At 44.0% G+C, this 60948-nt stretch overlaps 1 protein-coding gene and 2 pseudogenes across 1 annotated transcript; 2 read left to right on the top strand and 1 right to left on the bottom strand.

Annotated features, from left to right (window-relative positions):
* The first annotated feature begins 3879 nt into the window (after nt 1–3879).
* On the top strand, nt 3880–4652 carry LOC127756982 (uncharacterized; annotated as a pseudogene).
* A 17425-nt stretch (nt 4653–22077) lies between these two features.
* Nucleotides 22078–22842, bottom strand: LOC127756798 (uncharacterized). Its single transcript, XM_052282174.1, has one exon. It carries the CDS (start codon nt 22840–22842, stop codon nt 22078–22080), a length of 765 nt encoding a protein of 254 aa, XP_052138134.1.
* A 16908-nt stretch (nt 22843–39750) lies between these two features.
* On the top strand, nt 39751–41334 carry LOC127756444 (uncharacterized; annotated as a pseudogene).
* Nucleotides 41335–60948: the final 19614 nt, after the last annotated feature.

The following is a 60948-nucleotide window of genomic DNA, read 5'->3' as shown; positions in this document are numbered from 1 at the left end:
GAAAAACACTACTAGCATGCAGAATATTTCAGCAACAGCAAAAGTGAAATTAATGTAGCAAAGGTGCAAAATGCGTGAAAGTATTGCCCATTTCAGATACGTACATACGAATCAAATAATAAAATTTGCATATACTTCATTTATGCGCATACACCTGTGCTCTAAAATCACATTATCAGTACAGAAGCAGTGTCAACTTTAAAACATAGAAATTAGTATAATTTGAAATATAGTATTGCCTTAATTACATTAACGGAATGGCTATTTATCAGTCGAATGATTTTTGAGGCTAAAATCATGCAGATTACTGACCTTGGGATTTGCTTCGCGATTCGTGCTCCGGCGACCTTAGCTCTTCTCGTCCAGCACCGGCGACACCTTCTCCAACTCCGGCGACCCCGACGAAAGCAATGGAGTTAGGGTTTAGGGTCCCGGGTTGGGATGGGGGTGGGAGGGGGGTGGGGGGAGGGGGAAGAGTGGGGGATCGTCGGGCTTAGAGGGATGGCGGTGGGAGGCGGCGGCCCGGCGGTGGGAGGCGGCGGCCCGGCGGTGGGCGGTGGACAAGGGCGGGCGGCGAGGCGCCGACGGCGGCGCCGAAGCCGCGGGGATGGAGGAGGGCAGTGGGCCGGTGTCGGCGGCGGGGGCAAACGGCGGATCCGGCGGTTCGTGGTTAGGAGGCGGCGGGTAATGGTGGCGGATCCGGCGGCGGGGAGCTGCCGGAGACGGGGAAGACAGCGGGGCGGGGGAACTCGCGCCGTCCGTTGGGAAGGGAGGAAGAGGGGGTAGGGGAGGAGGCCGGCCGAGGTCAGAGGGGGGCTCGCCGGCGCCGTTGACCCCTTCCGGCCAGCCGGCGAGTCCGGGCGGCGGCACGGCGGGCGGCGGCGCGTGGGGCGGCGGCGGAGGCAGCGCACGCGCAAGAGAAGGCGGCGGCGGCCTGGAATGACGAGGGGGAGGGAGAGGGGTTAGGGTTAGATATGCCAGCACGAATCTTAAAGCGATCTAATGGTCTAGAATTCGCATGATTTGTGAGGTGTTTTTCTGTCAAATGCCATGTAGACAGCCCCTTAAATTAATATCATATCAATGGTGGCAGCTCTTTGTGTAAATCAGAGCCAATATGTTCCATATATCTATCAACACAGCTGAATCATTTCCACTCATTAAACCCTGCAACTTTTAACTTGCTGTTCAGCATCTCATATGCATGTTGTAACGACAATATTGTTACATATAGTACTAACTAAAATGAAGTCCCTAAGGAAATTAATTTTGTATGTCTTCTATGTTTTCTTTGGATAACGATGTGCATAGATATAATTCTGGTGAGAACTTTGTTATCCAAATTTAATATCGATCAATTAACTGGTATCTCGATCTTCCCTCTAACTAACCATGCGCGCATATGATTGTTGACAGGGAAAAGGGTGTGTATCTTGCTAGCTATATATCTAGCTATCAGCAGATGTTCAAGAAATTTTGCATTCCATGACAGTAATAATGCAAAACAACGATGATTTTGCTCACTGCTCACACCGCTGCCATTAATTTGTTTGGGAAGAGACTAATGCCATGAATAATTCTTGATGAAAATTCAGAAAATCTGGTCCTTATTACTTGGTAATGTTTGAAGCTGTAATCATAAAGGTACTGAGTGTATGTTCTATTTTCTAGAAACAGCTATTCCATATCTTATTAAGATGTACCATGAAAAATGATATCTACCCTCACTACCCTGGATGAACATTAATTTATTCAGTACTAACATGTGTCCATCAAGTTAAATAAGATCTAGCGCAAGTCGATCAATCGTCTTGCGAAATGATGGAAGTCGTCATGGACTCACATGTACTACATTTGTTGCTAGTTGTCCGAATGTTTGTTGGGCGATCTGTATGCCCCATGTTGCGCTGACAAAATGTATGCCATCAACTGAAAAAACACATTTGCTTTCTATACTAAAAGCAAGATCTTGTGCATTTTACCTTAAAAAATAATAATATAAGCGATATATTTTGGGTTCATGAGATAGTACTTTAGTCTTTGTACCTACCAACTTTTATGTTACTTTATTCTCCACCTACCCACTTTTGTAATTGTCTATTCCCTAACCTACTACCTTTTGAACTTCTTTATTCCCTAACATATTCAATTTGTATCATCACATATCGTTTTGCTATTTTTTTTTTGAAAAGGGTATAACCCCATATGGTATGGGACGGAGGGAGTAATGTTTTTATGACAAAACAAACGGTGCGGGAGAAATCAATTTATTCAAACATCAGATGGCAACAGATAAATCGAACGATTAGCTTATGAAATTATGTATGGGATTTGGATTTGTAAGGCAGTTTAACTACCCGGAGCTTGTTATTTATTTCTAGTTATTTTAATCATATTAATCGTTACATTAATCAAAATTGGACTAAAATTATATCACGAGGATCCCCAGTACTTTTTATGGGTTCGCCTAGTGAGCTGTATATGTCGTCTTAGGTATACAAATTATGATTAGTTGCGGCCCCTACCTTCAATTACCTGATAGAAATTAAATTTTAAAAAGAGGTCAAACACTACTGCCTCCAGAATTCAGCAACAGAAAAATACTACGCCTGAATGTAGCCCCATATATATTAACCTGACTGTTCGTAATCAATTTATCCTGGAATACACACCAGAGGACCCGGATCGAAGTCTGAAGTTATGGATCGATTGCGATATGTTATTTGATCTTGTATGCGTATTATACCTCGCCTCATTCTACAGAAAGGTGAAGTATATCATACATTCGAAAAGATGAAAGACTAATTAATAAAGCACATAGAAAACCTTGTTAATTATTATTCCGTAATTCTTAACCCGCCCAAAAATTAAACCGAGAGAAATTTAGAACTTAAGTGTAGTACATGATTATTTCCTGCAAGTGCGAGAGAAAGTAAAACCACAAGTTGGAACAGACAGACACCCAGAAATTAAATTGCTCATGATCACAGATCGATCGAGCTCGGCTAGCTCAGAGCTCGCCGGCCGGCGCGCCGGAGATCGACATGCGTACTCATCCCCGTCCCATTCCACCGTTTCCGGCTAGCCCCGCCGCCACCCTCTGGCCACCGCCACCGCGACGACATGTGATGGTAGTAACGCTCGAGAATTGGAGGAAGAGATCGATGGAGAATTGGAGACTGATAGAAAGATCGAAGAACTGAAGAAGAGAGGAGGGGTCCGCGACCTCCGTAGTATAGCACGAATCTCAGCGCAAGATCGTAGGGCTGAGGACCTATGATGATGAAAAGTGAAAACCGACAAAACGTGAAAAAATCCCGCCCGCGCCGCGCCGCGCTAGAGCTGGCTTCGATCATCCCTGACACACATCCCTCGCTTTCCGTGTCCTCCCCGCTTTAAATTCCCTCCTTCCCCACACGGCCACACCACTCCATTCCCCATTCCGTCCAAACCCTAGCCGCCCATCTCTCCCCCACCGCCGCCGCCGCCGACGCTGCTCCCTTCCGGCCGCCGGCGACGACCTAGGTACGTCTCGTCGTCGTCCCTCAATCTCGGACAGCTTCGATTTTGCTTTGGAGAGATACGGGAAGTGAATCAGTGATCGATTCACTTCATCCGATCTTGCTGATTTATTTTTTTTTCCTTCAAGCTGCTAGGTTGTTTCGAACTCTCTCGATCGATCTCTCCCCCCACCTCGCCGCCGGCGACGACCTAGGTACGTTGTCCGTTCATCTCGGTCAGCTTCGATTTTGCTTTGGAGAGATACAGGGAAGTGGGGATCGATTATCACTCCATCCGATCTTGCTGATTTTTTGCTTCAAGCTCTAGGTTGTACGTTGTCTCGAACTCTCGATCTTGCGATCTCCGACGATACGATCCATGGCGGCGCCAGCTTCACCCGTGATTCGCCTCGACGCGGCGGCGGTCGACCCGGCGACGGTGGCTTACCTGCGGGATCTCGTGGAGCGGCTCGAGGGGAAGTGCTACCACCAAGCCAGCGACGTTCAGATCGCCGCCGACGCCAACGCCGACGACGCCGATCTGTTCCGCCTCCGCCCGGAGCCGTCGCTGCTCGCCGGCGTCCCCGAGGCGGTCGTGTCGGCGATCAACACCCTGGAGGAGCTCCTCCGCAAGGGGAGCCCGTCGCTGGCGGCGTACGGGCGGCACGCGACACGGGTGAGGCGCCTCGAGCTGCAGGAGGCCGCCGACGCCGCCATGGACGAGCTGATGTCGGTGAACGACGTCATCACCGACCTCCACATCGCCTTCCGGGCCAAGAGGGCGCAGCTGGCCGCCGCGCAGCAGGCCAAGGGGCAGATCGCCGCCCAGATCTTCGCCGTGGTGGGCGCCCCGGCGACGACCCGGGACAGCCTCGCCCGCGGCGCCGCCGCGCTGGCGTCGCTGCTCCCGCGGCTCGGCGCCGCGCACGAGAGGGAGGCCGAGCTGGAGATGGCGCTGGGCAGGATGGCGCCGTCCTTCGCCCCCCTCAACTGGAACCTCGAGGTGGCCACGCAACGCTTCGAGGCCGCGGACGCCGCGGTCCACGCCGTCCCTCACGTCGCCGGCAGCTGGCGCGACGACGTGCAGGTCGTCCGCGACGGGGCGACCGCTTCGAGGAGAGCGCGAGCGTGCTCCGCGAGTACATGGCGTAGCGCATCTCCGGATTCGGATAAATAGTATCATAAGAATGTTTCGATTTAATTACTTCGCTTGTTGTAACTTTAATTTGCAGTTGTCTTAGACTTTTGAAATTTATGAGCTGATATATGTCAATGAAAATGGAATAATAAATATCCTTCCTTGAAGTGTTTGTTCAAGAGTGATGTATAGTCCTTTTATTTTTTCCACTAGTTAGAAATGTGCAATATTCCCTCCGGGTTGATAACACCTGTCCTTTTGAACATGGTTATTGTTAAACTTTGAAAATTTTCACTATAAATAATATCTAAAATATTTGTTTTAGAAATATGGAGACCATATGTATAGATTAGTCATAAAAAATATTTTATTAAAATCGTGTATTAATTTATACTTATATAAAATTTCAGCAGCATTCCTGCCTTCAAATTTTGCTGTTCCCTTTCAATATTGATGGCACATCAACATACAGTAACCTTTGAATGATTTCAGTACGAACTTTATATATATCTATGAAGAAGCTATAATTTCTATGGGATTTAAGTTAATATTAATTGCTTCTGTATGGATAATGTGATTTTAGAGCAGGTATGCACATATCAGTCTTTGCAAATTGATTTTTGCATACGGGCCTCTTAAGGGGCCATATGCTTATTTTTGCTTGCGAAAATCGATTTTTGCATGCGGGCCTCTTAAGGATCATCTTCCCTCTCCACCACTTCAAAATTTTGCATTGCCAATTTTATCTTCTCCTCCTACGCCCGCGATGGACGGATGGTGGTTGGTCAAGCGACTGTGGGAGTGATGACGGCGGCAGGGAGGCGCGGCGGCAGCGGTGGGGAGGGTCGGCGATTCCAGATCGGCCGCCCTCGACCTTGGGCAGCCGCGGTGGGGCAAGTGATGGTGGGCAGAATGGCTGCAGTGACGGCCGTCCCCCATCCAGATCTGGCGGCGGCGGCTCGGATCCGACGGCGGTGGCCGTCCCTCGCTCGGATCCGCGCGGATCCGTCGGCGGAGGCGGGAGGTGGCGACGGCTGGCGGGCGGGTGCGTCGGTGGGTGGTAGCTGTGGACAGCAGCGAGTGACGACGACGATAAGAGGTGACGGTGGCGGGCGGTGGTGGGTGCTAGCGGCCGGCGGGTAGATCCGCCACCCCCACCCTCGGAAGTGACGGCGGCGAGAGTGCGCAGCCGACACGTCGTGGGACGGCTAGGTTTTTTTTTTGTTGGATTTTTATTTTTTCGCCAAAAAATAATTTCGCATGCGGTTACGCTAGCCACATGGGCAAATAGCGATTTTCGCAGACCTTTTTCCGCATGCAGGTCGAGCAACCACATGCAAAAATCAATTTGGACCATTTAGAAAAAATCTTCTTGGTAGCAGTGGTGGCACTCCCCTGCCCTGTACTCTCTCTCTCCAAGGAATGGATAAGGAGATGCGGGAGTTAGTGAGTCAATAAATATGGTCTATGCGCGTTCTGCACTGTTATTACTTGCTACTCCTACCTGCTACCGCTTCTGTACTGTTCTATTTTTTTCTCTATTTTTTTTTCATGTTAGAGATTGCTTATAATTAAGGTCTGTTCTATGTTTTCCTCCACTGTGTGTATCCCATTGTGTTAGATTAGCATATGTGTGTCACTGATATCGGCATTACTGTCCAATTTGTCAATTCAACGCTCAGAAAAAACTCGCTGTTGGACAAGACGAGATCTATGGCCTATTATGGTAGTAAAAGAAATGAGATCATTAGATTATCACATGAAGCTTCCCAAGGCTTGGATGTACTGTTGGCATCTTTTCCGTCCAATACGAGACTTACCTAAAGATTTGCGATGTTAACCTAAAAAGTATATTTCCCATTTTTTTAAGAGAAAGTGTGTACCCATTTTTTTTAGGGAAAGTGTTTTTCTCATTCGTCCCCATCACTTTCTCCGCAAAATCAAATAGAGGCCCTTCAAAGGATGATATAATCAGTTTTGAATTTGAAACTAATTCGTTCTCTTCTTTGTAGACTAGCAATGCTTATTTTTGAAGAGACGATTATTATTATTCATCCATGGATTTTGGTCCACACATTTATCAAACTCAAGATTAATCTATAGCGGCAACAAATCGACAAACGAGTACCGATACAATTCAATCTAGATCCAGCCTAGCTACGCCATGCATGTACTCGCGGAGCACACTCACACTCTCTTCGAAACACATTGCCCCGTCATAGACAACCGGAAAGTCATCCATCCAGTTACCAGGCATGTCCGGGATGGCCTCGAGCGCCTTGTCCGCGGCGTCCACTTGGGCCTTGGCGATCTCGTGGTGCCAGAACATCACGAGGAAGGACGGCATCATCCTCGCCATCGCCATCTCCACCTCCGCGCCTCCCTCTCCTGCTCCTGTCCTTGCAACATGGAGATGCAACAAAACTGCATTCCATACAAACGCCATTGCATGCGGCCATAGCAAAACGGAGGGAATCAGCTTAGCAGAATAGAACGAGACAAAATTAAAAGAATTCGAGCAGTACAAAAATTTAGCTTGCTTTGCTCACGCTTTAATTTGCTTCTTCTTTCCAATTAATTTGCCGACGACGACGAGGAGATGGCTGGGAGTTGTTCCGTCGGCCCCACGCGCACAACGGCTGGATCTGCGCCGCCCCGGCCGACGACGACGGTGAGGAGGAGGTGACCAAGAGTGGCACTGCCGGCCCCGCGCGCACGCGCGCTGGCCGGATCCACGCCGCCCCTGCTGGCTCCGCGCGCACGCCCGCCGGCCGGCCGGATTCTAGGGTTTCGTTTTATTGATTTTTTTCAGAATTTTTTTTTCCGTGCAAGCGACATAACCCCACTGCACGCGAAAATACGATTATCCCATACGGTCCACCTAACCTGACTGCACAGGAAGATTTATTGTTCCGTGCGGTTGGGCCACCCGCAAGCGAAAATATTTATTTTCGCAGACACACTTGGTTGCAGACGGACAAGACCTCGGCACGGAAAAAGACTTTTTGACCGCACAGAAAAATCCTTTTCATAACAGTGGTTGCTACCGAATGCTCAAAGAAAAGTGCACTACTTTAGGTTTTTGTGAACGGTTCAAAGCATTTTTGCATGCGGTTGAGCGGGCCGCATGGAAAAAAGGTCTGCGAAAAGAACGGGTGAAAGAACAACAAACGATAGTGATGGTGATTATGATTTGCCCTGCAGTAAAAGAACACCGGCAACATGGAGATGTAACACTGCATTCCATACATACGCCATTGCCTGCAGCCATAGAAAACGGAAGGAATTAGCTTAGCAGAATAGAACGAGACAAAAAAGAATTGGAACAGTACAAAAGTATAGCTTTGCTCACGCTTTAATTTGCTTCTTCTTTCCATTTCCACACAAAACCCCACTCCCTCTCGATCCCCTTCCCCATTCCTTTACCCTCAAACCCTAGCCACCCGATCTCCCCTCCTGACCGCCACCTAGTGTTGAAGCTGGAGGACATGACGTTCGAGGAGGCGTGCTCCGACCAAACCGACAAGTACAACGACGGCGACCTCTTCCACCACCGCCAGCTTCCCTCCACCGTCTCGCAAATACACTTTTTAGGTTAACATCGCAAATATTTAGGTTAGTCTCGTATTGGACAGAAAAGATGCCGACAGTACGTCCAAGCTTTGGGAAGCTTCATGCGACAATCCAATGATCTCATTTCTGGTACTACCATAGTAGGCCATAGATCTCGTCTTCTCCAACATCTAGTTTTTTTTTTAGTGTTAGAATTTGCAAATTGGACAATAATTTGTTTGAATATGATTTGGTTCTTGCGTAGTTGATATCTAATAAAAACCAAATTATATATGTTTTTATGGATTACCATATTGAATTTTGATTCCGTCAATATTGCACCATGGAGGTTTTGCTTATTAGTAATTTGGCTTATATCAATGGTGAGTGTGTTAATTTTTTCTAATATTACCTAGAGTTGTTTTTTTTGCAACATTGGTCCTGTTAGAATAGTCTATATCTACGCTTGTGCTGAAATACTTATGTTTGTATTAGATAAAATCCTAACATGTGAAACATATGATTTTGATGATTCATTACTAGTTGTTCAACAAGTGGATACTAGTTTTGGATGTTTTGATAATAATTTCAAATATCCACTTGAGAAATCATGGTGACCAATAATTTTGATACAACAAACATCTGGTTATCACGATAAGAGAGACAAATTTTGTACTACAAAGCGGGTGTTTGGTTAGAATTTATGTGAGACAACTCTAGACCAGGTTGTTCTAACCACTACTGCATAGCCGCTCTGACTGAGCACAAGACTGGTCTAACCTCAGCTCTATTATAGTGCCACCCCCCCCCCCCCGGGGGGGTGCATGGGCTCAAAAGTAACTAAGCAGCAAAATTGATCGTTCAAAACTAGGTTGTTGTGTCATGAATTCAAGATTACCAATGGGAGGATTCCATTAGTTGAACATTTTAATGATCTAAGCAAGATGGTTGATTGACGAAGGTTTGATGGTGAGTCCGGCGGTAAACATTTAAATACACTCGTCTCTCTTAGACCTAGCGATGCTGGACATCGATCGGGTAGGAGAATGGCCAGGAGAGCCACGTGGTTCACCGGCAAGCAGATCGGGGTGGTGTGATCTGGAAGCGAGTAGATTGATCCAATACGCTTTGCAACGAGATGGATCGAAGGTGGCTCCTGCTGGTGAGCTTTGATGCCGATCATGAGGTAGTGTCCTCCAGTTTGTCGTAGATTTGCCTCTCCCCACACTAGCTGCCACCTCATCCCTCTCAGGCTTCCGCTTCTCCCCCTCACTTGCCATCACCTTTCCCCGTCAGCATCCTGTCCTCCACACATGCGATCACCGGTCTAGCCGCGAGCTCTCTAGATTTGGCTAGATGTAGGGCGCGGTGGCGGCAATGGACATGGAGCTTGGTGATGGCGACCTCGTCGTCCATGGCAATTCTCCAGGTTGTGCTCATCTGCCTTCCTCTCCCTTCCTCTTTCTCTCTATCTCCTTCTCTCTCTCTCTCTCTCTCCTGCTTATCCCATGTGTTCTAACAAGGCCTCACATTCACTAGTACAATAGCTATTTTTACGTGTGGTTGAATTGGTTTTTGCGTGAGGTTGTTTTGCCCGTCTGGAACGAAGGGTCTGCGAAAATCACAATTTTGTTTACGTGTGACGCACCCGCACGTGAAAATCGATTTTCACGTACAGGCGCTTAAGTCGCCCGCGCTGGAAAATAAAAAATCGAAACAAAAAAAAAGAGAAAATCAAAAACAAAACCCTAACCCTAATCCAGCTGCCGCCGCCACCGAGGCCTGCCGCCGTCACTCCCGCGGTCGCCTGCGACGAATCCAGACGCTAGGAGACCGCTGCCGCCACCGCCGTCGTCGTCGCCCGCTCCCGACGCTGGATCCGCCGCCAGCTCCCATCGCTGACGCCGGATCCACTGCCCCCATGCCTCCCCACCGCCGCCGACGCCACCCTCTCCTCCGGGCGTCGTCCCCATGGTCGCCGACCGAAGATGCCCCTCCCCTCCGCCGGATCTTCAATGGGAGGGAGGGGAGGGCCGCGCGCCGCCGCTGTCGCTGCCGCCTGGGAGAGGAAGGACTGTAGAGAGAGAGGAGAGGAAGGATAAGAGGCCCGGTGGGCAGCGGCGGCGGCGAGCCGGCCGCCTCCCGCCCGCGCGCTACGCGCTGAGAGTGGAGGGGAGGAGAGGAGAGTTGAGGAAAGGCAGAGAGAGATGAGAGGAGTGATGAAGTGAATAATAAAAGGAAAAAAGGTAGAGAGAGTAGGTGGAATTTTGAAGTGTGTGGGAGGGAATGCATTTTTGCGTGCGGTTCAGTTAAGACGTCCGCTTGCGAAAATAGTCTCATTTTTGCGTGTGGTTCACTTAATACGTCCGTCTGCAAAAATTGATTTTTCCATGCGGTCCTCTTAAATGGACCGCACGGGAAAATGAACCGATTTTCCGATGCAGATCGAGTTACCACCCGCACGCAATCTAGCCTGCGAAAATAGTCTCATTTTTACGCGCGGTTCACTTAATACGTCCGTCTGCGAAAATAGATTTTTCCGTACGGTCCTTTTAAATGGACCGCACGGAAAAATGAGCCGATTTTCCCATGCGGATCGAGTTACTGCCCGCATGCAAACTAAAAGGGTCGCTGTACAGCAAAATAATTTCTGTAGTAGTGGTTCCTCGTAGGGGGACAAGGTACTTCATGGAGAACGACATTTGTGGACATGAAGGAGATCTACATGGATTGTTGAGGCCAAATGCTATATAAATGCACTGCGAATGGCCTTAGCAAGGAGCACAAAATTAAACATGAATGAAGGCACATGACCTACCAAAGTGGCGCTTGCCAAATCTGATTGCTTATCGGTAGTTGATGGAAGAAATTAATGGGCTGATTAAATACGACTCTCAGAAATGTTACATTAACCTAGCTAAATCACACAGTCAAATAATGGATCGAATTCAATCGTGTGCTCTAGCTATCTGGGATAAGTTGACTGACTGTTCTTTATTCTTTATTCACAAGAATGCAATTAATTATACTAGGATCTGTGATGTTCTTAGTCTTTACCTTCGCTTGGTTGTTATATATGGACCTTTCACACTTGCTAAATTGCTATGACTTTATACAAATTAAGAAAATCTTCCGAAAGATAAAAATAAAATCAGAGAGGACCGGAATAAAATCATGCACTGGGTCGACTAGAAGACCCTGAATCATTTTAAATTCTTGCATACCAATAAAAATCATATCATATCACATACGATTATGTTGGGATATCGAAGGCTCTCAAAGCGAAGTGATGATGATCAGACATGGCAACAACGAAAACGCCACAGGCAGCGGAGCTTATACCACCTAATGCAAAACGGTAACAGTCGCCGCCGCTGCCCACCGCCCGCCTGCATGCCGCAACCGACTGCCGCCAGCGAAAAGGTGGTCGGCTAACCGCCACTAAAAGTGCATTATTTTCACCGGCCTTTTGTTGCCAACGAAAACCTATGTTGGCCGCCAGCGAAAACCTTTTTTCTAGTAGTGATAAAATTGATTTATTAATTCTTGCTCGAACTACATCATCACAAAGCAAATGACACTACTAGAAAAATCCTTTTTCTAGGCTGCCAAAGATCATTTTTCCAGGCGGGGGAAAGATTTGCCTGTACGCATAAAGGCCTGCACAAGCGGCCTAGTCACTTGCCTGCGAAAGTGATCTCGGCGAACAAAAAAAAATTGCCACCACCCCCACCCATGCCCCTACCCACCTTCGGCCTGTTCTAGGGTTAGGGTTTTGGGAGGGAGAGGGCGAGGAAGGAGAGGCGAGGGGAACCGCCGCCGCTACCACCGCCACAGCCCTCTCCCTCCCTCCCTCTGGCAAATTTGGGAGGGAGGGAGGGAGGGGAACCTCAGCCGTCGCAGCCGCCACCGCCCTTCCCCCCTCCCCCCTTCGGCCAGATCCTGGAGGGAGGGGAGGGGAGCCGCGACAGGGGTGGATCCCCCGCGCGTCGCCATCGCCGGATCTGTCGACCCCGTGCATCACTCTCACCGGATCCCCCCAGACCTCGTCATCTCCGATACTCTGACCCCGTGCCTCACCGTCGCCAGATCCCGCCGCCCTCAGCGCCAAACTGTTCCCATGGTCACGGAACGCCGCCACCTCCCTTCCCTACCACGACCGTTGTACGCCTCCGACCCTGTGGACGAACGCGTCCGTGCTACGTGCCACGAGGGTGAGAAGGACGGTGAGCGCCACGAGGCCCTACCGCCGCTGCATGGGGTCATGGGGAAGGCTTAACCCCGGCCGACGGCGGTCTTGTCTCGGGGAGGAGAGCTGATTCCTGAGGGAGAGGAGAGGAGACTTAGAAAAATATCTGATCTCTCCCGAGTCTATTTATATGCCACAGCCAATTTCCGTAGGCAAACCGCTTAAGAGGTCCACCTGCAAAAATACCTTTATTTTTGCAGGCGGACCGCTTAAGTGATCCGCCTGCGAAAATAGATTTTTCCAGGCGGACAACGATCTCACCCCATGGTTGTTATTTTCTCAGGCGGCCATTTGGCTCCGAGAGGCCTACCCACCTGAAAAAAAAATGCCATCGTCCGAAAAAATGGTTTTCCTAGTAGTGTGAATAAAAATTTTTAACATAAAGAATGTATAACAACAAGCACATATATATACGAATATTGACCGAACAATTAATTTGGACTGTAAGTAGGATCTGAAACAATTTTGTTGTGGCTGAGCTGTGTCACAAAATCAGCTTTTCCGTGAATTGGACACATATAGTTTGAAATAGTGTGTTCCTGACGTGGTATAAAATTAATTTCTTCTACGTGTTTTAATTAAGTGATGTCATTGCAGATATATTGGCTCTATCGAAGACCATACTGAAAAGTCTGAAGTCAAATTTGGTCAGATCTCCCTGGACTCTCTGAAAAGAAGTTTATGTAAATTCTAGCCTTTTATACTATATTGCTTCTTTATGATGACCTGATCTAAGGAATGCAAATCCTACCGACTGAAATGAATCGATTCCAATGGGAGAGAATGGTAAAACAATTTTTCTAGCAGAAATCCAGAAACTGAGCCTACATATATTTGTGCCGCATGTGTGTTTGTTAAACTTATGACAATATGTTCTTGGCAGCGTGTACTTTGTACATTTTCGATTTTCAATGTGTTAATCTATTGGCTCAACTACAATGATTTTCTAATTCCATCATCATTACGTATTCGGCTTTCAGCATGTTACTTTATATTACACATATCACATCCACGAAGTGCACGTGTCTAGTATAGTTAAATCTCAAAGTGAATGGGTGCATCCATCGATCAAGATCAAGTTGATGGGAGGATGAACACTTGCATTCGTGTTACCATGCTGGCAGTGGCAGGCACATGAATATGGACCAAAATTATCAATGGAGACCGCAAGTTCATGTGTTCTTTGGTAGGGATGATGCATCTGCAATGCACGTGTTTAAATTGTTTACATCAACTAACTTACGAATGAAAGGAAAACATACATAATGATTCTTCTCAGTAAAGTGGATCGAATTCATTCCAGCATCAATCTGGCATGGATTTGTGAGGGTTGCTAATAGCAAAATCCTTACTTAATTTGGTGGTGCCGAAAGGCAATTGTTTTCATATGTTAGTACCTTTACTTTTCTTCTTATGAACTTTTACTTGCTCCGATTTTACACAAAAGAAAATCTTATGTCTGGAATATAAAAGAAAACCAGGGAAGAAACCTTTGCACTGGGTCGACTAGACGACCCTAATCATTTTAAATTCTTGCATATATACCAATAAAAATCATATCACATACGATCGATTATTGTGTTGGGATATTGAGGGCACAAAGCAAAGTGGTGATGAACTGATGATCAGACTTGTCAACCAAATTGAAACACGGCCGGCCGGCAGCGAGCTTACCACCTAATGCAAAACGGGAACGATCGCTGCCGGCCGGCCATCGCCGCCGGCGGCTGAGAACAACGGCAACACTGCATACATACGCCATTGCCTGCAGCCATGGAAAACGAAAGGAATTAGCTTAGCAGAAATGCAGAACAGAACGAGACAAAAAAAAAAAGAATTAGCTTGCTTTGCTCACGCTTTAATTTACTTCTTCTTTCCAATTTCCACACAAAACCCCCTCTCGATCCCCTTCCCCATTCCCCCCCAAACCCTAGCCACCCAATCGATCCCCTCCCGACCGCCGCCGCCGCCACCGTCTGCATCACCGCCGGCCGCTTCCCGACCTCGTCGCCGGCTGCGCTCAAGGTAGGTACGTACCTCTACTTCCAAAGCTTATAGACAAGCTTCACATACGATAAATCGTCCACGGTGATTTCATTTCTTGTGCTGTGGTGTGGATCTCGTACGTCTTCTCCAGGATCGATGGGGAGGGATTCGACGACGGCGGCATCGGCGGCTGCGGGGGTCGAGCCGGCGGCGCTGGCGTACATCCGGCACCTGGTGGAGGAGCTGGAGGACACGGCGTTCGAGGACGCGTGCTCCGACCAGGCCGACGAGTTCAACGACGGCGACCTGTTCGACCGCCGCCCGGAGCCCTCCGAGGTTCCCGCCGCCGTCGCGCGCGCGCTCGACGGCGTCGAGGACCTCCTCTGGAAGGGGAGCCCCACGCTGGCCTCCTACGCGCGCCAGGACGCCCGCAACCGCCGCCTCGAGCAGGAGAACGTGGTCGCCGCCACCGCGGCCGCCGTCGCGGACACCGGCGCGGCCGTCGACGCCCGCCGCGCCGCCATCGCCGCCAGGCTCCCCCGCCTCCGCGCCCTCCGCGCCGCCGTGCTGCCTGGCCACCGCGCCCGCCTCGCCGCCCTGAACCTGAAGACGGCGGGAAGGAATAATCCGGAGGTGATCACCGCCGCCGTGGTGTCGGAGCTGGAGCGGCTGAACCGGGCGCAGTAGGAGGAGGCCGCGGTGGCGGCGGCCGTGGACGGGCTGCGCGCGTCGCTGGCCAGGCTGCTCGAGCGGCTGCTGTTCGCCATGGAGGAGGCCGAGGAGGAGGAGGCGAAGCTGGAGGCCATGGGTCCCGAGCTGCCCGTCCTCGCGGAGGACGTCGGCGTGCTGTTCCGAGCGCAGAAGCGATTCCTCGACTGCCGTCGCGTGCTCCGGCAATTCGTAGCTTCAACTCGCTAGTTTAATTAGTGCCGATGATGATGGTGATGATGATAATTATGCGCTGCTGTGATTGATACAAAAACATTTTGTATAGCCGCGTTACGCGGCTATACTTATGTGCTAAATAAATTAGGAATAACATGGTGCATAGACAAATGTGGGACATTTCGTGGTTTCTAATATGAAACATTTTTTTTCCTTCCAACCGATATCCGTGCATTTTCTTTTTGATTGTTTTATAAGTGTCTTACAAGCGTTTTTTCTATATGAAATTACACATGTTTTTTCAAGTGTTTTATTTAGGAATTATAAAGGTATATATCCTGTTTGCTGTTTGCAATGTCCGAGCACAATAGCATGTTCTTGAAATTGAAATCTGTGATGCACTCCATGTGATGGCATATAAAAAGGTTTTTCGACTCGATTTGACAGGGTAGGTGTGCCTATGATTCTCACCAAGGAATTTATTTTCCATGATTGTTTTCATGTAGTACAAGTTAAAATGGCTATCATGGCCGAACACATTTGATGCTAAACCTTTATTTGCGATAATTATATGTAGTTAAGCCTATATACTGAGCAATATCAATTTGATCAGAGGAATATTTATTCAACGTATTGGTAATGCTAATCAGTATGCTGCGCGCTATACTACTTAGACCCTGTTTTGATAAAAATCAACTCCTCAATCCCACTCTAGGAGAGCATGGAGTGGAATTTTAGAGCGACCCTAACCCTGTTTCACTTAGGCTGCCCCGGCATGTAAAATGAAGCAGCGTTTAGCGCGTGATTAATTAAGTTTTAGCTATATATTTTTTTAAAAAATGGATTAATATGATTTTTTAAACAACTTTTTTGCAAAAAAAAATACACCGTTTAGCAGTTTGAAAAGCGTACGTACAGAAAACGAGAAGGGGAGTTGCGAACGGCTGGGAACGAACGTAGCCTTAGTCCACTCCACTTTCTTTTCAGATGGAGCTAAAAATGTTTGGTTGGACTCTATCTCCAAGCTGCCAAACAGCTGGAACCCCTTAAAAAAAGTCTTAATGAGTACTGCTCCTCCCCTTTATTCGTTTTTTGGTATTTGCTCTATGCCCTTGTTTTCTCGTTTTCCGTATCCCTCTTTCCCTACAACCCAATTGCCCTCGTTCGCACAATCCCACTCTTAGTACAGTAAACCCTAGTAAAATATTTTCTGCAAATTATACTGGCTGTGCATACACACAGAGTAAAAGGTTTACTACCTGGTACATCTCATATGGGACATTCACCTCCCACATCAATCTCCTCAATCTCACTATAGAAGTCCCCAGGAGTAGAGCATGGAGTGGAATTTTAGAGCGACCCTAACCCCGTTTCACTTAGTCCACTGCACTTTCTTTTCAGATGGAGCTAAACTATTTGTTTGGACTACAGCTCCAGTCTGCCGAACAGCTATCTAGAGGCCCTAGCTAACAAACAAGTCTTTTAATGAGTACTGCACCTCCCCTTTGTTCGTTTTCTGGTTTTTGCTCTCTCCCCTTGTTTTTCTTGTTTTCCGTTTCCCTCTTCCCCCACTACCCAGTTGTCCACGTTCCCACAAACCCACTCTCAGCACACTAGTAAAATACTCCCTCCGTCCCACAATATAAGGGATTTTCAGTTTTTGCTTGCAACGTTTGACCACTCGTCTTATTCAAAATTTTTTTGCAAATATAGAAAACGAAAAGTTGTGCTTAAAGTACTGTAAATAATAAAGTAAGTCACAAATAAAATAATTAATAATTTCAAAATTTTTTGAATAAGACGAGTGGTTAAATATTGCAAGCAAAAACTCAAAATCCCTTATATTATGGGACGGAGGAAGTATTTACTACTCCTTCTATTGCATAATATAAGTCATAACCACTTTTCTTAGATGTTCCATAATATAAGGCATGCATGGAAGCATGCAATTAACTATGATATCTTCTCCATTAAATTATTATTATTTTTAAATCATCCACTCTCATGTTATCTAATCCTATTGGATGCATGCATTATATTTATTATGATGATCTGAACTACAAGATGATAATAATTATTTCTTGGTCTTTGGGTTAAGAGTGGTTGTGCCTTATATTTTGGAATGGAATATTTAGGCTCGGAATAGAGGGAGTACAAGTTATATATTGGCTGCATACACACAGTAAAAGATTTACTACCTGTTACATATCCCATATGGGAAATTCACCTCCCCACATCAATCGGTTAATTTTTTTTTTTACAAATAACTCATCTATCTAGTTAGTGATTTTCTACGAACAAGTCTATTTATATTAAGTAGTTTTCCATTTTTTTCAGAAAAAAATAGTTTACTCCCTGACATAGAAGAGTGCATGAATATTTCCTCCGTCTCATAATATAAGATATTTTGTTCTTTAGTTTTTCCTTAAAAATATAAGGGATTTTGGAACCCGAGATAATCGTTTATGTTCTACTTACCAACCTTTATATTATTTTATTCCTCCTTATCCCCCCACCTATTATCTTTTAATGCTACTTTATTTCCTTGCCTATCAGTCTTTGTACAATCATATGCACTTTTGCTACTTAGTTTTTTTTAAGAAAAAGTAGGTATAATCCCTTCTACCATGGGACAAAGGAAGTAAAAAAATTACGCATAGGATGAAAGGAATAAAAGAAATCTACACATGTATATACATAAACATTTATTCATTCATCGAACAAATAAAATGGTCGAGGGCACGCTCTTAGCCTTGATCAGACGGTACATCCTCGGGCACATGCGGCAACGCCTTTGAACCCTTCTAACATGGATTCTTGGGGCCTTCATGGCGTAGAGAGATTCGAGTGATTATATTGTTTTAGTTTATGATTTTTAATTAATAGGCAGTTAACACCAAATTAATTAGTTCGACGTTTATTACCCTCCTAATATAATTAATTGTACAGTGGATCCCTGTTGTTACAAGAATCGAGAATTTTCTTGGTGGCCAAAAACTGCCAAGGATAGAATAAAAACTACCAAGGTTTTATATCTTGTCGGCCAACCATCAAGAAATAACCATCAAGTCTAGAGGGGAAGAGAAATTCAAATTTCATGCTGGCTAACCGTCAATAAAAAGTTTATTGGCGGTCAGATCGACCGATCGACAAGAAAATTCCGTTCATTTCTAACTTTCCTTGGAGGTTTTGCTTACAACAGCCAACAAAAATAGAGTTTTCCTTGTCGATTAGGGCAACCCACAAGAAAAGCTTCATATACCTTGGCGGTCGTACATAACCCTCTAAAAAAAATGTGTATACTTGGCGGTTAGTTTTGACCGCCAAGAAAATGTGTAAACTTGACAAAATCCCGTATTCTTGTAGTAATTAGAAACAGATAGAGATTAGGACATTGCCATGGCTAACACAGTCACAGAGAGAAACAATTTTGCGTAGGCACGTTCATGCTTGGCAGGTGTTTGGTTGCAAGCCACAGTTTACCACGTCTAAGGTTATGCAAATTTAATAAACTTGGCAGGTGTTTGGTTGTAGCCACAGTGTGGCAAGATTCTCTTCAAACAAATTGGGTCCCACATGCTAATGACTAAAAAAGTGTGGCAAGATTTCCTTAGGCTTAGTATAGTAAGTTGTAGTGGCTAAGAATTTGATCATCTTCCCTTTGGCAAAGTGTAGCAATTTTTGTTGGCAAGTGATGACAAAGTGTGGCTAAGAACCAAACAGCAGATAAGAATGCAAATGACGGCTGCTAAGTGGCTCATAAGAATCATTTCAATTTATTTGGACGGCTGCCCTAAGTGGTCACCCATAATAACAAGACATGTGTAGATGGTTTCCTTATGCCACCACGTAGAAAAAATATATATATTTACGCGGACAGTGGTATGACGATGGCCACCCATGTAGACAACATTTTTTATGTGGTGCACTCTTAAATGCTCACGGCAGTATTGTCATTTCGTCTTCCTTTAGCAATTACTTCAAGTCTTCAATGACATCCACTACCATCGATTTTTGCGAGGAATATAGTCACTTCCTCCTCAAAAGACAAACTATTGGATGCCGATCACGTCCTCAACCCCCCACGCCCCATCTATTTTTTTGATAAAAAATATTTGTGAAAATCGTTTTTTGAAGGTGGCTGTCTTAGGAGGCTCACCTCTGAAAATTTATTTTCGCAGGCAGTCGGCTAGCTACCCTCCTATGAAAATACTATATTTTTAAAGAGCCGCAGGTAACATGGTTGGACACATGCTAAAATCTATTTATTGCCTGCATGTGATTGGCTTTTTCATAGTAGGGTGTGAAATTAAGAGGAAGGACCCGCCGCCCACGGGAGGGGAGGGCGCGGCGGCCGCCGCTGCTGCCGCCTCCGCGGGAACCCGCCGCCTCCCCTCCCACCGGATCTGGCGGAGGGGAGGGCACGGCCACCGCCGGCGCCGTGGGAGCTCGTTGCCTCCCCACTGGCCGCCGCCGCCACGGGAACTCGCTACCTCCCCACTGGCTCTGGTGTCGCCGGATCTGGAGGAGGGAGCCCACCACCTCCCCTCCTGTCGGTGCCACCGCCACCGCTGCCACCTCCGCCAAGCACCCACCGACCGCGCGAGCCCGTCGCCACCCACAAGTGGTCGCTGCCTCCGCCAGGCAGCCGCCGGCCGTGGGAGCCCGCCGCCTCCAGATCGAATGAGAGAGAGAGGGGAGGGAGACGCGAGTGAGAGAGAGAGAGAGGGGAGGGGGAGAGACAGATCGAGAAAGAGGGGAGGGAGTGAGAGAATGGGAGGGAGAGAGAGGGATGCGAAAGTAGATAAGGACGGTGGGCTCGGTTAGTCGGCTCGGCTCGGTTTTTTTCAAAGGTGCTAGTTTTTTAATAGAACCGGCACCTATATTTATATTATAGGTGTCGGTTCTAAACAAAAAACCGACACCTATAGTATAGGTGGTTGTTTTTTGATAGAACCGACACATATAATATAATTATAGGTGTCGGTTCTAAACAAAAAACCGACACATATAGTATAAGTGTCGGTTTTTTAATAGAACTGACACCTATAGTGTTTAAAGGTGTCGGTTCTACTTTTTTTTCATCGTGTGGAGGTGGGAAAAGGGTCGACATAGGTGTCGGTTTTAAATGAAACGACACCTATAAGGCCGGTCCTTATGAGGGTTTTTGTAGTAGTGATGAGAAATTTTAGTACTGATGTGAAGTTACATTTACCAAAGTGGGCTATAGTACTACAAGACCATTACTCCATAATATAATCTGCGTTTCAATTATAGCTTTAGTATGATTTAATAATGCGGAAATTAAAAATGACTAAGTACCGAGTTATAGTTAGCATTAACTTAATTATAAATTACATAGTTTATGTGATTCATTATTCTAAAATTCGTAATTAGTTTTGAGTTTTACTTTCTCTTTTCATATTATAAATCATTTTGGATTTTGAATAGATATTTATGCATTAATATAACTGCTCATATATGTATCTAAATTGATATGGATGTTATTGAACGTAGAATAGAGGTGGAGAGGGCCAAAACATATTGTAATGTGGAAGGAAGTTAGTACGCATATTGGACTCTCGATAATATATCTATTTTGTTCAGTTTCTTCAAATGTTTTTTCGAAATTAAGTACAATAATTTGGAGGTCCAATTTTAGCTTTTTCGCGAGTAGGTAAAAACTCTTTTAATCTACACCACTATAATTATGAAAGTAGCCAATATATTCAATATATGATTATTTTTTTTAATATCGATAGTATTAATAAATAGCCCGTTCTCGATACCTCGTAATTATAATTAAGATGCCTCGCAGCCCGCAGCAATTATCTTCTTTTGCAAATGATATTGTAACACAGTTTCCCGTTAGGTGTCCATGTATCTACTAGTAGGTATTAATTAATCATTATTTCATCCACACATGATTATAGTCTCATCTCATAGCTGGGGAAGTGATTTTTAGTCCCGGTTGGGAACCCTTAGTAGTCCTGGTTGTGTAACCGGGACTATCAATTTTGGACTAAAGATGCGTACCAACTCAAAAAAATGTGTAGGATATGGGATTCGAACTAAAAAAAAATGTACTGGATCTCTTACCTTGGCCCTCACGCGTATTACCATCCCAGCTACTACACACATCTAACATGGAATAGAGATGCTTTTTTTTAAGCTAACCGTGGAGGCATCTTTAGTCCGGTTGATAACACCAACCGGAACTAAAGATATCTCTAGTATGGGTTAGTGCTATCCATCGGGACTAAAGATAGTTGGGCCTGACACGACATGACAACTATTAAATTGTGGCTAAAAATGATATTCAGTCCCGGGACCAAAGATCATAAACTGCCGTTGGGTGTTTGACCCGGGGCTAAAAGATATTCTTTAGTCCTGATTCCTGTTCGAATCGGGACAAATGTGATTTTTACCATTCGAGCAAAAATCAGTTCTCCAGTAGTGTTTGCTAATTAAGTAAATGTTGTATAAAAGGTTGCTAATATTATATCTCTCACCATCCGAACTTGTAAAATTAAATCATTTCAAAATCAGTTTAAACGTACAACTTATGATAATCTAATCAGTTTTGATCTTGCAGTTGAAACTTCGTTCTCTTCTTTGTATACTAGAAATGGCTTATTTTTTAAGAGACAACTATTATTATTCATCCACGAATTTTGTTCCACACATTTATCAAACTCAAGATAAATCAATAGCAGCAACAAATCGACAAACGAGTACTGAAACAATTGAATCTAGATCCAGCCTGGCTATGCCATGTACTCGCGAAGCACGCTCACATTCTCTTCGAAACGCATTGCCCCGTCGCAGACGACCTGAAAGTCATCCATCCAGTTGCTGGGCATTTCCGGGATGGCATCGAGCACCGCGTCCGCGGCGTCCACTCGGGCCTTGGCGATCTCGAGGTGCCAAAACATCACGAGGAAAGACGGCATCATCCTCGCCATCGCCATCTCCACCTCCGCCTCCCTCTCCTGCGCCTGTCTTAGCCTTGGGAGCAGTGCCGCCAGCTCGGCGGCGGCCCAGGCGCGGCTCTCCTCGTTGATCACCGCCGGCGAGCGAACGGCGGCGGTGATCTCATTGAAGATCTGGCACTTGGTGCTCTGCGCCGCCACCAGCTGGACCCTCCTGGCTTCCAGGGCGTCCTGGAGGTCGTTGATGAGGTTGTTGACGGCGACCACGTCGGCCATGGCGGCGCCGACGGCCTCCTCCTGCCGCGCGCGCCTCAGGAAGGTCGCGTGGCGCTCGTACGCCGCCAGCGCCGGGCTCCCCTTGCGGAGGAGCTCCTCCAGCGCGTTGACGGCGGAGGCGACGCTGTCGGGGACGCCGGCGAGCAGGGACGTCTCCGGGCGGAGGCGGAACATGCCGGCGTCGGCGGCGGCGATCTGGCTGTCGCAGGCGAGCTGGAAAGTCTTCCCGTTGAGAGCTCCGACGAGGTCGCGGAGGTACGCAACCGTCGCCGGGTCGACCGCCGCCGCGTCCAGGCGAACCACGACCAGCACGGGCGCCGCCATCGAGATCAATACAACCTTGCTAGAAAAAAAATCAGCAAGATGAGTTCATCGAATGGAATGCTGTGATCAGATCACTTCCCGTACGTCTAAGCACAAATCAAAGGTGATCGATCGAGATGAACTTACCGGCGGGTCGGAGTAGGAGCAGCGGCTGACGGCGGCGGCGGCGGCGGCGAGATGGGTGGCTAGGGATTCGGGGAATGGGGATCAATGGAGCTCAGGGGCATTTAATTTAAAGCCGACACGGAAAGCGAGGGGGGATGTCAGAGTGTCAGTGGTGAGGCCAGCTAGTGCTAGGTTAGCGCGCGGCCGTACGATCCCGCGTTGAGATTCGTGCTACGCGTCGTCTTCAAGTTCAACCTCGATCACATCGCTCCATCCGCGTTGAGATTTCTCGACCGTTGCTGCACCAGCTAGGCTGGCAAACGTCAGTTTCTGGACCGTTGCCTCCTCCATCTGCGGCCATGTCGTAGCCGCGGCCGGCGGCGGCGCCGGTGCCGGCAGCCGCCTGAGTGATCTCGCCGGCCGGACGGTGGAATGCGACGACGGTGATCTGAGGTGACGCTGATGCATGCAATTGCAAGTCCGGTGATCTATCTGTGATTCGTTAATGGTGCCTCTATGTGTGTTTCTACTTCATCTCAGTTAACCATGGAATTAGGGAGCCAAAGGAAACATATTGTATCGGTTTAATTTTGTGGCCGGTTAATTTAAAATTAGAGAACAACCGCAAGGTTTTAGGCACCAGAGATTTGGATGATTGGAATGACCTACAGGATAAACTGGGGGAAATCACTCTGACAGAGGAGAAAGACACTATGATTTGGAAGTCTTGTACAGAGAAATTTTGTTTGGGGGAGTGAGAGACACAAATTTACAGAATCTTTGTAAGGCCTACGTTCCTTTGTAAGGGTAGAATTCAGGTTGCGGCCCGACTTAAGAAAATGAACTGGAAGGAGGAACCTTATTGTAAGCTCTGCAGGATTGAGGAAAGTGTGAATCACCTAATTTTCAGATGTGCTCCTGCTTGGTTTCTTTGGTGTTGCCTTAGAGTGGTATTTGGCTGGAATGAGATCCCTTCATCTGGGGCTGACCTTATCAACCTATTACAAGGCCCGAAGAGGGATATTCTTTTCTATTGCTGTGTTGCAGCTTCTTGGGTCATCTGGCTACAAGAAACGATTTTCTGTTTAATGGGAAGCTGATGAAGAATATTTTGCACTTACCTCACAAAATGATTTCTTTTTATGATGCAGTGGAAAAGCTTAACAAGAAGGAAGGTAGCTAGGGAGTTGGAGACTTTGCGGGCATCACCGCTTGCCAATATCCAAAGAGCTGGAGGGCCAAGGGGATGCGTCAAGCGACACAGGGGGAGGATCTCCTGATCTGATCTCTCCTTTTTCCTGGCTCTTTTGAATTTTCGACTAATATCTGGCGTGTTTTGGCTATGCCAGCAGCGGAGGCGGCTGCCTCTTCGTACTGTCATGATTCCGTTGGGTGTCTCCAATGTGTTAGCTGAACCGGCTGCGCCGTTTCGACATTTTGCATAAATTGATTTCTGCTGCCTTTAGTCATACAGAATACATGTGCGAAATTATTCTCACATGATGATGTCCTTCATTTTGTAGGGAAATTAGCTTGCTTTAAATCTGATTTAACTTTCAGGCAACTGGTGTATCTATCAGATCATAGTAATGGATTAATGCCTGTTTGGTCCAGGGCAGATATCTGTAATTTTTAACATGATATCCTAATAATAATAAGATATGATATAGTAGCTAGCTTCAGTTTCTAGAAAATATATAATCATATCTATTCAGTACCTTTTTGACCTTCCTGCTTTTGAATCTTTCCAATTCCTTATTATTCTCTACTATACAATTCATCCTGAAACAATATTTGCTCAAATAAGATTTCCTTCGTGCTTTGCTGAATTTGCATCCATGATTTTTTGAGCGCGTTGGAATAGATCTGCAGATAACTGACAACTTAATGGCAGCACTCATCACAACGCATACTATCTTTCATTTGCATCCTGTCATGCTAGAAAAAAAAAATTCTTGAACAGTACATCTGCTGATAGGAGACATTTTTTTTTCTATCAAACATATGCAGGCATGGCTAGTTACAGGTGAGATATCACTTCATAAATACTAATCTCGGACAATAAAGTTTAATTCACCAGATTTATATTTATGCATATAGAACAAAGTTTATTTCCTTAATTAAGAACTTCTTTTCATGATCCATATACTGATCATCAGTACTATATATGTATCTACTACGTTGTCCTTATTATAACATACAATGATATGCTGAATTACATGGTAGATATCTAGCCTTTATTTGCAGGCGCAACCGCACAATGAGACGAGTTGTGTACTGGTATCAATTTAGGTGATGCACTTAATTCCTAGTTATATATAAAAATATGCTAGGTGTTAACAAGAACCTCTCGCAATTTATGTGTTGATGCAGCTAACTAATGCATATACTTGCCCTGTTTGATTGTGTATCTGCTCCATATGTATGATGTATTATTTTTCTGTTCAGAAACTATATTTATTTTACCTTTCAGAAAATTTATAACAAAAGTATCATATGATATGAAGAAACAAGGACCATGGTTCAGATGTGACTTTTCTTTGGCTGCACCAAGAAATTTCAGCAACATTCATGCCTTCAAATTTTGTTGCTCCCGGCCCTTTCAATATAGATGGCACATCAACATACAGTAACCTTTGAATGAATTCAGTACGAACTTTATATATATGTATGAAGTAGCTATAATTTCTATGGGTTTTAAGTTAATATTAATTGCTTCCGTATGGATAATGTGATTTTAGAGCAAGTGTGCACATATCAGTCTTTAGAAATTGATTACCGTAGTAAACAATCTTTTCCCCTACATTTCTGAACATGGGGGCCTCTTAAGGATCCTCTTCCCTCTCCAAAACTTCAAAATTTTGCACTGGCAATTTTATCTTCTCGTGTTACTCCTTTCTGTCTCCACCACTTCTCCTCTTCCCTCTCCACCATTTATCAGTCCTCTCTCTCCCACCTCCTCTCCCCTCCTCTCTCTCGGCAACCGGTGGCGAGCTCGGCGCCCGTGACGGGCGGATGGTAGTTGGGCGGGCGGCGGCTGGAGCGGTGACGGCAGCAGGGAGGCGCGGCGGTAGCGGTGGGGAGGGTCGGCGGCGGCGGGCTCAGCACCCGCGACGGCTGGTGGCGGCGGCTACTGACGACGGGCGGCGGTGGTTGGGCGGGCGCCAGCAGGAGCGGTGACGGTGGCGCCGGCGGGGAGCGTTGGTAGTAGTAGATCCGCCGTCCTCGACCTTGGGCAGCAGCGGTGGAGCAAGTGACTGCGGGCGGCGGCTAAGGAGAGAGGAGCATGACGGCGGGGCAGAAGGGGTGCAGCGACGGCCATCCCCCGCCCGGATCCGGCGGTGGTGGCTGTCCCTCGCCCGGATCCGCGTGGATCCATTGGCGAGGTGGGAGGTGGTACTGGCAGGCAGCAGTGGGCAACGACGATGACTGGAGGTAATGGTGGCGAGCGGCGGCGGTGGGTGCGAGCGGTCGGCGGACAGATCCGCCACCCCTACCCTCGGGAGCGACGGCGGCGAGAGCGTGCATCCGCAGTGTGGTGGGACGGCTAGGGTTTTTTGTTGGATTTTTTTTTGGCCAAAAAATATTTTCGTATGCGGTTGGCTTAGAGGACCATATGCGAAAATCACCTTTTTGTATGCTGTTACGCTAGCCGCATGGGAAATAGCAATTTTCGCAGACCTTTTCTCGCATGTGGGTCGGGCAACCGCATGTGAAAATCGATTTGGACCGTTCGGAAAAATCTTCTTTGTAGCAGTGGTGGCACTCCCCTCCCATGCAATCTCTCTCTCTCTCTCTCTTCAAGGATTGGATAAGGACATGCCATGCAATAGATAAAGAAGATGCGGGAGTTAGTGAGTCCATAAATATGGTCTATGTATCGTGCATGCTGCACTGCTATTGCTTGCTACCCCTACTTGCTACCGCTTCTATACTGTTCTATTTTTTTCTCTAGTTATTTTTTCCTGTTAGAGACTGCTTATACTGTTCTATGTTTTTCTCATTGGAGAATGCTTCTGTAATGTTTTTTTCCATTAGAGAATATTGGATTTGAATCGTCCATTGTGTTGATTAACTTATGCGTGTCACTGATATCGGCATTGTCTTCAACTACCTCTTAATCGTCAAGCCGAGGGTTTATATATCAGTTTGCCTATTGCTATTCCTATTCCTATTAATTGTGGTTCAAAATAAAATTTTGAATGTTGAACAAAGTTTGATGAAATTTAAATAAAATTTCTAAATTAAAATAATATTCTAAAACTAAAGAGGGGCAAAACAGTTCCCTATTGAAAAGCTTCGGAATTACCCAAAATTTCAGAAATTCCATCCCGGAATTTTGAACCACCGTTCTTAGCCCTTCGCATGGTGGGCTTTGTCTAGTACAAGAGACTCCCAGCAAACTCTTTTATTATGGTTCAACACATACATCATATTATGAGAGAGAAAATTCAGAACATCAATGGTTTAGATCTCGTTGGCTCGTGGAAATCAACTCATCCATAAACTAAAGGAATATGCTTTTCTTAGAGTAAACAATAATCATTTTCATAACATTAGTTCTTCCCGTTGTAACGCACGGACACCTTTTTTAAGTACATATATATATAAACATTTCTTCTTAACGAAATCAAATTCACCATGACATATCAAAAGCATATCCTTTAAAAAAATTATAACAAATATATTGTCTCTTCTGATTTTGCGGATAAAAAATACACATATTTTTTCATCACTATAGGGACAATATGTAATCACCATCACCAATTCACTGTCATCGCTGCTTTCATTTCTCATGCATCGTACTGAGCTACGAATTCTCGCAGCACGCGAACACTCCTGTTGAATCGATCGGCGGCGCGGAAGACGATGACGTCGTCTTCCCGGTGATCGCCGGACGGCACCGGGATGGCGTCGAGCCTCGCCTTCTCCTCCACCAGCCTCTCCCTGGCGGCGGCGAGCTGCTCGACCAAGCCGTCGAAGCCGTCCACGTCCGCCGCCAGCGCGGCCGCCTCCGACTCCGCCGCGTCGAGCCGCTCCAGCAGCGACATCACGGCGGCGGTGGCCTCCTGCTCCTCTGCTCCGTCCGCCGCCGTCATCAGGGCGGCGAGGCCGTCGCGGTACTCCGCCGCGGCGGCGCGGACGGCCTTGAGGCGGAGCTTCTTGGCGTCGACGGTGCCGCGGTCGCCGGCGACCTGCGCCTCCATGGAAGCGACGGCGTCCTCGACGGCGCCGACCGTCTCCTCCTGCAGGGTTCGGTTGTAGAGGATGTCGAGGCGCTCGTCGGCGGCGAGCGTGGGGCTCCCCTTGCGGAGGATCTCCTCGATGGCGTCGAGCGCGCCGCCGACGTCGTCCGGGACGGCGGTGGTCCCCGGGCGGTGGCGGAAGATGTCGGCGTCGCTCCCCATGTAGTTCTGGTCATAGCAGGCCTCGTCGAAGCTCGTGGTCCTGAACACCTCGACGAGGTGGTGGATGTACGCCATCGTCGCCGGGTGGATGTCTTCCCTCGCCGCCGCCGCCATCGCCGGAGAAGCAGTCGAGATGTAGCAAGCTGAGAAAGACACACAGTACAGTTCAATCAAACGGAAGGAAAGCTAGCCATGATCGGATGCATGTGTATATGAGGCTTAGCAGATGGTCAGCACGTACCTGGCTTGCCGCCGGCGACGGAGCCGGCCGGTGGTGACGACGAGAAGCGGCGGCCGGCGACGATTTTGGGGGTGTGTGGCGGCGGCTGCTAGGGTTTGGTTTGGGGGGAGGGGATCGAAATGGGGAATTTTGGTAGGGTTGAGGGAGGGAGGGAGGGAGGATTAATTTGAAGCAGATGATTTGAGCAAAATTGGTAAGAAACGTACGCCTGCTGGGTGTGTACAGTGTACTTATCCATCTCCATCTGCGCCTCATGCTGTCGACATGTGGGCCCACGTCGCTTGGGAGCCCACACGTCTGTGCCTGAACGCAGCACTAGCCAACCGTTGGAATTTTCTGTTTCTATTTAAAAAAAAAAAACTCAATCCTCCGGTTTGAACCTGAACACAATATTCTGGGTTTGAAACAATTGTGTCCGGTTCAAATCCAGGATTGGTTTTTTAAGATGGATGGACTACTTTTTTTTAAATAATAAATAACACACCATTCAAAATAATTTTAACTTACCTTCATAAGTTTATATGGTTTGCAAATCTCATCTAGCTACTTGCTTCCAAATTAACTTTTTGATGTGTTTGTCTACTTGCTATAGAGTTTGCAAATCTCATCGAGCTCTACAACTTTAAATAGAGTTTGGCACCCAGATTTAGGAACTCTTCCCCATACACGTAAAATGGAGCGACTCATTAGTTCATGGTTAATTAAGTATTAGTTATTTTTTCAAAAATAGATTAATATGAATGCTTAAAACAACTTTCCTATAGAATATTTTTGCAAAAAACACAATGTTCAACAATATGAAAAGCGTGTGCGGAAAACGATAGAGATGAATTGGGAAATATGGCTGCCGAACACAGCCTTAGTGTAGGGCATATCTCCATCCATGGTCGTTTGAAAAATTCAAAAAATATTTTGGAAATAGATCACATGAATTATAACACATATTCGGGATGTAAACAATTTCAAATGAAAATATTGTTAATTCGATAGTTGTAATCTCATGGAACCCTTTGATTTTGATACAGGGTGTGTCTCCATCCGAGATTATTTGAAAAATACTTCCTCCGTTTCAGGTTATAAGACTTTCTATCATTATCTACATTCATATGAAAGTTAATGAATCTAGACAAATATGTATGTATAGATTCATTAATTTCCACATGAATGTGGGCAAAACTAGAAAGTCTTATAATATAAAACGGAGGTAGTAGATCTCACCACTTACAATGTATGTCCGAGCATGTAAACTATTTCAAATTCAAATGTTGTCAAATTTAAAGTTATAGATCTCATCGATATCTACAATTTCATATAGGGTACGACTCTATCCAAGTATTTTAAAATTTTCAAAAAATTGAACTTTCCCTCATCCATGATAGGTTTTAACTACCACCCTTCACAGGTAGCGTTATCCTTAAAGGGTGGTAGTTACGACCCGTCACGATGAGTGCTCTCATCATTGACGGGTCATCTTATTACACCCATCACGGATGACATGTTATATGTGATGGCGCATGGTTGTGACACGTTATAGGTCATCTATGACGTGTTATAAATACGACCCGACAAATATGACCTCATATCAGGGACGGGTCATCCCCGATAGTCATATCTTAGACGGTGTACTTTTCGATCTGTTAGAGATGAGTGATCCTAAACGAGTCGCATTAACCCGACAAAGATGGTTCATCACTAACGCCCTGATCTGAACTAGTGACTTCAATTAACCTTGCTTTTGTATAGACTGTATTAGTGCTTTCAGAGTAGAGATGTGTATGAATAAAACTTACTCTCTCCGTCCCGTAATATAAGAGATTTTGGTGGGATGCGACACATCCTAGTACTACGAATTAATCTGGACAGGGGTCCCACATTCTAGTACTACGAATTAATCTGGACCCCTTTCCAAATTCATAATACTAGCTAGGATGTATCACATCCCACTAAAATTCCTTATATTATGGGACGGAGGTAGTAGTATGCAATTTCTTTGGATTACTGCAAGTACATATCTAAATTCAAACATGAGTCCTGTCATTCTAGATTTTGCTGTCAGTGCTAGAAGGTCACAGTGAAAAATTGGCAACAACATCATCAGAAACAGATTGACTGATTCAACTTCAAGCCAGCCATAAAAGCGTAAACGTACGGAATGAAAAATGTTTACTAAATGTCCACGATGTATGGATTTTTTACCGACATCGAATTTTATCGACGTACGTTGGCTTTTTATTTTTTTCAAGTGGACAAAAAAAAAATTACCCTCTTACAGCCGTTTATGAAAATAGCTTAATTAAGAACCTCTAGATTTAACCCCACCTGTGAAAGTCAATTTTTCTAAGTGTGCCCCTTAAGAGGTCCGGTATTTTCGCACGCGTAACCTTATATGATCCGTCTGCAAAAATCTCAGCCTAAAAAAAATATCTAAGTCACATCCTTATCCTCTCCACCACTCATTTCCCTCCCCCTCCTCTGTCATTCTCATCATGCATCGGCTGAGGAGAGGATCGGCGTCGAATGGCTCCGAGGAGGTCCGCCGCCGGCTGCGACGACGATGACTGCCGCAACGACGACGGCGCCGACACCTGGGTCCACCCGCCTGTTGCGACGACAACAACGACGCCGCCTGGATCCGCCGCCTGCTCACCCCGAGGGGCGCAGATCCACTGCTGGCTAACCTCGAGCATGCGGATACGCCGCCGGGCGGCCTCGAGTCATCCTCGGGACACCTCATGCATGAGTCTTTCTTTTCTATTTTTTCCTTTCAAAATTTTTGGTACGCTACATGACGGCTAAGGGCTAGGAACCTATTCTTTCAACACTATGAGATGTGAATACTGGTTGCCTTTCTGGGAAAGTTACCTTTCCCAATAATCCAACCGGGGGTTAGGGATAGTATACAACTCTATAATGCAAAAGTTATCACACATAGATACGCTTTGCTTTCAAACTTTCAATCTATATCATATTACTCCTGAGTGTTCGCTCGGGGGTTTTCTATCTAACAGTTTGTTGTGTGTTGTTGATTTCAGGATAATCATATAACAGAGCAAAGAATAGAGTTCGGGGGCTACTATCAGTATCCTAGATATGTGATACCAATACTTGTGCACCAAGCTCATGGGGCACACCATGTACAAGTCCTATACGAAATCGAGCCTGAAGTATATGTACCTGAGTAGATAATGAAAGTATTTCCGAATAAGGAAAGATGAACAAGGTCCTATTTCCACCAAATCTGGACTACTTGGATCGAATCCATATTTACCTCCCTAAAAATACAAGACACCCCAGAAGGAGAGGGGACAAGCCAAGGTACAACATATGACACGCGAAGAATCCAAAGGCAAGCCCAGATGAGGCCAATATGATCTAATGAATACCACAAAAGCCAACAACAGTTTGGATCTTATTGCCTCCTCCAAACTCGCTGAGTTCCTACTCAAGGAAGCCGACAACTTTTAGCCATCGACTATCTGCTCGTGCTTTATGCCGCTAAGAGTCAAGATTATGTTCTCCTCCACTTGCACTCGTGAAATATTGATATATAATGGCATCACTGGCTACGGCAAATAGAAGTAGTGCTATTACTCATTAGGCCCAAACCTGTATAAGAAAACCCTGTCTCCTATCTCTCTACCATGATCTTGTGTATACCCTAGTATCAACGTCTCCCATACATTACAAGTGCCGTACGTGGGTACAGTCCATCGATAGTAATGGCCTAAGATCACCCAAAATACTCTATTTACGTTAATTTTACACTGCTATAATAATAGCTTGCACCATGCTGTTAGGGATATGGATTTATGTGATGAACATTTACGAATTCTTGTCATTCAAATCCCGGGCGTCACAATTTGTTAGTGGTAGGAGGTATGTTCCCCTTGTTTGATACAATAGGAGATCAGACTAACTGGCCCTTTTTGGGCATGTTCCGGCTAGTTGGATACTCCCTCCGTCCCAAATTATAGGACGCCCCTTTTTTTAGAAAAATCAAACTCGGTATTGTTTGACTAATAATAGTAACCATATCTATGTTAAGTATAATGCATGTTATATCCCCTTTTTTGACAAATTGGTCCTTCTCAAAAACTTATTTTGAAACTAGTCCTTACAAAAAAAACTTCAACCAAAAATAGCCGTCGACTCAGCGCCAACGTCATTGGCACTAAGCTCTAATCCGAGGTGGCATGGATTTGCTGAGTCATCATAGCTCAGTGCCAAGTTATTTGGCGCTGAAGTCCTGACGATTTAAATTAATGTGGAGACAATCATTTCCCATGAACCACCAATAGCATAATGGTAGCAAGCTTTAACTGTAGCCCCATGGACCAGGGGTCAAATCCCATCTCTCCCTAATTTTTCTCCTTTTCAGTTTTCCCTTTCTCTTTTCTCTCTCTTTATTTATATTTTTTTCTTTCGGTTCTCTCGTTTTCTTTATTTTGTCTTACTCTCCTAATATTATATAGATTTTAATAGATAGTAATCTAAATATTATATAATTTAAGTTTTCAAATCTGTGATGTAAATTGAAAATAAAAATAAATTTACATGTAGAACATTTTAATTTGAAAAGAATTCTAGGAGGAAGAGAAATGGGAGAAAAGTAGGGATAGCAGGACTCGAACCTAGTACCCTAGGGCTCACAGTTGAAGAATTCAACACCAAGCTATCACAGTTTTGTTGCCACATAATGCTTGCGCATCTATTTAATCTCATTGGGACCTTGGCGCTGAGCTATGATGACTCAGTAAATTCATGCCACCTCAGATTAGAGCTCAGCGCCAAGGTCCATGGCGCTAAGTCCACGGCCTATTTTTGTTGAAGTTTTTTTGTAGGGACTAGTTTTAAAATAAGTTTTTGAAAAGGACCAATTTGTCAAAAAAAAACGGTGTTGTATCACTAGATTCATATTTTGAAGTAATTTTATATGATGCTAATTTCATATACATTGAAAACATAACATGGAATAAATTAGTGGTCAAAGTATGTTATTGAAGACCGTGTGTAAGAAATATAGGCCTTGTAATTTGGAATGGAGGGAGTACCATCTTAATTAATTTGGTAACCATATGTTTTTAGAAAAAAAAACTCCTTTAGAAATTTGGCATAATTAAGTTTTCCAATATAGAAATTAAGGTACGTTATATTAGCTATGATACACTATTTATCTATTTTTATTTATCCAATGGTTTGAATATACTCCATACGATCCGTTCTACTGAATAAGGCGCGCACACATTTTATTATTCAACAATTTAAATATTTGACAAATAGTTATTTGGGGTAATTGCATTAGTGCCCCCACTTTCGAAGCCAATTACTGTTTTACCCCTACTTTTTAGGGTTTGCATTTTTACCCCCACGTTTTGAATCTGAAGCAGCTGTGTACCCCCACTTCTAACAGCCGGTTTTAACGGTGTTAGTTGTAGAGAAAAGGACATTTATACCCTCGGCTGTAATTGCAATTTTGCCCCCATTTTTTTCAGTTTTGTCTGATTTTTCCCCTACTTTGTGACTTTAGGTGTAAATAATTGAAACGTGAGAATCTGTTGTGATGTTTTTTTGTATTTTTAACCAAAAAAAACAAAAAAATAGACAATTACAAAATTTGACCGAAATTTAAATAAAATTTTGACAGCATTTCGACATAATTTTCACACAACTAGCACAAGTCACATATAAAGCAAGCATTACGAAGTGTCCCATAGAAATAAGCCACGATACATATAAGTCATCGACCACAAACATTACCGAGTGTCCACAAATATAATTGCACACATCACATGTCCACAACATCTAGGACACATTACCACATTACAGGCCATATCATATTACAAGTCCATATATGCACAAAAGTGCAGAACATATAGATGTCCAAAAGCATGCAAACCATGAAGGTAGCCTCTTCCTCCCCTTACCCTTCCTCTTGCATTTGCACTTGGTTGTTAAGAAAGAAATTAGCAATAACGAAATAAGCAAAATTTGAAGATAAATAGAAGGAAATTGCAATGCATGACTCACTTTGATGTGGCTGCAGCACTTGGGTCGTTGGTACAAAATCATGCAAGCCATGAAGCTATCCTGCCTCCTCTTCCTCCTCTTCCTCCCCTTCTCCTCCCCCTTGCACTTGCACTTGCACTTGCACTTGCACTTGCACTCGCACTTCCACTCGCACTCGCACTTGCACTTGCACTTCATAGTTACAGAAAGAAATCAGCAATAACGAAGATAAATAGAAGGAAATAACAATGCATGACTTACTTGGAAGTGGCTGCTGCACTTGGGTTGTTGTTCCCATCTCCTGTCCCAATTTCTAAAGATGAGTGCATCCTCTTCTGACTTGCTGTGGGACCTCCTTGGCAAGTCTTGGCCGTGTGGCCTAGCTCATTGCATTCAGTGCATTTCTTTCTCTTACTAGTTCCAGCCTCATCACTTGCCTTCATCCTAGCCACTCGTGGCTTCCCATGTTTCCTTCTCAAACTAGGCTTCTTTATTTTGTAGCCTAGATCAACATGTGTCCATCTATCCTTCGATGTCATTGGATTAAAAGTCCCTGCATATGCTTTCTTGAACTTCTCAACGGAGAAGCAATCATCCACAAAAGCATCCATATGGACATCCGTACTAAGCTTTGCAATGAATGCTAAAGCATGACTGCAAAGCATTCCAGTCACTTGCCAAACCCTACAAGAACATGTATGTTGCTCCAAATGTACGGCATGTCTAATGGTGCCCACAGTTACTTCAGCTGTCCCAGCTCCACATATCAATACCTCATAGTCCTTGATATTCATGCTTTTAGCATTCAAAGACTTTGTAATAGCTGGAATGATTCTTCCCTTCATGTTATCAGCAATCTTGCATCTTGCAACAAACTTGGTTATGATCATCTGTCTTATTGCATCATGCATGTCCACAATCCGTCGATCCTTGGTTTTTGAGACCCAACTATTGAAGCATTCAGAAAGATTATTATTGATGTAATCTACCTTGTACTCTTCAGAAAACTTGCTTCTACTCCAAATGTATGGATGATTGTCATCCAACCAAGAAAGTGCTTCAGGACACTTCTCCTCTATCTTGCCCACGTGGTATGTGAACTTCTCATTTGTGAAGCTTTTGGCAGCTGCCCACATATTTTGGGCAAATAGAGGGCCATGGAATTTCTTCTTCATGTTCTTCCACAAAGTGCCTCATACATTCTCTATGTTCCACTCTTGGATAAACATCATCTACAACACTTTCTATTCCTTTGCCTACATCTGTACTAATGACCAAACCTACAATATGAGTATAGTTCTTGGTTAGTCAAATTTGAATTGAAATGATGGAGGATGCAAGAAACAACTTTAAGAATAGACGAACCTTTTGGAGTACCTATTGCTTTCTTCACATTCTGAACAAACCAAGTCCAACTTTCCTTAGATTCTGTCTCAATCACCCCATATGCCACTGGAAAGAGCCTGTTATGACCATCAATTGCAACAGCCGAAGCCAACTGGCCTCTGGACCTTCCATTCAAGTGAGTGGAGTCCATAGCTATGTAAGGCCTACATCCTTCCAAAAACCCATCGATGCAGGGTTTAAGAGCAACAAAGAACCTCCTGAAGCAGACATCACCATTGCACTCTTCAGTGTCCAGCTCAACTACACTGCCTGGCACTAATCTCAATAGCTCTTCACGATAGGTAGGCAGCAGATCGTAGCTGTCATCCCACTTTCCATTTATAATGTCAAGTGCTCTCTCTACCTCTGAAGACCTTGAAATATGGGATATCAATCTGATGCTTCCTATTCAACTCCTCCTGCAGATCCTTTGCTCCCCTTAAGGGGTTATCCCGCAACAAGTCCACCACTCGATCAGCTACCCACTTAGTGGTGACCATTGTTTCACCACACTTATTGAAAGATCCACAAGTGTGCTTTGGTCCACTTGTCTTAACCTACAAGCAAAGAATAAATAGCTCATGTTTCAGCTTGAACAAAAATTCCAAACAGAATAACCATTCATAAATACGCATATAAAAGTACCTTGCATCCAATGTACTTAGGGCTTGTAGATGCAAAAAAAAAAAACCACTTGCAACCCTCTTCTGCACTTTTGCAAATGGCTCTAAACCTTTTATTGTCTTTCTTGACGGTTTCAAAAGCATAATCATTTAAGATAGCATGATGGGTAACTGCTAACTTGCATTGATCCACATCTGGGAACACTACACCAACATCAATACAAGGATCCTGAACATCATATGCAAAGATAAGTACATCATCATCATCATCCTCATCAACAATTTGATCAGGATCAAACTCGGGGTCAGAACAATCAGAGTCGGAAGATTCGGCCAAATCAGAATCATAGCTGCTATCACTATGTGCCACAAGTGATTCATTGTCAGAGTATATGCCCTCATCATCAATGCCTACTGCATCCTCATCATTTGAACCCTTTTTTTTGGAATTCTTGGCTCTCTTTTTTTTGGTTCCCTCATTAGTGGCTCCCTCATTTGTGGCTCTCTTTTTTTTGGCTCCCTCATTTGAGGCTCCCTCATTAGTGGCTCCCTCATTTGTGGCAAACTCACTAATGCATGATCTAGACCTTACTGAAGGATGAAACCTACGCTTTGTGGGTGAAAATTTCAATGGACCATTGAAATCATTGATTTTGGCATCAATGCACACAACCCCCTTACCTAGATTGAGCTGAAACCACTCCCGCAAATGTTCATCGTATTTTATCTCAACAAAACCATCATCCAAAGAACGCCACAAACTCACATATTGTTTAGATCCCCACATGTAGTGTTCAGCAATGAAATTAACAACTTGCAGCAGATCATACTTATGCAAGTCAATATTTTGGGTTGGCAAGGTTTTACCCTGGAGGTATTTCTTTGGACCTCCATCCGGCAAACTGAAAAAAGACTCAACTCTAACAACTAATTGCAAATCGCTGTGAGTAGGCCTACAAATCACAACAAAAGTTGCACATTCAGGTAAATCGTCCTATTTTGCAAAGTTATATAGAGAGACGAAAAAGCAACCGTACTGAATGCAGCCCCAATAATTAAAATACATACTAGCTGGTAGTTCAAGTATATCTAAGTATCTAACCCTGCTTATGCCATGTTCCTTTCAATTCATATTATGTGAGAGCATCCTGGTTCAGCTAGCTCTAAGTTTTCATGTCAATTTTCTTAGGGGCAAATGCCAAGAATCAAATTACCTGTTGAACTCTTCCATCAAAATTAGCTTCATTGATATGATTTCCTCCATTGCCAACAACTTCCCCTTTTCTGCCTTGTCTTCCCTCAAGCCGGATAGAGCGTCGCTGTGAGAGGTCGCCTCCACGTGAAAGAGGCCGCCGGCTATGGACCTCCTGCGAGCGGACGCCGGCGCACGCCCTCGGCCACGGCCTCGCGCACCCACGGCCGCCACCTCCTCGCGCGCCCGTGGCCGCCGCCTCCTCCCGTGCGCCCACGGCCGCCGCCACCGCCTCGTGCTGTCGCGCACCGCTGGCCCGCGGCTGCCGCCTCTCGTGCGCGCCTCGGCTGCCGCCGCCGCGCCGCGCGCGCTCCCCTCGCCGCCGCCTCCACGCTGATGAGGACACAACTAGCTCGGATATAACCATGACTACCTTATGTATTAATCAACCAAAGGTGCATATGTTCTACATTAGATTTATTTGTTATATATTTGAACAAACGTTGCTACATAATGAGTTTTGTGTGTTTTCGTTTGCAGAGGTACTTGATTGGACGAAGGAAAAAAAGGCCGAGCATAACGAATGCATGGATGATCAAAGAAGTTGATTGGGAACCAAACCAAGACCTTATCCAAGTCTACTTCTACCTCACCACGTCACGTTTGGTCCATAGAAGACAAGAGATAAGTTTTACACGTTTTGGATTCGGATTCGGGCCTCCTAACAGCATCAACTTCAAACGGACCTAACCGCTGATCTAGAAAGAATTTCGGGGCCCATGAGTACTTGTTGGAAAGCTTATGGAGTCTACTTTCAGATGGTTTGGGTCCCACGTCAAAATTCCTGCCGAGCTGCCAGGAATCTACAAAACAAGTCACGTATCTCATCCAATCCGAATCTGATTTTGAGTTTTGGGCCTTGTAATTGTGTCGTGGGCTTAGCCCAAGGGGTGTGCGCCCTAGGGCAACCCTAGGACGTCCCTAAGCACATTTATTCAGTAGCCGTCATCGTTTAGAGTCGGGTTTCGGCACAGTTGATAACCAGTGGAGACGTAGTGCTGCGATTGCGGGGCTCAGTAGCGTGTTCGTTCAGAAGCCGGATCGAGTTGTGTCGCGACTCCGTCCAAATCGACTGTTTATCAATACCTATCGGAAGATCGGGATCTAACTCCCTCATCACGCGCCGCGCGCGCTCGCCGCCACCTCCGCGCCGTGTCGTTGCCGCCGCCGCCCGAGCTAGGGTTTCGACCAGACCGGTTTTGACCCGACCACCCCTCAGAGATGCACGGTTCAAAGATTGACCCTATCCATTCCCTTTCCCTCAGGGATACAAATGTCATTACATAATTCCCAAAACCTTTTTTTATTTCCATTTGTATTTCTTTAACACAAAATGTGGGAACCACCAAACGGCTGTCACAAGTGAGGGTAGACGGCTGCTTCATATTCAAAAAGTGGGGGTAAAAATGTAAACCCTAAAAAGTGAGGGCAAAACAGCAATTGGCTTTCAAAGTGGGGGCACTGATGCAATTATCCGTAGTTATTTTATTATAAACTAAATTTTATTTAATGGAAATAATATCATTGAATTAATATTTGAATTTACTTTCATGTAATCATGATTTTGTTGCTACAACATTGTAATATATGAAAATTTTAAAGTCAAATATTAGTTTTGAAGACTGTCAAATTTGACCGCGCCTTATTCAGTGGGACAAAAGGAGTATCTTCTATAAATGCACCTCCTATTAATGGCAGTATTATAAATACATATTCATTAATGTTCATTGAATTAAAGATTTGGTTTTTGATTTTGCATTGAATGAAAAAGATTTAGTTCAGATTACTTATTTAATAAGGTTGAAGCTCATCTATATAAAACGGATGAAGCAGGGCTAGCAAAACGAACTCAAAACATAATACCCTCTTCCATTCCCCACTTCTAATATGGAGAAATTTTTTACTCAATCTGCACTGCTCGGTGTGTTGTTCCTTGCTAGTTCAACAGTAGGTGGTTGTATCCCTCTTATGGAAGAAGAGGTACTGTACTTAATTCTCTATAGCCATATGCTGTTATAATTCAGATTCGATTTTATTCGACTAAAACACGGTAGTAGCTATAGTCCATATTGATTCATTCCCCTTTTCCGAAACAATTAATCAGGTCCAAAAGAATTGGCAAACATTGATGGCCCCTATACTTGATGTGAATTTAATTATCTTCGTCGGGTCATGAATCAAATCAAGCTGGCACGTTGTATGTGAGTGTCATATCTATGTTTTCCTTTTTTTTTTTTGCTGTCCTCTATATCTGAAAGATGAATTGTTTTTACACATAATCATAACTTTCATGACCAAATACGTTCATTTGCAGCTTGCAGTATATGGATGGGGTCCTTCAGATGATGCTATAACGTATTATGGACTAGAGGCCACCATGGATGTTTATGGCTTTAATCTTGAGCATGGACAACAAACAGGAGGTTTCATTTCGATTTATAATAAGGATGAAGCATCCGCCATAAATAATGTTATAGCTGGATGGAATGTAAGTTAAAATTATCTTCTTGATTTGAAATTGTAAGTTCAAGCCTACACTAGCTAGCTAGCTTAGTGGGTTAATGCTCAACACAGTTGGATGAGCTTTGCACTATCAAACATGTGTCACTAAGTTCCTTAGATTAACCATTTACTCCATTTTTTTTTCTAGTTTTAACATTTAGTTTAACTGTACCTCATGCAGATTGAGCCTGAATCATACAATGATTCACAGACGCACTTCAGTACTTGGTTTGTAAGTTTCGTCATAAACACTGGAGTTTTCTGTCCATCAATTCTTATATCTTTAAGGATATGGCACTATCATAAAGATTTTGTATTTATCATGTAATTAATATCTTGTGCTCCAATTAATGGCAGACTCAAGGATCTAATGCCTGTCCTGATATGCGTTGTCCTGGATTCGAAAGTGTATTTAGCTCAGAAATCGTTCCAGGAATGGTGATTAACCCTGTTTCCAGCACCTCTAGCGAGAAACAATACATTACAGTCAGAGTATCCAAGGTACGTATATATATATATACACCTTTAATTCCTTTTGAATTAATCACGGATCAATCTTACGTTCAATTTTTGATATCTCCTCGTATATATATATGAAAAATGACACACTATACTACATGATTTCAGGATCCAAATTCTGGTGATTGGCAAATCTACTATGGGTTTAATGGTGATGCCAGACTTACAGGTTACTATCCAAGATCTCTGTTTACAAGCTTGTCATATAAACCAGTGACAATAATGTTTGGTGGCTATGCCTTGAAAAAGAGACACAAACCAAGTCCTCCGATGGGCAGTGGGAATGCTCCAATCAAAAACGCTGCATCATTTACTAGCGTCAAGTTTTTTGATGCAGGCGGCAACACCCATCAAATCAATTCTGCTCTCGGATATATATCAAATTGCTACCGTGTCTCTGATTTTGAACATGATGGTTTCTTTTATGGGGGACCTGGCAATTTTTGCTAGTTGTTTGTAATTGAGCTCCAATTTAATGTAGTAATCGAGATTCAATAAAGTTTATTATAATTGACGATGTGTGTCACTCTTAGTTCATAAGTATTGTTTAGTCCAGAACATCGATTCAAAGATGAACATGCAAGTCCAGAACACGAATATTAGCAACATCAGATGTCGATTGACGATCAAGACCTCTTGTCAGTGCCTGTGTAACCATTCCTCCTAAAATATATTATACTCCCTCCGTTCCATATTACAAGCCGCTTTGACTCTTTTCCTATTCAAACTTCTTTAAGTTTAATCAAGCTTATAAAAAATATTTAGTAACATCTACAACACCTAATTAGTTTCGTTGAAACTATCATTTAATATAGTTTGATACTATGTTTATTTTGTGTTAGGAATGTTGCTATATTTCTTTATAAATTTGATCAAACTTAAAAAAATGATAAAAAGTCAAAGCGGTTTATTTTTTTAAGTAAGCAACGATCTATGTACAATTGAACTGTGAATCTGCGATTAATAATAGGCAAAGTAAAAAAAAATGATGTCATATCTCTAGGATGATCCTAGGATGAACCGATCCACTTAGTAAATTCTGGCCGTCGGATAGAACAAATGTAACAAAACCTAACATTGGATTTAGATTCATTCTTTCAAATATGGTTCACTCTTTCATCAGAGCACTAGATCTGTTTCTAGAAATTACGTATAGGTCCTGAACCTATTTTTCCATGAGTGATATACTTCTACAGTTTGGACCCTAAGCTTCTTGCTATTTATGTATGAAGGTCCTTCCTCCAGAACTAACAATAGACAGGGAGAGGGACGACAGTTTGGGATGGCAGCGGCCATGGCGCTACGTACGGAGGACGGCGTCTCGATTCGGAGCAAGGAGATGGTCTAGAGACTACTTCGAAGCTTACTCTGTGGCTAGTTTGTGGATGAGGTGATGTGGAGAGAGATCTGGCGACGAGGCTCTCGACCTGGCAGTTAGCGGCGTCGACGACAGCGGTGCTCCGGTGGATTTTCCCTGCAACTGATTGAGGGTATCGTCTTAGGGAGGTACTAGGAGTGTGATGGCACGAGGGATTGAGGTATAGCTCACCAAGGCATTGGCTCGATGGTGAGGGGCAGCGGTGGCGGCGTTTTGGCCGACACAAGGACGACGGAGAGGTGGCGCAGTCTAGCGGCATTTCGTCTGAGGTGAAGGGTAAAATGGGGTCAACAGAGGATAAGTAAAAAATAAGATGCACTTGGTTCAGGCAGAAGCTCACCAGAGGAGTTTTCACGGTGTTGTGGGCTCGTCGGCGCCAATGCGGGTGCTCACACTCCGGCCATCTCAAGGGAGTTCTTTTCCTGGGCTTGCTTGGAACGTGAAGAGGCGAGCTAGGAGTGAATGTTGGCACAAGGGAAGGCTTAAAGGTGTAGTTAGGATGCGGTGCTTGTGAGCTCGTTCAATGGCTTTGTCTCTGTCTCGCCATTCTTGGGTATAGAGGGATGGAACGGGGCAGCTGGGTGGTGCTGTGACATCAGGAGGTGTCGGGATAAGTGATGACAAGAGATGTGTGGTCGGGTCGTGATGATTTGGCTACTTTAGCTTCAGGGACGTGAAAGCGCGCCTACTCTTTCGTAGATTAGAGAGAACGACGCGAGGTGGATGACAGGTACGAAAACACGGTGTCTAGGCCCACCTGTTGCTGCTGCTAACGGCTAGGCTTTGGGGAGAAGGCTCAGCTTGGCGCAGTGGAAAACTTCGGCTTGGCGCGAAGAAGGCTTCGATGCTTGGCGCGGGGGATCTGTCTACCCTCCTATATCTATCTCTTTAATTTCCTCCTGAATCTTGAGTTTTTTCTTCCTTCTTTCACTCTCCATGTTTAGACTCCATCATTTCATCAATCTAATTAAGATAGAACTTTGCCACTTAATGCCTTCTTGGCCATTTCTCAATTACTTTATCTCTAGAATCTTTTTTATGCAGCCATGATGCATCAAACCTGAATTGTCTTTTGTGAAGGTTCAACTGACTGCAGCTAACTGTTACTACAATTAGGTTATGGTCTGAGCCAACTCTAGTCAAACTCTGAACTTTTGTCAAAGGATAATTGCTTGCTTGTTCAGGTGAATCTATTATCAACTCTATGTAGTTCCCTCAGCTCTGTGTCAGTTAAGAACAAATTGAAAGCTTCAGCACCACAGGGCATTGGACATTCAGTAGCCTGTTGTGTATCTCACTCAGGAAACTTTCCTTTCTGTCATTCTCTGTACAGGGGCCATAAATATTCATTACCATCCACAGTTTTTTGTCACTTTTTGTCTCCAGAATTGTCATAGGTAGGGGCTGAGGGTTCGAGGCCTAGCCAGGGGGTCAAGGTCCTATCCCGAGATTAGATTGGGTCCTTTCCTCCATCTATATAAGGATGGATTGTATCATTGTTCCAATTAAACAATGAATTAGAATTAGTCTCCTCCAACCTAAGTCCTAGCCCCTCTTGTCAGCTGAAGTGAAATTGATGTAGCAAAATAAAAGTAAATTTTGTTTACATTTTCACTATCTATCGCATGATCGGCGTTGTTACTTTTGTCAGCAGAAGTGAAATTGATGTAGCAAAATAAAAGTAAATTTTGTTTCAGATATATGTATGTGTGTTAGTCAAACGGTATTATATACGGAGCAAACGGCAGGAGGGCTCACCATGCTTGGGGTATTCTCTACCGACAGGGAGAAAAAATGTGGTAGGGAATATGGTGAGTTCTAGTAATGAACGGGGAAGTATCCAGTGCAATACTACTCCTCAGTGGGAGAATGCAATATCTACTGTGGACCGTTGGATCTAAAATGTACAGCACAGATCGAAGCGGGTTCAGATGTAAGGGCACTTAACAACATTTACAGATACCCCCTAGTTGTAATGGTGCATTTTGCAAGGATCATCTTTTAACTCCACAGTCCACCAAACTGAATATGAACCATAGTCCTACGGAGGGTATGCCATCGCCGTCGTCGTCACCACGGCCATCGCGGCCGTAGGGGGTCGTCATGCATCAGCCAGGCGACATCTACATAGCTGCCTGCTGTGGTTCGTCAAGTACATGAGGAGGACGCCGCTGCCGGCGCTCATCGCGGCTATCGCTAGGGCTTTGCAAGCACATGGGGAAAAGTTTGTAATTATAAACCTTCATGGTGTGCAATATATAAGCACAAACCCTGAAAAGTTTGTAATTATGAACCTAGCTTCATGGGATGAGTGTCCTTCGTGATGGGTGGTAACATATCATGGATAAAGACGAGTCATCGGTGACAGATTTTCATCCATTACGCACGAGCTAGTTGTGTCCTCATCACAAAATTTTCGAATTTCTTAATTTTTTGATGAATTTGGTCAGAGTTATTCAAATGCAGTTAAAATTTCAAATAATTCCATGCCGAAAAGTGCCAAAAATTCCAAAATATCGTAAATTTGGGCAGAAATAACTAAACTTTTGACCGAATTAATCAAAACGCAAATATTGTTCTTCACTACTTACTGGTGTATAATATATAAGCGCAAACCCAGGAAAGTTTGTAATTATGAACCTTCATGGGGGATGATTGTCATCCGTGATTGTGTAACATATCACCGACAAAGACGAGTCATCGATGATGGATATTTAACCACACACATGAGGTTTTCTCATTAGTCACCAATATTCACTGATAAGGTTTTTCTCTAACACAGTTGTGTATTGCCACCCGTTACGAATGAAGGGTTCTTTTCTACGACACATATGTGTGTAGCCACCTGTTATGAATGAAGGTTCTGCTATAGTGACTAAAAATCTTGTATGATTATTAAAGAGTAAATTGCATCCACGGTACAACAACTTGACAGGTGGATGCGATATAGTGCAAGAACTTGAGAATTGAACGTCCGAGTGCAACAACTTGACAAGTGAGTGCGTTCTAGTACAAGAACTTAATAATTTACTATTTTGGTGCATCAACTTGGCTAAGCATAAGCTAGGTTAGTTTTTTTCACAATGTCAATATGACATTACAAAGTAATCATGCAGATATTACAATTTAATCTTTAAGAATTATACTGCACATAGTAGTACAATTTACATCCAATTACCTTTAAGAATTTTTTTTTGTTTTCTTCACCTTTTCAAATATCAACCGAAATGTAATAATTTCTAAATCCAGTTTAATTGACTTTCAGTTATTAGTTATTAGGATAAAAATATAAATATACTTCAAAATAAGAACTTAAAAATTGAATTTATATTAAAAAATGCTCCAAATAATTAAGTTGTCGTATAACTTTTTAATTTATTATATCAAAATCGTACCTACCATGCAAGTTGTTGCATTTATACGATCACTTATAAAGTTCTTATACTCAATTTGAACTATAAGGGGACGACGTACGAAATTCCTAGCAGAAACATCTTGAATTTTTATAATAGGTAAAAATAAAGATATGGTTTAATTAGTTTAAGGCTCTAACAGTGCCATACATATGAAAGATCTCTATAGACTGTAGTAAAGAAAATGTATCTTTACGCCAGGGAATTAGAAGGATACTGTGATTAGTGGGTGTGAAATATTCTTCGCTGGATATTTGAAATCTGAAGCAGTATACGATATGATAGTGATGGTGATGGTGATTTTCCCTGCAGTACGTAAAAGAACAGGTGATTTGCCCTTTTCAATTGTGTACATGCATAAACAGGAGATACATTTTTCTAGTAGATACACTTTTTCCATTATGTAAAAAACATAAATACATCAGATATACCTTTTCCATTATTAAAAAAAACAGGAGATACATTTTGTTTCCATATCATCTAATAAAAAAACATGAACACGCCCTGGATACACTTATCGATATATTATCCAAGGAAACATAAACAGGATGATTTCAAATGGTATAGCATTCCTACATAGAAAATGTACTGCACACAATACACTTAATTTGGAAGCTCCGCCTCAAGGCCGTCCGCGCCGTCATGGAGGGGTACCGCGACCGCCTTGCCGCCCTGATGACGACGCCGGACGTTCTAGAGGAGGAGGCCACCGCCACCGTGATGTCGCTGCTGGAGCGGCTCCATGCAGCGGAGTCGGAGGAGGCCGCGCTGTCGGCGGCTGTGGACGGCTTCGCCGGCTTGGTCGAGCAGCTCGCCGGCCGCCAAGGAGAGACTGGAGGAGGAGAAGGCGAGGCTCGACGACATCCCGAAGCTGCACGGCTATCACCGGAAAGATGATGTCATCGTCTTCCGCACTGCCGATCGATTCAACAGGAGTGTTCGCGTGCTGCGAGAATTCATAGCTCAGTACGATCGATGCATGAGAGATCTAAGAGTGAAAAATGAAAGCGGCGACGATGGTGAATTGGTGATGGTGATTACATTGTCCCTATAGTGAAAAAAGATGGGTATTTTTTATTCTTAAAATCAGGACACAATATTGTTGTTATAATTTTTTTTTGAAAGAATATGCTTTTGATATATCGTGGAGAATTTGATTTCTTTAAGAAGAAATGTTTATGTAAATGTACTAGAAAAGGTGGCCGTGAATTGCAACGGGAAAAACTAATGTTATGATAATGATTATGTTTTACTGTATGAAAAACATATTATTTTACTTAATCGATAAGTTACAAATTTAATCCGTTTTGCATTTGCATGTGTCCTTATACTGGTTGATTACCATGAGCCCACGAGATCTAAACCATCGATGCTCTAAATTTTGTCTCTCACAATATAGTGTATGTGTTGCATGATAAGAAAAGAGTTCGCAGGGAGTCTCTTGTAGCCAAAGTCCACGAAGCGCGGGGCTAAGAACGGTGGTTCAAAATTCCAGGATGGAATTTCTGAAATTTTGGGTAATTTGGAATCTTTTCGATAGGGAACTATTTTTCCCCTCTTTACTTTTAGAATATTTTTTAATTTTATAATTTACAAAAAAATATTTAAATTAGACCAAAATTTTTTTAACATTCAAATTTTTATTTTGAACCGAAATTAATAGGAATAGGAACAGGAATAGGCAAACTGATATATTAAACCCTGGGCTTGACGATTAAGAGGAAGTTGAAGATAATGCCGATATCAGACACGCATAAGTTAATTCGACAATAGACAATGCAAACCCAATATTCTCAAATGGAAAAAAAAACAGTACATAAGCATTCTCTAGTGAGAAAATCATAGAACAGTATAAGCAACCTCTACCAAGAAAAGATATTTGGGAGTTTTGGAATATACCGTGGGGAAGCCTGATTCAATATGGGAAAACAACGACAGCACAACATGGGATAATGAGAGTCAAGCGTCAGACGAAAATTCCTCCGGAAGCTTTACATATATTTTAATTTGAGTGAAGTGTGTCTGAACTGATCTGGAAGGGATTGGGACAGAAAAATTATGCTATGGACGTGATCTGGTGAGGGAGCCATCTGGGAGGGAATCGAACAGAAATATTAGGTGATACAGATACAATCTGGGAGGAAATCGGATAAAAAAAAAGTGCATTATATGGGGACGACGTTAGAAATTTCTAGTAAAAACATCTTGAATTTTTATAATAGGTTAGTTTAAGGCTATATATGAGCAGTGCCATAATGAACGATCTCTACAGTAAAGAAAATGTATACAACGTGAAGCAGCAAAAGATGCATGGTGATGACATGCCCTTGTAGTAGAAATGACCATGATATGTATTTTTTCGCCAGGGAATTAGAAGCTAGGATACTGCCATTAGTGGGTGTCAAATATTCTTCGCTCGCTGGATCGATATTTGAAATCTAAAGCAGAAAACGATAGTGATGGTGATTGTGATTGCCCTGCAGTTAAAGAACAGGTGATTTGCCCTGTTTTAGTTTTGCTTCAAAACAATTGTGTACATGCATATAAACAGGAGATACATTTTCCACCATCCAAGAAAACATAAACATGATGATTTCAAATGGTAGCATTCTTACATAGAAAATGTACTGTACACAATACCAATACAGTTGATCAGTAAAAATATTGACGGGGGCAATTCTGTTATTTTTGTGTTGTTATAGGTTCTAAAACATCACAATTACATGTTATTAAGCCTCGTACGCTACTAGAAATTAATCCTCGCCTTCCCTACAGTTTAATCACTTCCCTCTGATCTGTGGAGGGCAAGGAGACAAAAATGTCCCTAGCTTGACATTTCAGAAATGTAGGGGAAAAGATTGTTTAGTATGGTAATCAATTTGCAAAGACTGATATGTGCAGACCTGCTCTAAAATCACATTATAATGATGTTGCAAAATATTTGACAACTGTTCTAATTTGTGTTCGATGCCCATATATATAAACCAGGACTTCTCTGGACCTTGTGGTTGTCCAGTTTGTATTGTTCTTTGACCCTTTTTAATTTTTGCTTCCAGATCTGATTCTATAGAAACATATATGCCAATATGCCATATTCTAAAAGTTCGAAAAATTAATTCAGAGGGAAACTAATTAAAACCTTGTTGTTTTTCTTCCAATTTAATTTAAATTAACCGGCCACAAATTAAACCGATACAATATATATTTCCTGTGGTTCCCTAATTCCATATGGTTAACTGTGATGAAGCAAAACCACAAGAAAAGACACACCATTAACGAATCATTCGGGTGCAGAAACTGACGAAGTTTGCCAGGTTGGTGCAGAAACTGAAAAGGCAACGGTCGATAAATTAACCCAGATGGAGAGAGCGATGAGATCGATCGAGGTTGAAGACGACGACGCAGTAAAAGAACAGGTGATTTGCATGCCCTGCTTTAGTTTTGCTTCAAAACAATTGTGTACATGCATAAACAGGAGACACATTTTTCCAGTAGATACACCTTTTCCATTATTATGTAAAAAACATAAACACATGAGATACACCTTTTCCATTATCTAAACAAAAAAAAAAACAGGAGATACATTTTGTTTCCATCATCTAATAAAAAAACATGAACACGCACTAGATACACTTTTCCACCATCCAAGAAAACATAAACAAGATGATTTCAAATGGTAGCATTCCTATATAGAAAATGTACTATACACAATACACTTATTTTGTAAGAAAGTAGCGAGGCTGCGCTGCTGAAATTAGTTTCTCATGGTGCAGCCATGGAAAAACAACTTGTTAACATGATCCATGTTTTTTTCTAAACCATATACCTATAGGTAGGTTAAAATTATTTTGAAGGGCGAACTAGCTTATACAAGCTACAGTAGAACACAGAAAAATTCATCGGTTGTGTAGTTAACTGACATGTGGGCCCCCAAGCGACGTGGGGCCCACATGTCGACAACATGAGGCACTGATGGATAAGTGCACACCCAGCTGGCGACTGGCGTACGTTTATTACCATTTTTGCTCAAATCATCTGCTTCAAATTAACCCTCCCTCAACCCCTACCAAAATTCCCCATTACGATCCCCTCCCCCAAACCAAACCCTAGCAGCCGCCGCCACACACCCCCAAAATCGTCGCCGGCCGCCATTACGATCAGCTGCTTCTCGTCGTCACCGCCGGCCGCGGCTTCCTCGCCGGCGGCAAGGTACGTGCTGACCATCTACTAAGCTTCATATATACATGCATCCGATCATGGCTAGCTTTCCTTCCGTTTGATTGAACTGTACGTGTACATTGGTCTTTCTCAGCTTGCTATAGATCTCGAGTGCTTCTCCGGCGATGGCGGCGAGGGAAGACATCCACCCGGCGACGATGGTGTACATCCGCCACCTCGTCGAGGTGTTCAGGACCACAAGCTTCCACGACGCCTGCTATGACCAGAACTACATGGGGAGCGATGCCGACATCTTCCGCCACCGCCCGGGGACCATCGAGGAGATCCTTCGGAAGGGGAGCCCCACGCTCGCTGCCGACGAGCGCCTCGACATCCGGTACAACCGAACCCTGCAGGAGGAGACGGTCGGCGCCGTCGAGGACGCCGTCCGCTCCATGGAGGAGGAGGTCGCCGGCGAACGCGACACCGTGGATGACAAGAAGCTCCGCCTCAAGGCCCTCCGCGCCGCCATGGCCGGGTACCACGACCGCCTCACCGCCCTGATGACGCCGGCGGACGGAGGAGAGGAGGAGGCCACCGCCGCCGTGATGTCGCTGCTGGAGCGGCTCCACGCAGCGGAGTCGGAGGAGGCCGCGCTGGAGGCGGACGTCGACGGCTTCGCCGGCTTGGTCGAGCAGCTCGCCGCCGCCAAGGAGAGACTGGAGGAGGAGAAGGCGAGGCTCGACGCCATCCCGAAGCTGTCCGGCGATCACCGGAGAGACGACGTCATCATCTTCCGCGCTGCCTATCGATTCAACAGGAGTGTTCGCGTGCTGCGAGAATTCATAGCTCAGTACGATGCATGAGAGATGTATCATATCCATACAAAAGAAAAATAAAGAGAGATGATGCATGCAATTTGAAGCAGCAAAGATGATGACTGTTTTCCCTAGAGTGAAAAAGATGTGTATTTTTTATCCGGGGCAATCAGAACTTCAGAAGAGATATTGTTTCTTACAACTCTATTTTGTTTGTTCTCGATTCCTATGTATGCTTGTTTATTTTTTAAAAAAATGAATATGCTTTTAATATGTCGTGAGGAATTTGATTTCGTTCGAAGAAAATGCTTATGCTATGATATCATTGATATGTACAAATTGTGTCTGAGTTACATGTATATGGCTTAGTGTTAAGCTCTGAGCAATGTGAAGCAGCAAATGTTTTAGAGGTGTTAGGGAGGTGAATGTTGAAATGTGGGGCCAGTACCATGCCCCATGAAGATGAAGCATTTTATCTGGGATATAGGATACAATCTGGTGAGCAACTTAAAAAAAGGGGTTGGGAGGGTTCTGAATTCTGCCTGCAGCTTTATGGAGAACTGGAAACAACTAACTATATCTTGTTTAACTGTGATATGGCTAGGCTAATTTGGTGCATTTGTAGAGATGCTCTGAATTGGAACACCACACCTAGGAGTTTTGAGGAGTTTGTTCTTTGCAAGAGTGATACTAATCCAACTTCTGTTAGAATTACTTTGAGTTTGTTAGCAACATTTTGCTGGAATCTTTGGCTTACCAGAAATAACATGGTATTCAGAAAGAAATTGGTGTACTCTCCACTGACTATCCCTTTTCAAATTGTCTTTAACTTGTTGCAGCGAAGGAAACATTTTCGACCTGAAGAAGGCAAGCTGGAAGAGTTTTTTTACCGTACAGCAACTGGGGCGGTACCGCGAGGTACCTAAATCCTGGCCGTTGGATCGGCCCGATCGAATGGCTGTTAGAGTTCGGTACCGTGAGGTACCACATTTGGTACCGTCGGATGAAGTGAGGTGGAAGGATAAGAAAGTAATTTCGCGTGGTATGGATGGATGAGGCTGTTTGGTTGGACGAGAGGACGGATGCAGCTGTCCTCGATCTCTCCTTCGCCGCTCCCGGAGGGGATGGTATGGGAGAAGCGGATCGGGAGGAGATGAAAGGAATGAAGCGGCGGCCTCGGTGACGAGGTGGTGGCGGCGGCGGCTGGTGCATCGGCGGCCGTGGTGGCCCGCGGTATCGAGGTGGTCGTGGAGTCGTAGGATCCGGGGATGTGGCGGCGGCGGCGGCTTTGGTGGCTGCAGCGGCGGGGGCACGACGCCGTGAGCGGTGAGCCTGTTTGCTGCCGCCTTATTCTGCATCGACGGCCTCTGTATTCATCGTTAGCTTATGTTAGTTGCAGCAGTAGAAAATTTCTTTTTTTTTGGCTGCATGCTCTTCTTCTGCATTGCTTCTTGGATTTGTGTTGTCTGATTTATTGGGTGTTTTCATGAGCTCAATCATTGCTTGGTCTCTAGCTCCTGTGAATTGTGAATTTATGCGTGGCGTTCGTGTAAAAGGCATTTTTAAGCTAGCTTCTTGTCAAATTATATATGGCTATGTTTATTATTTCAGAACCCATGTCAAGGTGCCGCTCAAATCTAAGCTATTGAAAATTTCGATTGAGATGAGGCCCAACATTATACAAATGTTCAATACCCTCCCCTATCCTTTTACTGATTACTGTAATTTTTTGAGGGGAATTAAAAAAAATCGAGGGGAAAGATTACTATTAATTTGGGTGGTTGCTCGACTATGAATATGCGGCGACGCTGGTGAAGGAGATTGGGATGTGCCTGCCGGGATTGCGCGATGGAGTCGTGATGTTTCGCTCATTCCCGATCCTACCCCCTCACGATGAACGGCTGGATTTGATTCGGTATCGCTCGGTACTGGTACCTCCCGGTACGACCTGCTAGACGGAAGTAAGCCTCAAGCTGGAATCAATGGTGGAGAAGATGAAGCAAATGGTAGCAAGTTTAAGACCCCCAAGAGTGGGAGGGGATTAGCTGCTGTGTGGTTTATGGGAGTTCAAGCTTTAAAGTTTTGTGTGAAATACTAGTGTTCAAACCATGGGGTCACCTTTCTATTTCCTGCTGCTGATGTTTAATTTGGTGATGTTGATGTTGGTTAATTTCTAGTGATCTAGTCTTTCTTATTTGTTAGAGTTGGTTAGCTAGTCGTTGGGCTTCTGTGCTGGCCCCGATCCCTGTGGAAGTATATATGTTCCTCTTTTGTACGCTGGCATCTCTAGCTGAACTTTGCCGTTTTTGGCTTTCAATTATAAAAGCTGGGTCTCTGACCTTTCATCTAAATAAAATGTGAAGCAGCAAAGATATGCATGGTGATGATCGATATGCCCTTCTAGTAGAAATGATCATGATATGTATTTTTTTTTCACCAGGGAATTAGAAGGATACTGCGATTAGTGGGTGTCAAATATTCATCACTGGATATTAGAAATCTGAAGCAGCAAACGATGGTGATTTTCTATGCAGTAAAAAATTAAATTCATGTGTATTTTTTTATCCAGGAAATCATAAGAGGCGATATTGTTGTTATCGCTGCTGCACAACTGATCTTTGCCACCAGTTGGCAACTGTTTTTTTTGTCCTGGTTATGCAACCGGAACGACGAATCCGGGACTAAAGAGATAATAGCAGTAGTACCAACCGGGACTAAAGAGATAATAGCAGCAGTTGTTCGTCCCTTTTCTTTTTTTTAATCCATGTATTTTCTTCCAAATCGAGTGGGATGCATATCCCCAAATCAAACCCCAAATCCCCAAATCAAAATCACATCCCAAATCATTCACATCCCAAATCTTTAAGTTACTTATACACACAAATCAAATACTTACAAATCCTAACAAAATTACACATAAATCAAATACATCACATATTATACATCTCAGATCGATGCAATGAATCACAAAATTATACATCTCAAGAATCACAATTTTTTTCTAAAAAAAGCGAAAAAAAGAGAAAGGAGAGGGCGCTCGGCGCGGCCCCGCTGGCCCCATGCCCGCCGCCGCCCGCCACGGCCGGCGCCTGCCCGCCGCCGCGTGCGGCCCCGTTTGCCGCCTGCTCGCCTCTGCCGCGCGCGGCCCCGCCGGCCGCCGCCACCGGGCGCGGCCTCACCGGCCGCCGGCCGCCTGCCCGCCGGATGGGAAGGGAGGAAGGGGAGGGAGGGGAGGAGGAAGAAGAGAGGGGATCAGTGAGGAGAGGATAAGGATAAGTGGTTGATAGGATAAGTGAGAGGGATTATATACTACGTGTTGAATTTTAGTCCCGGTTGGTAATTACCAACCGGGACTAAAGATCATCTTGATCTTTAGTCCCGGTTAGAAATACCAACCGGGATTAAAATAGTGATCTTTCGACCCGGTTGGTGTCACCAACCAGGATTAAAGATCCTTGGCACCCTGACAGGCTACTGACAGGGGATGAACTGGGACTAAAGATAAAGTTGATCTTTAGTTCCGATTGGTGTTATCAACCGGGACGAAAGATCATATAATGGCTGTGAGGTTTTCAACCGGGGCTAAAGATTATTTTTAGTCCCGGTTCTTTTTGGAACCGGGACTATATTGTGGTGTTTGCCCCACCCGGCAAAGATTACTTCTCCAGTAGTGTATGGAACTCTAGATTGTTTGTTTTTTATTCATATATATGTATGTTTTGTTTAAATTTCTTAAAAGAATATGATTTCGAAATGCCGTGGGGAATTTAATTTCGTTCGGAAGAAATGCTATGATGATTCCACTTGTGCCTGAGTTGTATGTATATATGGTTTTGTCTGAAGCTATGAGCAGTGCCATGCACGAGAGATTTACAGTAAAAAAATATGTATGCAATGTGAAGAAGCAAAGATGCATGATGATGATATATATGCCCTATTATCTAAAAAAAGATGATATATATGCCCTATATATAGTAAACATGATATGCCACCAGCCTGAATTCTGCCCTGAATTTGGACAGCAGGCTGATCCGGCAAATCAGTTTAGCAAGAAAAGATTTCTCAACTTTAACTCCAACTAACCAATTTGTGCATAAATACCTCATCTTGTAATAGACAACAACAGATCAATTTTTTTGTTTACCTAGATGAGATGAAATCAGGCCCTACTGATGGATTGAAACAACCCCTATTTCATGCCCAAACCATCAATTCAAGCTACATTATGTTAGCATAAACCAACCCAATCTATTAACCACACCTCTAACGATCGAAGAAATTAACCCAATTCATTTCCTACCTCAGCCCAAACTGAACCAGCCCATTTCCTCTCAATGGGTTCAATCCATTCAAAAAAGGTATTTCTCCATGATTTTTGGCCTATTCACACACACCATGATTTCTTGGCTCTGCATACTACGTACCATGCCATCAAAACTGGTGTTCTCTCTGAGGCAGCCATAATGGTCGATCGGTCTTACCCACTGACAGGCTGCTAGGATAATCCTAGCATGCCTGTGGGATTATGCTGCTGTGATTATGACAGTGCAGATGACTGGGAGATGGGTTACAATGTTGTGGTTGCGTAATCCTAGGATCATTATCAACAATTTCCAGATGCCTCTTAACTCTGAATGTGTGTACATATGGATGCATAGATGTTACTCTAACTAAAATCTTTCCATGGACAGGCGAATCTTATCAAACTTTGGTAGCATCTGAACTTCAGAAGCAAATGAAGAAGATGGTGGGGTTGGATGAGGTTACATATACAGTTCGTCTTTTATCTGAGAATTTCATTGTACTGTCTTCATTAATTTTCATGCAAATGGAGAGAGTCAGGAAATCAACAACCATGCACACAATGATATTAAGGAAGCAAATAACTTACGTGTTGGTGGTATATATATGCCTATCATTTCACAGCTGCCAAACTGCCAATGAACAAACACTCATTTTTTGTACACATTAATGAACAAACCGCTTTCTCCATATCTACGAATTTAAACTCTTTGTACTTTGTTTGCACCAAATGATCAACTTGAAATAACAGCAGCAACAGACACAGCCTTGGCCCAAGGCTCAGGCCAGTCAACTGCATATACGGTGAAACCTGCACTGCATAGTTGACTTTCAGACCCAGGCGCAGTTCATGGCGCAGATGGCTTAAGGCCTGGGTCCGCCTACAGCTGATCTATATATAATTTTGATATTTGCTCCGGTCCATTGAAAAGTAACTTGAGGTACCGGTACCTCACGATACCAAATCGTTCCGATGATTGGATCTAGCTCGGCAGGATAGGTATTGTTAGATCTAACGATCGGAAACGATTTGATACTGTGATATACCAGTACCTCGAGATACTTTTTATTGGACCAAATCAAAATCTCATATAATTTTGCAGCTGTTCGACACCACATGCGCAGGTTTACTATCTGTCAGAGGAAAGAACCACTCTTTACACGATATTATTCGTCGCTTCCTTTTACATTCCGTTAGTCGATCGTGATCTCTGACAAAATTTCAAGTGTAGTAGGAAAGTAACCACCCACTCTTTATTTAATTCTTAATCTTATGTCCACCGTATTAACTAATAGTTCTACTAAACTAACTTTCAAAGAAAGCAAGCAATCATCTCAGAAGACATTGGACTTGTGACTGGATTTGCAGCTTATGTATACAAGTGCTTTTGAAGACGCCACATATGGAAAAGGAATGCACTTTCAAAACACATTGTATAGAATCAAGTTTGAAATTGGCTGGGTTAATATAACCAAATCCCCGAAGAACACACGGCCTCAAGCATAGCGGAATGGTGGGAATCTCTTAATTATGCTCCCTCTCACCAAATGCCGCAAGAACAAGGATCGATCCTTACTGACGAGTGGAATGTTTGGCTAGAAAGCAATCGGCGAATTTTCCAGCAATCTAGCTTCTTTGTAAAACGAGAGTTAAGTATCTTTCTTAGTTAAGGAAAATGTAAACCAAATCGCACAATCTAGAGAACTCTCCTGGTTGGAAGAATTTCAGTGGGGTGGGTCTCGCAGCCCCCTTGTAATCTCTTAATGGAGCTGTTATACCCCAGGTGTTTTTTCACCCTTCTGTGTTACTTTCTACTTCTAGTGCATGCTTGGCATACTTTATTCCTTCTAATATATCCGACAAATCTCTTAAAAAAAGAAAAAGAAAGAGAAAGAAAGAGATCGATGCTTATTACACCGCTGGCCTATATTTCGTGCATGCAAATGGCAGAACTCCGTGACTGTGCTAAGATGGAGAACAGTAAGAACAAAAGAAAAATCACCCGTGACCAATTTTGTTGCTATAGTATGCCATTAAACTGGAAGACAGAATACGAATTCAGTCTAGCCATAGAAGCGATCAAGCATATCTACACTCATGTTATCATCGACTCACATACAATAAATAGCCTAAGAAGCAGCTGATTGGTAGTAGCTAGACAACCTGAAAAAACTGGGTTTTCAAGCTTTTGGCTTCCGGTCCGCTTGTCATCACCCCATTCCATGTGCCTCTCAAGCCTATATACGCATAGTTCCGTGTGTATTGTGCATGATACAGGTGTCAAGCCAAAATTTTATTGCAGTCTATTACTTCTAACAATTAATCCGTGGTAAAGTTTCATGGTGACAACAAGTTAGGGGGAAACTATTTAATATGGCAATCCTTATGTTAAGGCTAAGATGTGTATGCAAGTGTAATATATATGTATATCGGATCAAATTAAGCAGCTTTAAATAAATAAACTGTCACTAGTTAAGTTGGTCTGTTCAATTAATTGTAGAATTATTTTATAATGGGAGAATTTGAAACTCAATTTGCACAACACCGATGCTATCTATTCAAGTATCTCCCTGCACATAATATAATAATGCACATTTTGTTCAATGAATGAAACTACTCTCCCATAAACATTAATAGTACATAACATGTTGTGTCGCCTGCATAGATGAAGTAGTAGTTAGGTACAGACAGCTCACGCTGCACTAATTTCAGAAGTATGAACTGATGACGAGCTAATTAATGTTGCTGGTGTCTGTCCTGAATGCTATTTTCAGAACATATATGTTTAATTCACTCCTCTCTTTCTGCGTCATTATCATCTGTACAAAGTCTTGCTCAGAGTCAAAATATTGCCCAATTATCATATTGCACAACAGCAATTCATAGGGTATCTCGAAAGCCAGGGATTAATTTGCGTCATTGCCTTCGTCAATGAATTAATTGGGATATTACGTCAATGCCAGGGAGCACAAACGATCAAGTTATCCACTATGGCACTGTTCTTTTTATATTCCAGATGCATCCCAAGTCTAATCATGTCGTCATAAGAAAACTTTTTGCCTCTGATAACTTCTACAATCGCGGTGTATATAATGCCAATCAATATCTAGCTAGCAGCTGAAAATTTTATATGCTGAGCTCTTCCAACATTTCAAACTCTACTACAATTCCTATGAAGGTCCACACATGTGTGTCCATTTATACATTTTTGTTTGAATATTAACTTTCTTCTTTCATTAATTAGCGCATGGTGTACCACTTTCCTGTTGGCTCCCTTTTAGTTGGTAGGTACTTCAAAAATTTTACTTTTTGGTTGTAATCTTAGTTCAAAATTGAAATAGACAAGTAAAAGTAACACTACTAGGAAAAGCATTTTAGCAAACGGTCAAAAGCATTTTTTGCAAGTGGAGGGAAGGACCGCCTACAGACGGACGACGGTGAAAATCATCCATTTTCACAAGCGGGCAAATGGCCCACCTACGAAAATCCAATAAAAAAATCGCCTCACCGCCGCCGCCGCCGCCCTTCGCCGGCCTCCCTCCGGCCAGATCTGGGAGGGGAGGCCGGGGAGCCGCCGCCGCCGCGTCCGCACGCCGCCGCCGCCACCGTGTCCGCGCGCGCCGCCGCTGCCCTCCCCCGGCCTCCCTCCGGCCGGATCTGGGAGGGGAGGCCGGGGAGCCGCCGCCGCCGCACCGGGTAGCCGCCGCGTCCGCGCGCCGCCGCCGCCACCGCGTCCGCGCGCCGCCACCGCCCTCCCCCGGCCTCCCTCCGGCCGGATCTGGGAGGGGAGGCCAGGGAACCACGTCGCCGCCGCCGCTCTCCCCCGGCCTCCCTCCGGCCGGATCTGGGAGGGGAGGCCGGGGAGCCGCCGCCGCCGCACCGGGTCGCCGCCACGTCCGCGCGCCGTCGCCGCCACCGCGTCCGCACGCACCGCCGCCGCCGCCAGTGGAGGGAGGGAGGAAGGGGAGGGGAGGGGATGGGGGAGCTGAAAAGCCAGTGGTGGAGGGAGAGAGAGAGTTGAGAAGATAGAAATGAGTGGTAGGGAGGGGTTGGAGTAGTAGATAAGGATTGATTTTATAAGTAAGTATGTGTGTGTATATATAAGTTCGCTATACACAAATTATGCTAGAAAACAAAGCACGAGAAGATAACATATAAGCTGGCTAGCATATGGATGAATGCATCCAGGAAGGAAGATAGAAGAAAGTCATAGGATACAGCCATACAGGCTGAGAATGGGAGGCATTAGAGAAGACCAGAGTTCACTACCAGAACGGGATATGCTCTCCCGGGGTCTAACAAAAGGTTACTGAGTGCTTCTCTTGGCATTAGGTAACTTGACGAGTGTTTAACGAAAACATTGCGTAAACAATTAACAGACCGGAAGTACGAGAGATTACCATGTGCATCTCAATTATAGCTAGGCAACCTCTAGTTAGAATGGCATATTGTTCATAACTGTAATGGGAAAAGTAAACTTACCGAGTATTATGTTATACGCAACATGTTGTGGTATTACACACTCTGACTGCATAATGGAGTGGTCCACCTGTAAGTTGATGATGAGAGGGAAAAAAAAAACCATGTGTTAGTGTTACCAGGTGTTTAATTTTGACCCGTTCCCTAGCATATTTGGCATTAGGGAGACTCTCCCATATCCTAGCAGTGACCACATGCATGAAACACTTTGATTGCTAATTCAAAACTGGCATCACTATCGGTTACTGAACAGGCAGTTAACTATTTACAGTGAGGATGAATGCTGAGTTGCTGACATTGGCAGCCGTGTAGCCATGAACTGGTAGTCATAGTGATGATCACCTACGCGTACATCCTTACTAGTTAAAAGTGTGATATATCAAAGTCAAAACGATAAATAGTGTAGTTTTGTACCGTTCCATCTATATTTTAGAGTTGCGTCTGTCACTGTTCTTACTCTTGACTGTGAAACACACATTCTTTTCTTTGGACTCTGCCGGCTAAGCTAGGATGAAACCTGAGAAGGAAGTGAAGAAGATGGTAGGTTGATTGAGGCCTAGTCATTTTCTTTTATCTGTGCATGTTCGTTTTCATCGGGCTAGTAGGTAAAATATTGGATATATATATAGTCTATGGTTCTTTTGCCTTTGATAATCAATAACCATGTATTTAAAGATGCTAATTTAAGAACCAATTTGTTGCTTTCCTCTGGCTTAGGTATATACCATTTTACAATCAGTTTTTGCATCAAACAAACTTGAAATAACAGGTTAGATATAACAGTTGATCTATCCGTAAAATTATTCAGTTTAGTTTAGCGACATATGTTTTACTAATTGTCAGAAAAAAAGACCTGCCTTTTAGACAATTTTATTTGAAACACCTTTTCTTTTTATTAGCCACTGATGGTCCTAGATCTCCCGACAAAATTTGAAGTACCGGAACCCAAAAAAAACAATCACCGAAGTAGGCAACTTTCCGATCAACTCCAGTAGCTAGAACACGTACCCATTGGCTAGAAGTTTAAGTCTTAAACTTTAGTTCAGAAGTTGATTGTTGGGTTTTTATCGTAACTAGGAAGGTAGCCCGCGTATACGCGCGGGCATGTATCATATATTGTGTTCATGAAACTTGTAATATTGGAATATTAACCAGACAGTACATGCTATGCTTCAAATTTCAAAAGTAGTATTTCTCTACGAATGCTTTTCAACGATATTGCTTTGATAATTTTTATAAGCTATTTGTTTGTTTTATGCAATAAAATATTTAATTCATACCTATGGGTAATTATCCGTCCATGTTATCGAGAAAGAAGGTAGACTTATTTTTGTTAAGAAATCATGTTTAATAAATTAAGTGTAAATTAAAATTAAAGTGTTATTTTTTTCGAATGTTTAGGGTCTCTTTTTTAAGTAAATCATGGAAAACTACTATTACTAATAATGTGTTTTATTTATAACATTAAGCTAGGTCTCCTTCTAATCGGTTCACATTGACGCAATATACTACATA

This window comes from Oryza glaberrima, chromosome 12 (assembly GCF_000147395.1).
Source record: "Oryza glaberrima chromosome 12, OglaRS2, whole genome shotgun sequence".
Taxonomy (NCBI): domain Eukaryota; kingdom Viridiplantae; phylum Streptophyta; class Magnoliopsida; order Poales; family Poaceae; genus Oryza; species Oryza glaberrima.
Note: the sequence above shows the minus strand (reverse complement) of the source record. Positions and strands in the feature narration are given on the sequence as shown.

Excerpts from the sequence above, each read along its gene's own strand:
- LOC127756798 (XM_052282174.1), bottom strand. The coding sequence starts at position 22,842 with ATGGCGGCGCCCGTGCTGGTCGTGGTTCGCCTGGACGCGGCGGCGGTC.